Source organism: Phocoena phocoena, chromosome 13, assembly GCF_963924675.1.
Source record: "Phocoena phocoena chromosome 13, mPhoPho1.1, whole genome shotgun sequence".
Classification (NCBI taxonomy): domain Eukaryota; kingdom Metazoa; phylum Chordata; class Mammalia; order Artiodactyla; family Phocoenidae; genus Phocoena; species Phocoena phocoena.
The window spans coordinates 22,395,090-22,467,178 of NC_089231.1; the positions used below are offsets into that span (position 1 = coordinate 22,395,090).

At 39.9% G+C, this 72,089-nt stretch overlaps 1 pseudogene; it reads left to right on the top strand.

The window, feature by feature from the left end:
- Window positions 1–922: 922 nt before the first annotated feature.
- Window positions 923–46,213, top strand: LOC136132505 (phosphatidylinositide phosphatase SAC2-like; annotated as a pseudogene).
- The last annotated feature ends 25,876 nt before the right edge of the window (window positions 46,214–72,089 follow it).

Consider the following 72,089-nt stretch of genomic DNA (forward strand, 5'->3'; position numbering starts at 1 on the left):
TCCGTAAATATTCCATTTTAAATATAGAGGGACAGAAATTGAGTCTGGTATTAGCTTCAACTCCATTATCTTGCTATAATTAAAGTTATATCTAATCTATCTAGTGATGTCAATTGCTTTCTGTGATCAACAAATGGAACATGGGGTTTCCTTTCTTGGTAGCAATCAAGCAGCCACGTATGGAACCAGTTATGGCTTCCAGCTCATTCTCCATTGGTGAATTCTTCCCTTGCATCTGGTTATGCCATTCTCTTTCTGCCACCTGGAAATAGTGAAGAGAATGGCTCCATCTCTCACTAGTGGATCATTAGTGCCCTTATTTTGTTGGTATAGTACTTTGGGATGCAAGATGCCTCCTTACGTACATTCAAGTTATGACTACTAATTGTCCAATTGATTTGCTATATTGTACATGGATAAAGATAATAGGTTCGCCTTGTTTGTCAAAATACCCCCGTAAGCACAGTTACACTGCAATGTCTGCGCAAAGGTGGTCCACATGCATCCTCAGGTAATTGTCACCAGAGAACGCTCCATATGCTAATGAGTTCTTTCTATCACTGAGAGACAAACATCCCTGCAAGACTTCTCTAAGGCACATTTATATATCAAGCTAACAATAGGCCCGGCCTCATCACAAGATGAGCTGGAATGCTCCAAGTGCTACATCATCATTTGCAGCTCATTTGCGGCATTAACATTTTGCTGTTATCATTTGTTTCCCTGTTTCGCATGCTCCAGGGTAATAGATGTGCTGTGCCCTCAGGGTGCCTCCCACCCGCACACTCAGAGTATGTATGCCTCCAACACTGAGCCACAGATTACATGAAGGAAGGTACAGATTACAGCTGTAACTTCATTACAAGTATCTGCTGAGGTAGGTGCAGTAACGAGGTGTGAGCAGAGAGGACAGAGTGACCTCATGATGATGTGCTCTCACCTCTTTGGCTCTGGGTCCACAGCAGCGGCTAAGGTGCAGGTAAGAGGCATCTGATTCAGTACATTTCAGCGGGGAACTTCTCGCTGTCTGGTCACACAGGATATAGAATTTTATGTTAAACTGGTAACAGTGTATTAGTCTCTCTGTATACCAGCTTATAGCACAATGACGCCAATTGAGTATGCCATTTGTGGTGGCCAGAGAGAACTAATTAGCTAAAAAGTAAAATATAAATGATGATAGTATCAGTGACAACCCCGTCTGTGTTTTGATAAAGCATTTGAACTGTGCACATCACTTGTATGAGCTGACGTCATCGGGTCTCCTGGCAATGCTGGATGACTGACTAGGCTGGCTTTGCATATGATTGTTTACATCTGTACTGAACTCCCTCTCTGTGTCAGACACTCCCCTAGGCACTCTGAGTATTAAAAATTCCTACCAAGAAGACTAAGCCTGGTAACTCTTCCGCTATGCCATGCTGCAGCAGAAGTTAAAGACCCCCAATCAACTTTGACTGTGATATCTGGGAAATGAATTGGTCACCTCCAGCTTAATGGTCTGTTCCTCTCTCCCTGCCCTGAAACAGACTCAGTAGCACCCAATATAGCCCCAGTAACGTATTGCTTAAGACTGTTGCTGATCACCCGATATGTCTGGATCATGTTCATTTCACCAGACTGTGGGCTTCTAGACAAAAACTAGCCTACAAGTCTTTTCAGCACTTTCCGTGCATGGCATAGTGTTGCATATACATCTTGTGTGCGTATTTTGATCAATGTTTTCCAAACATGGCTGTGAAACCAAATCACTAGGTGAACTGGTTAAAAGATAACAGTTTTCCAGGACACATTCCATATACTCTGAATCAGACTCAGGGATGAGAGCCTGGAATCTCTATTGCTTGTAAACATCACAAGTGATTATTGAGACACTGGGCTATGGCTAGAGAACCACTGATACCTGGATAAACATTTCCCCTCTCTCGCATTCCATCATAAAATTCCTGACCCGTGTTCTATTTGTAGCTAATAATTTATTCATCAAAGCTTTGATAAAGTGAAAATGGATCGTTATATTAGTCATAATCATAACCACCATCTTTTTACGTATGGGTACAGATTTGTATTCATTGGGTTTATCCTGTTCCCTGGTCCTGGGCCCAGATGACAAGGGCTTGGCAAACTGATCTAATTAATTTCTTACAGTCCTTTTGGACTCTGCCCCAGTTGTACAAACACAGCTTTTGCAGGCAGGAACAAACACCAGCTAGTTACACCAAAATCTTGTGCGGTGCTAGTCTGCTCAGAAATTGTGGCAGCAGCTGGCATCTTAATTAACTTGCTTCATTGCTTTGGGAACGTTCCTCACAGGAAATGTTGAGGCAGAAAAAATTGCATGGGCAGAGTCTTCTCAATACTTGGTTTTACTTGGCATCACTGGTGAGTAGTACTGGGTGAAAGCCCATGTCAGGTCCTCCGTGAAGCCTGGCCACTTGAGCCCCCAGTATCTGCCTCCCTCTGTATAATTCTGTAAAGCAGACTCTCAGTACCACCCATTATGGACCCAATAATGCATTGCTTCTTACTGTTGCTGTTTGTTCTATGTGTTTGGAACATGTTCCTTTCATTAGTTTGTGGATTTCTAGACACAAGGACTAGCCTAGAAGTCTTTTAAATTCTCTCAGTGCACAGGCAAATTATCATGATTTAAGCATGATTTCATTGCTTATATTTACTACTGCTCATTTAGTTTATTAAAAGTGAACTCTTCTTTACCAATAACTTGAAATGTCCAGAAGGCCTCATTTGAAATGTACTCTATCTTTATGTTCAATCAACAGGAATTTCTGGTTATTAAGCAAGAGTTTGGGGGTATAATTGTTAATTTTGCTACCTGATATTCAAGATTTGGGGTGTGAATATTACATATTCCATACCCCTTAGTCTATATGTAAATGTAACCCCAGTTCAAATTTCCTGCCTGAGAAATGTTGATATAATTTCTATCTGTTTGATAACGTTAAGCTCAACTAAAATATAGCTTTTTCTTTTTTTCTTTTTCTTGTTTTAAAGAGCAGTGCTGCTCACAGTGTGATCTCTGAACAAGCAGCACCTGGGAACCTGTTAGAAATGCAAATTCTCCAGCCCGACCCATACCTACTGAGTCAGATGCCCAGGTGAGTCTGCGGCACTCAAAGTGGACCATTGGCTCTAGAGAATAACTATTGTATCTTTGTCCATACTGAACACTATACTAAACATTTTGAGGTCAATTCCGTTTTTAAATTGTCATATTAGTTGATGCTAAATGGTAATTTCTTTTTGGCCTGAAAATTGAATTCATCATCTAATTCCTGAGAATGGATTGGACCACCAACCTGCCAAGGGCCAATATGTCTGAACGTAGAGCCTTCATTCATAAATCATTTAAATCATGAAACAGGAAACTCAACCGGAAGTAAAATTGTTCTCTCTCACAAAATGCATAGGATGGATTTTAAAAGATAATTCCAGCTGGATAATGTACCCACTGAAAAAAAGTTCAACTTACCAATATTCACACATACTTTCTCAAGAGTTCCAGAGATTTTCAGAGCTTTGCAGTGATTCACTCATTCACTCTAAATTCACACCTTTTTTCATTTGTTCTTCTCAGAGATGTATCAACTCAATGAAAAGGTAAAATGAGGTAAGCTCAAAATTGTCAGAAAGATGAGTTTATCTGGGAATAGCAATGGAATTACAATTCAGGACATGCCAACTGTAGCAAGCTACAGGCAGGTCCGTTGAGGGTTTGGAATAGGCTGTATTTATGGGCAGGGCAGGTAGAGAGTAGAGAGTTTAGTCTGTTAACATCAAAACAAATAGAGACCAGCTTTGAAAATTCCCTGAGCAGACAAAAACAGTCTGCTACATACAAAGTTCAATTCAGCTTATTTTCTGGGACCAACCCAACCTGGGTCATTCCTTGTGCATGCCTCTGGAAACCATAAGTGAAATTTCCCAAGGTTGAAATGAGGCAACCCTTGACTAGCTTCCTATTGTCTAAGAAAATTCCAATATTATCAGTTTTCTGTAAGTCAGTCTCTCAGTCCTTGAGTTTTGTTCTCCTGAGGGCACGTGCATGAAATTTTCTATTCATATCCTCTGGTTCTATTTTAGACTAAAATTCTTTCACAGATGCAATGTGAGGCATAACGATAGCATGAATGAGCTCCTAACAAACATTCTAGAAATTGCACATCCAAAGGAGTGTCCGCACCTTCACCCTTTCAAATGGCTGCTTTGGAAGTCTGTTCCTACGTCCCCAGTGTTAAAATTGCAGCTGTCTGAGACCTAGTTTAGAAGAGGCCCTTCACCACCCCAAACACATTAGTTTAAATGTGTTTAAACTTATGGACCAGTGGACCAGTTCTTATATTTGAGGGGCAACTTACTTTTTTAAAAAATGACCATTTGATTATAATAATCCAAGCACGTTGAATAAGGTTAATGATGAAAGCCAGGTGACAGCACTCCAGCATTAGAGATTTTCTTGTTCTAAATGTGACTGGTTCTGTCTTATATTTTGAAATCTGGATCTGAAGGTCATTCTGACGTCAGTTGGGCCAGGCCTAACTGTTAATGGTGACCCTTGGGTTTCTAAGTTTGGGTACGCTGGTGAAAATACACATGTATTTATTCTTTTAACAAGTCTTTGCTGAGCTTCTACACTGAACTTGATGCTGAGCTACAAGAGCAATCAGGATAGACACGGTACCTCTCCTGATAGAGCTTCTGTTATTTTAAGTAACACCTGTATCATTCTAATCTTCAGGTAGCCTGAGACTGCTGACATATTTTAGTGATTAATGGTGAAACTGTAATTGTGCAATTGTTGTCATCCCTCTTTAAGTTTCAAAAAAATGGTTATACCGCAGCCCCTTTTGCATCCAGTCATTACATACAGGTAGATTCAAGCAAATTGTCATTCTCAGCCTAGACGTCAAAGTAGTGAACAAGGATAGCAAGGTCCTTGCACACCCAGGTATCGTGCTAAACAATATTATGCTTAGCTTCCTAAATTGAAGCATAATCAAAAGGGATAAATATAAACAACACCAATATTATCTAAATGCATTGGATATTTTAATTAATTTAATCCTCACGATAACCCAAGGAGATGTGTGCTATTATGATTCTATTTTACAGATGGGGAAAGTGAGACATAGAGAGATGGGGAAGCTTGAGCTGAGGTCACATAACTAGACGGGGCAGAGCCAGGCTTCAAAACCAAGAAGTCTGACTCCAAAGTCAGTGCTCCTACCGATTACTCTCTATTTCCTTAATGAAATGACAATTAATGTAGTATGAACATAAATAAAACATTCATAACTAAAAGAGCTTGTATTACTGTATGTGCAATTAAACTAGGAAAAATCCCTCCTCACTCAGGGGACTGGCATCAGCGCTTGACCTTCTATGGGCCAAGGAGACCTAGGTCTGTCTACACCTTTGATTTTATTACCCCCTTCCCACTGATGGGTTCTCTTCAACGGCTTTAAAATGTAACTCCCATGTTCCTGAATCCTTGTTTTCCTGGTAAATTAGCTGTCACACCTTGGAGCCCACTGTCTCTGTTTGAATTTGTTTTCTTGTTTGGGATCTTTAAAGCAAGTCTTCTGCTTACTCTACTTTCCACTTGATACTACCCACCTCATACACTATCCGGGACTGTGCCCTTTTCTTTCATTCCACTACTTTTTCCATTTGAATTCAGTGTATCAGGAGCTATATTTTCACCTCTCAGATAATCTCAACCTTCTGAAAGAAGAGGCTTGCTCACTGGGAGTCGTATTAGTAAGATCAGCCTCCTAAGAAACAAATTCTCAATGTCTATTGTCTCTGAATCCGGGAAACAGGAAAAGCGGGTTTCTTCACAAATGATCTCAAATTCCTAATCAAGAGCAAACAGAGATAGCACAATAACCTCAACCTTTTCTAGCCTATTAATATTCATGAATTCAATCCAATGCAATATTTTATCATATTATATGTGCAATTGTACAATATCACCATGGGAACTATCTTGCAGAGATCTTCATGGCTCGCTCCTTTATTTTCATCAGCTCTCTGTTCAGATGTTACTTATTCAGAGAAGACTTCCTTGTATAAAAATAAGGCACACCCCTCTCGAGTGACTGTCTAGACTCCCTCATCCTGTTTCTTTTTTTTTTTCATAGAATCTCTCACCGTTTGAATGTTTTTGTTTATTTATCACATGTCTTCAGCTCCTTGCAGACAGGGAATTTGTCCGTTTCATTTAGTTCTCCAGTGTCTAGAAAAATGCTTGGAACAATCGTTGGTCAACAGACATTTATTTTAAAATAAAGAAGATACTGCTCTAATTGTCAAGAAGGTTAAAAATCTCAACAAAATTAAGCTTTAAAACATATTTGCTGAGTGTTTATGTTCCTAACATTCATTTGCTGAGCATTTAAGAGGTAGAAATATGAAAAATTTATTTATACCTTAAGTCAATTTATACTAATTTATTTATCAATTAAACCACTTGAGTAATATATAAGTATTACAGGTGTTCCGAAATGGGATTAACATTGGTCAAGAATCCTTTCTTGTACTTTCTATGTAGCTAGTGAGATGCCCTCTCTTATTCAGAACCATTGGATTAAAAAAAAGAGGCGACTATACTTCTAAGGTCTGTATTCTATGAAATGTGATTCCAAACTTTGTGCTGAATTTCCTGCCCTCCAGTAAAGATAGCTTTAGAGAACATGTACTCTAACATTTAAAAAGTTCTTGAGCCAAAGGGCACTCACTCTTTAAAGCAACTCTGTGATGGGAGTAGCAACTCCTACATAGGGAACATGACACAGTAACAGACGCTGATGTTAAAGGTGAGAGACCTCAGATCTTATTCCAACTCTTTAGATGCTCAGACATACCAAATCCACAGCTCTTTAATAGCCTGTACCTGTGTGTGTGTGTGTGTGTGTGTGTGTGTGTCTCTGTCTGTCTGCTTCTCCCTCTCTCTTCCTCTCCCCTTTCTCATACACATACACACGATGATTATTAAAATAATTTGAGTTATATACTCAATAGCATGTGACTTATCCAGCCTATTAAAGAGTGGCTAAATTAGGCCCTCTGCAAGAGACAGAGACAATGCAATTTTGGATTAGAATTCTACATGCTGAAAATATATCATCTATTCCTTGTTTTGGTCTACCATCACTCTCTTTCAAGAACAAATTCAAGCTCCACAATTCAGTACTTTGCTGTACTCAGAATTCAGCGCCAAAGTATATAACATTGGCTTCTTCTTGAATTGTTTCTTTGTTAAATCAGAATACCTGTACAACAATTATGTGGATAAAGGGGGATTAATATAGCATCATTGACCTTAGAGTAGATGGTGGACCACAGAAATCACTAGCTCAGCATCCTCATTTTACAGAGAAGTTGAGGAACAAAGAGGTCCAGTGACTTGCTCACAGATCACTAAGCTAGAAAATGACAGACAGGATCATGACCTAAGTCATTAGCTATCTAAGGATGAGGTTTTGGTTTTAACCACAAAAGAATACTCAATCAAATGTGCTTAGGAATAATTTGACAAAGTAATTTCATATAAATTCACAGCATAATCATAACTCAGTTTGTTATAAACTAGATACTGTAGTTAAGCCTTAGAAAATGATTCGAAAGTCAGGAAGAACATTATTCCCACCATAACAAATAGAAAAAACCATTTAATCTGTAAAGTTACAAAAATTTTTTGAGTACGTCAGGGAGCTTGAGTTGTAGCGCAGGCAGTTAGCCAAAATATTATAAAGTCAAGCACTGGTTTATCTGTGGCAGAGCATAAGAGGAAGATGGGGCCACCATACAAGTGGACACAAAGAATTTGGCTCAAATTTTTAATGAATTGCTAGATGCTGAATGTGAAAAAGCATGAAGGTATAGAAACCCTGGTTGCAGGGAGCCACAAACACAACATGAACTGTCCGTCTCAGGCTTTTCTTCCCAGGCCTCCATGAAGGCTCATGCAAAAGACTGAAGGCAATGTGGGAAAATCTTAGCCTCACTGTGAGCCTCAAGGAGGGGAAAGTCAGAAAAGCCCTGCTTGCATACTTTTCCCTTCAGAAAAAAGCGCTTTAAGCTGCTGGGGAAAGGCACCAAAGACTATGGCCCCAGGGCACAGTTGAAGATCCCTTGCAGCTGCCTGTGAAGAACAGAATGTATTGGAGACAAGTGAGAAACCATCCTGGGTTCAGATCATGGGTGGCCTACTTCTTGGGGAGAGGCAGGATCACTGAGACAAACATATTCCTAAGACTCGCACACTGGGCCTGATTGAGTCTGAGGCTGCACCAAGATTACCAGGAGGATTCCTTGCCCTAACTACCAGGCTATCAAGTACAAAGTAACAACCAACAGCACTCTGCTGGCAGAGGAAGGTCAGGAGCATAGACAGAGAGATTTTTTTGAGGAAGAAAGTGTATAGGGGAGGCCAAATTTGATGATCAGGAGGAACGCTGAGGAAAAACCTCCAGCAAACCAAACTCTATCCTAAGTAAAAAGTATTAAGAAACTTGAAGTCAATCTGCATGGAGGGTAAGAATAACAACAACAAAATCCAAATCCAGCTCAATTACTGACTAAATTGAGTCAACATCCTACCATAGTAGCGTAGCAGAAAAAGAGATGTGCCCAATAGAGGACATATATATTCTTACCTCCATCTCTATTCTTACACACAATATCTAACATTTGCTCAAAAAAAACAAGACATACAAAAAGCAAGTGCAAACAGCCCACTATCAAAAGGAAATAAAATAAAAAGAATCAGAATCACAAATGATCGTATGTTGAACTATTAAACATGGAATTAAAAAACAATTATTACCATAGTTAAATATAATTAATACGTTAGGGGGAAAAGTGGATATCGTGCATGAGGAAATGGGAAACTTTAACGGAAACAGAAACTATAATAAAGAGCACAATGAGGAAGATGGCGGAAGAGTAAGACGCGGAGATCACCTTCCTCCCCACAGATACACCAGAAATACATCTACACGTGGAACAACTCCTACAGAACACCTACTGAATGCTGGCAGAAGACCTCAGACCTCCCAAAAGGCAAGAACCCCCCCCCCCCCCGCCACGTACCTGGGTAGGACAAAAGAAAAAAGAATAAACAGAGACAAAAGAATAAGGACGGGTCCTGCACCAGCGGGAGGGAGCCGTGAAGGAGGACATGTTTCCACACACTAGGAAGCCCCTTCGCGGGCAGAAACTGTGGGTGGCAGAGGGGGGAAGCTTCGAAGCCATGGAGGAGAGCGCAGCAACAGGGGTGCGGAGGGCAAAGCGGAGAGATTCCCGCACAGAGGATTGGCGCCGACAGGTACTCACCATCCCGAGAGGCTCATCTGCTCGCCCGCCAGGGTGGCGGGGCTGGGAGCTGAGGCTTGGCTTCCGTCAGACCGCAGGGAGAGGACTGGGGTTGGCGGCATGAACACGGCCTGAAGGGGTTAGTGCGCCACAGCTAGCCGGGAGGGAGTCTGGGGAAAAGTCTGGAGCTGCCGAAGAGGCAGGAGACTTTTTCTTCCCTCTTTGTTTCCTGGTGCGCGAGGAGAGGGGATTAAGCGCGCTGCTTAAAGGAGCTCCAGAGACGGGCGCGAGCCGCGGCTAAAAGCGCGGACCCCAGAGATGGGCATGAGATGCTAAGTCCGCTGCTGCCGCCACCAAGGAGCCTGTGTGCGAGCACAGATCACTATCCACACCTCCCTTCCAGGGAGCCTGTGCAGCCCGCCACTGCCAGGGTCCCAGGATCCAGGGACAACTTCCCCGGTAGAACGCACAGCGCGCCTCAGGCTGGTGCGATGTCACGCCGGCCAATGCCGCCACAGGCCCGCCCCGCACTACGTGCCCCTCCCTTCCCACGGCCTGAGTGAGCCAGAGTCCCTGAAGCAGCTGCGCCTTTAACCCCCTCCTGTCTGATTGAAGAACAGACGCCTCCAGCGACCTACACGCAGAGGCGGGGCCAAATCCAAAGCTGAGGCCCTGGGAGCTGTGAGAACAAAGAAGAGAAAGGGAAATCTCTCCCAGCAGCCTCAGGAGCAGCGGCTTAAAGCTCCACAATCAACTTGATGTGCCTGCATCTGTGGAATACCTGAATAGACAACGAATCATCCCACATTGAGGAGCCGTGTGGATGAAAGGCTCTTGGTGCTGCAGCCAGGAGTCAGTGCTGTGCCTCTGAGGTGGGGGAGCCAACTTCAGAACACTGGTCCACAAGACACCTCCCAGCTCCACGTAATATCAAACAGCGAAAATATCCCAGATATCTCCATCTCAACACCAGCAGCCAGCTTCACTCAACGACCAGCAAGCTACAGTGCTGGACACCCTATGCCAAACAACTAGCAAGACAGGAACACAACCCCACCTAATTAGCAGAGAGGCTGCCTAAAATCATAATAAGTCCACAGACACCCCAAAACACACCAACAGACGTGGACTTGCCCACCAGAAAGACAAGATCCAGCCTCATCCACCAGAACACAGGCACTAGTCCCCTCCACCAGGAAGCCTACACAACCCACTGAACCAACCTTAGCTACCGGGGACAGACACCAAAAACAACAGTAACTACGAACCTGCAGCCTGCCAAAAGGAGACCCCAAGCACAGTAAGATAAGCAAAATGAGAAGACAGAAAAACACACAGCAGTTGAAAGAGCAAGATAAAAACCCACCAGACCTAACAAATGAAGAGGAAATAGGCGTTGTACCTGAAAAAGAATTCAGAGTAATGATAGTAAAGATGATCCAAAATCTTGGAAATAGAATAGACAAAATGCAAGAAACATTTAACAAGGACCTAGAAGAACTAAAGATGAAACAAGCAAAGATGAACAACACAATAAATGAAATTAAAAATACTCTAGATGGGATCAATAGCAGAATAACTGAGGCAGAAGAACAGATAAGTGACCTGGAAGATAAAACAGTAGAAATAAATACTGCAGAGCAGAATAAATAAAAAAGAATGAAAAGAACTGAGGACAGTCTCAGAGACCGCTGGGACAACATTAAACACACCAATATTCGAATTATAGGGGTTCCAGAAGAAGAAGAGAAAAAGAAAGGGACTGAGAAAATATTTGAAGAGATTATAGTTGAAAACTTCCCTAATATGGGAAAGGAAATAGTTAATCAAGTCCAGGAAGCAAAGAGAGTCCCATACAATAAATCCAAGGAGAAATATGCCAAGACACATATTAATCAAACTGTCAAAAATTAAATACAAAGAAAATATATTAAAACCAGCAAGGGAAAAACAACACACAAGGGAATCCCCATAAGGTTAACAGCTGATCTTTCAGTAGAAACTCTGCAACCCAGAAAGGACTGGCAGGACATATTTAAAGTGATGAAGGAGAAAAACCTGCAACCAAGATTACTCTACCCAGCAAGGATCTCATTCAGATTTGATGGAGAAATTAAAACCTTTAGAGACAAGCAAAAGCTGAGAGAGTTCAGCACCACCAAACCAGCTTTACAACAAATACTAAAGGAACCTCTCTAGGCAAGAAACACAAGAGGAGGAAAAGACCTACAATAACGAACCCAAAACAATTAAGAAAATGGGAATAAGAATATACATATTGATAATTACCTTAAATGTAAATGGACTAAATGCTCCCACCAAAAGACACAGATTGGCTGAATGGATACAAAAACAAGATCCATATATATGCTGTCTACAAAGGACCCGCTTCAGACCTAGAGACACACAGAGACTGAAAGTAAGGGGATGGAAAAAGATATTCCATGCAAATGGAAACCAAAAGAAAGCTGCAGTAGCAATTCTCATATCAGACAAAATAGACTTTAAAATAAAGACTATTAGAAGAGACAAAGAAGGACACTACATAATGATCAAGGGATCAATCCAAGAAGAAGATATAACAATTGTAAATATTTATGCACCCAACATAGGAGCACCTCAATACATAAGGCAAATACTAACAGCCATAAAAGGGGAAATCAACAGTAACACGTTTATAGTAGGGGACTTTAACACCCCACTTTCACCAACGGACAGATCATCCAAAATGAAAATAAATAAGGAAACATAAGCTTTAAATGATACATTGAACAAGATGGGCTTAATTGATATTTATAGGACATTCCATTCATAAACAACAGAATACACATTTTTCTCAAGTGCTCATGGAACATTCTTCAGGATAGATCATATCTTGGGTCACAAATCAAGCCTTGGTAAATTTAAGAAAACTGAAATTGTATCAAGTATCTTTTCCGACCACAATGCTATGAGACTAGATATCAATTACAGGAAAAGATCTGTAAAAAATACAAACACATGGAGGCTAAACAATACACTACTTAATAACGAAGTGATCACTGAAGAAATAAAAGAGGAAATAGAAAAATGCCTGGAAACAAATGACAATGGAGACACGATGACCCAAAACCTATGGGATGCAGCAAAAGCACTTCTAAGAGGGAAGTTTATAGCAATACAATCCTACCTTAAGAAACAGGAAACATCTCGAATAAACAACCTAGCCTTGCACCTAAAGCAATTAGAGAAAGAAGAACAAAAAAACCCGAAAGTTAGCAGAAGGAAAGAAATCATAAAAATCAGATCAGAAATAAATGAAAAAGAAATGAAGGAAACAATAGCAAAGATCAATAAAACTAAAAGCCGGTTCTTTGAGAAGATAAACAAAATTGATAAACCATTAGCCAGACTCATCAAGAAAAAAAGGGAGAAGACTCAAATCAATAGTATTAGAAATGAAAAAGAAGTAACAACTGACACTGCAGAAATACAAAAGATCATGAGAGATTACTACAAGCAACTCTATGCCAATAAAATGGACAACCTGGAAGAAATGGACAAAATCTTAGAAATGCACAACCTGCCAAGACTGAATCAGGAAGAAATGGAAAATATGAACAGACCAATCACAAGCACTGAAATTGAAACTGTGATTTAAAATCTTCCAACAAACAAAAGCCCAGGACCAGATGGCTTCACAGGCAAATTCTATCAAACATTTAGAGAAGAGCTAACACCTATCCTTCTCAAACTCTTCCAAAATATAGCAGAGAGAGGAGCACTCCCAAACTCATTCTACGAGGCCACCATCACCTTGATACCAAAACCAGACAAGGATGTCACAAAGAAAGAAAACTACAGGCCAATATCACTGATGAACATAGATGCAAAAATCCTCAACAAAATACTGGCAAACAGCACATTAAACGGATCATACACCATGATCAATTGGGGTTTATTCCAGGAATGCAAGGATTCTTCAATATACGCAAATCAATCAACGTGATACACCATATTAACAAATTGAAGGAGAAAAACCACATGTTCATCTCAATAGATGCAGAGAAAGCTCTCGACAAAATTCAACACCCATTTACGATAAAAAGCCCTGCAGAAAGTAGGCATAGAGGGAACTTTCCTCAACATAATAAAGGCCATATATGACAAACCCACAGCCAACATTGTCCTGAATGATGAAAAACTGAAAGCATTTCCACTAAGATCAGGAATAAGACAAGGTTGCACACTCTCACCACTCTTATTCAACACAGTTTTGGAAGTTTTAGCCACAGCAGTCAGAGAAGAAAAGGAAATAAAAGGAATCCAAATTGGAAAAGAAGAAGTAAAGCTGTCACTGTTTGCAGATGACATGATACTATACATAGAGAATCCTAAAGATGCTACCAGAAAATTACTAGAGCTAATCAATGAATTTGGTAAAGTAGCAGGATATAAAAATAATGCATAGAAATCTCTGGCATTCCTATACACTAATGATGAAAAATCTGAAAGTGAAATCAAGAAAACACTCCCATTTACCATTGCAACAAAAAGAATAAAATATCTAGGAATAAACCTACCTAAGGAGACAAAAGACCTGTATGCAGAAAATTATAAGACACTGATGAAAGAAATTAAAGAGGATACAAATAGATGGAGAGATATACCATGTTCTTGGATGGGAAGAATCAGCATTGTGAAAATGACTCTACTACCCAAAGCAATCTACAGATTCAATGCAATCCCTATCAAACTACCACTGGCATTTTTCACAGAACTAGAAGAAAAAATTTCATAATTTGTACAGAAATGCAAAAGACCCCGAATAGCCAAAGCAATCTTGAGAACGAAAAATGGAGCTGGAGGAATCAGGCTCCCTGACTTCAGACTATACTACAAAGCTACAGTAATCAAGACAGTATGGTACTGGCACAAAAACAGAAAGATAGACCAGTGGAACAGGATAGAAAGCCCAGAGATAAACCCACGCACATATGGTCATCTTGTCTTTGATAAAGGAGGCAGGGATGTACAGTGGAGAAAGGACAGCCTCTTCAATAAGTGGTGCTGGGAAAACTGGACAGGTACATGTAAAAGTATGAGATTAGATCACTCCCTAACACCATACACAAAAATAAGCTCAAAATAGATTAAAGACCTAAATGTAAGGCCAGAAACTATCAAACTCTTAGAGGAAAACATAGGCAGAACACTCTATACATAAATCACAGCAAGATCCTTTTTGACCCACTTCCTAGAGAAATGGAAATAAAAAGAAAAACAAACAAATGGGACGTAATGAAACTTCAAAGCTTTTGCACAGCAAAGGAAACCATAAACAAGACCAAAAGACAACCCTCAGAATGGGAGAAAATATTTGCAAATGAAGCAACTGACCAAGTATTAATCTCCAAAATTTATAAGCAGTTCATTCAGCTCAATAAGAAAAAAACAAACAACGCAATCCAAAAATGTGCAGAAGACCTAAATAGACATTTCTCCAAAGAAAATATACAGACTGCCAAGAAACACATGAAAGAATGCTCATCATCATTAATCATTAGAGAAATGCAAATCAAAACTACAATGAGATATCATCTCACACCAGTCAGAATGGCCATCATCAAAAAATCTAGAAACAATAAATGCTGGAGAGGGTGTGGAGAAAAGGAAACACTCTTGCACTGCTGGTGGGAATGTGAATTGGTAAAGCCACTATGGAGAAAAGTATGGAGGTTCCTTAAAAAACTACAAATAGAACTACCATATGACCCAGCAATCCCACTACTGGGCATATACCCTGAGAAAACCATAATTCAAAAAGATCATGTACCAAAATGTTCATTGCAGCTCTATTTACAATAGCCCAGAGATGGAAACAACCTAAGTGTCCATCATCGGATGAATGGATAAAGAAGATGTGGCACATATATACAATGGAATATTACTCAGCCTTAAAAAGAAACTAAATTGAGCTATTTGTAATGAGGTGGATAGACCTAGAGTCTGTCATACAGAGTGAAGTAAGTCAGAAAGAGAAAGACAAATACTGTATGCTAACACATATATATGGAATTTAAGAAGAAAAATTGTCATGAAGAACCTAGGGGTAAGACAGGAATAAAGATACAGACCTATTAGAGAATGGACTTGAGGATATGGGGAGCGGGAAGGGTAAGCTCTGATAAAGCGAGAGAGAGGCATGGACATATATACACTACCAAGTGTAAGGTAGATAGCTAGTGGGAAGCAGCCACATAGCACAGGGAGATCAGCTCGGTGCTTTGTGACAGTCTGGAGGGGTGGGATAGTGAGGGTGAGAAGGAGGGAGACGCAAGAGGGAAGAGATATGGGAACATATGTATATGTATAACTGATTCACTTTGTTATGAAGCAGAAACTAACACACCATTGTATTGCAATTATACTCCAATAAAGATGTAAAAGAAAGAAGCAAGAAAAGAGTAAAATGAGAATGCTAGGCATAAAAAAACATGGTAATAAATATTAAGAAGATTGCCACAGGCTCATCAGTGAACTCAAAACCAAGGAGAGAATCAGTGAACTTGACGATAGGTGAATAGAAACTGCAAACTCTAAAAGAGCAAACAGAGTAGGGGAAAAATCCAGAACACAGTATCTAAGTGCTGAGGGGCAATACCAAACACAAGTGTAATTCCAAGAGAAGAGAAAGAAAATGAAGAAATACTTGAAGGAATCATAGCTAAACATTTTCTAGAATCTCAGAGAACCACAAATGAGATAAATATCAAACAGGAAAAAGCTTAAAATGCTTCCTATTCCAAGTACTAAAAATCAAAGGTAACATTTTTGGAGGCAGCCAGAATTTCAAGCATGAAAGAAATATAAAAATTATAGCAGACTTGTCAAAAATTACACACTTTACAAGACAATGGCATAACTTCTTTATGGTGAGGAAAGAATTTCAAACTCAGTGAAAATATCTTTAAAAAATGAATAAACTCATTTTAGACAGAAATTTTTTTAAAGAGTTTATTACCTGGAGATCTGCATTACAGAGACAGGGATCTGTTAAAAAATAATAAAATTATTGTAAATATCTCAAAAGCAGGTAAATATAAAGGACCCATTTTTCTCATTTTTAATCATTCTAAAGATAATTATGGCAAAAAATAATAGCAATGTATTTTGGGTATATGGAGTATATAAAAATGAAATGTATGATAAAAAAAGCAAAAATTAAGAAAGTGAGCAATTGGAAGTAAAATAACTTATAATATTATTTGAAGATAGGCTGTAAATAATAAAAACATATGTGGTATAGTTCCTTAGGAAACTAAAAATATAATTACCATATGAACCAGCAATCCCACTACTGGAAATATACCCAGAGAAAACCATAATTCAAAAAGACATAGGCACCCCAGTGTTCACTGCAGCACTATTTACAATAGCCAGGTCATGGAAGCAACCTAAATGCCCATTGACGAATGGGTAAAGAAGATGTGGTACATATATACAATGGAATATTACTCAGCCATAAAAAGGAACGAAATTGGGTCATTTGTAGAGACATGGATAGATCTAGAGACTGTCATACAGAGTGAAGTAAGTCAGAAAGAGAAAAACAAATAACATATATTAACACATATATGTGGAACCTAGAAAAATGGTACAGATGAACCAGTTTGCAGGGCATAAATAGAGACTCTGATGTAGAGAACAAATGTATGGACACCAACGGGGAAAAGTGGCGGGGGGCGGGGCATGGTGGTGGGATGAGTTGGGAGATTGGGATTAACATATATACACTAATATGTATAAAATGGATAACTAATAAGAACCTGCTCTATAAAAAATAAATTAAATTAAATTAAAAAAACATATGCAGTATACTCCAGGAAAATCACTAAAAGTTTTCCAACAGGTTTAATTAATGGGATAGTATCAAAGATAAGAGAATTATAAAAAATAATCAGTTAATCCATAAGCAGGCAGAAAAAGAGAAAAAGGAACAGCAAAGTCAGGTGGAACAAATAGAAAACAAACTGCAAGATGATCTATCATCTATATCAATAAATGCTGAAATATAGTTAAAAGACAGATTTTTTTCAGAATGAATAAAAATGCTGGCCCCAACTATAGACTGTCTACAAATAACATAAAGATATAAGATATAAATACATGTATAGTTTGTTAATAAAAACATAGAAATACATACACATATGTATACACATACATCAGAGTGTACACCATATTAACTCTATGTGAAACACATACAACAAGTAAATTCTATTGTCTGTATTAATTTCAAAGTGGATTTGTGAAACATACCTATGCTTGGAAGCCCAGAACAAATGTAACTTCTGTGACTCCTTCCCTATACTCACTAATTAGATTTTCTCTCTCCCTTGTCTGTCCTCTCACAATACCCAATTTGAAACTTTGTCATAGCTCTCACGACCGCTTTGTGGGAGGATGAGGGTCCAGAACTAAGTCTAGCCAATGAATTGTGAGCTGAAATAAGGCATGTGCCCCTTCTGGCTCTGAGCACTCAATTGTTAAGGCAAGTGAAAAGCCCTTTCCTTTCCCCTGGCACAGAAATAACCAATATTCAAGATGATCACAGCTCCATCCACCTGGATTTCAGAAAGCAATGTGGGGAAGAAACCAGTGACCCAAAATGGGTAAGTGGCATGAAAAAGAAATGTTTTGTTGTTTAAACCAAAAATCAGCAAACTATAACCCATGGGCCAAGTCAGGTCAGTTGCATGCTTTTGTAAATAAAATTTTGTTGGAACACGGCCATGTCCATTTATATGTTGTGTATGAGTGCTTTCGTGCTACATGGGCAGAGTTGAATAGTTCTGATGGGATTGTATGGCCTGCGAAACAGGCAATATTTACTAGCTTTACAGCAGAGCAAGGATTAGGGTGAGGCACGTAGGGTGCAAAATTTAAGGAGGCGCTCACTATCAGGGTCATGCAAGTACTAACTCTGCTCTTGTACTTGGTAAATGGAATTGTCAATTTCAAAGCAATATTTAGATTCAGAAATGAATAATGAATTGTACATACCATGTTTAAATTTTGTACACATAAGAACAAATCATATGGCAAAAATATTATATTTTAATTTCAATACACAATTCACTATGACTTATACCAGGATTTTCACTATGAATTAAAGCAATATCTAAGCCCACAGAGTAATGTAAAAATCAGTATTACGCTTCATGCACATTATATCTAAACTACCTTAAAACAACTTTAAATTAGAAATTATCCAAAACTGTAAAGTGTTCCTTTTCCCATCATGTTTAACTGTCAAGGATATTGTGTTAATCCTTGACTACTTCTAAAACTACAGATTAGAACATGAAGAGAAGTAAGAAAATGGACACTTGGGACTCCTGGAAAACGATGGTTCATTATTCAAGAATTTATTGCATTCATGCTGAAAGATTTGACAAACTAATGTCTTTTACTTACCACCTCTGCTCAAAATCCTTCCTGCATGCCAAAACAGAATCTATGACACCAGCCACGTCACAACCAATAAACCTTCAACTATTCCTTCGTAGTAACCTTTTGTTTTGAAGATACTGTGGAAGAGACAAGGAGAAAATTTTCCGCTGGGCTTGAACAGTGATAGTCAACGAATAGCTGTTTAGAATTATGGGTGTTGCTAGATCTTGAATGATAGCAGTAACAAAGTATTTTTAAAATTTTTTATTTCGTGGTTATTTGTGGAGCTCTCTTAAGTACAGGGGCCTGGGCATGTGCCCCTTTTGCCTGAGTTTAAGGATGTACTGGAAGAAGGGTGTGGTGTGAGCCCAGAACACTGAGTCTCACCAGTAGGAAAGGCTGGGCACCCACCAAGTAGCCAGAAGGAGCTGGACCCCTAGACAAGGACCCAAAGTCAGACAACACTGTTCAACAGACCTTGTCTCAGAAGGGTCTGGAAGTGGCCCTCGTGTAACCAGATGGACAGCCTCACTCACCATTCCAGACCTAGCTCTCTCCTGGGTTCATGTGCTCACGTGCAGTGGTGTCCTTCAAGACTCCACAGTGGAATGTAAATTGGTGCAGCCGCTATAGGGAACAGTATGCAGGTTCTTTAAGAAACTAAAAATAGAGCAATCCCACTCCTAGGCATATATCTGGTAAAGATGAAAACTAATTCACAAAGATACATGCACCCCAATGTTCATAGTAGCACTATTTATAACAGCCAAGACATGGAAACAACATAAGTATCCACTGACAGATGAATGGATAAAGATGATGTGGTATGTATACACACACACACACACACACACACACACACACTGGGATATTACTCAGTCATTAAAAAAATGAAATGAAATAATGCCATTTGCAGCAACATGGATAGACCTAGAGATCATCATACCAAGTGAAATAAGTCAAAGACAAATATCATGACATTACTTATATGTGGAATCTAAAAAAATGATAAAAATTAACTTAGTTACAAAACAGAAACTGACTCATAGACATAAAGAACAAACCAAAGGGGAAAGGGGAAGAGGGATAAATTAGAAGTTTGGGATTAACAGATACACACTACTATATATAAAATAGATAAACAACAAGGTCCTCCTGTATAGCACAGGGAGCTATATTTGACATCTTGTCATAACCTATAATGGCAAAGAATCTGAAAAAGTGTATAATATATATATGAATCATTTTGCTGTGTTAGTTTCAAGTGTACAGCATTGTAAACCAACTGTATTTCAATTTAAAAAAAGACTGCACAATGGAAAGCCCTCTCTGGCTCTGCTTTCTGCCCTTGTTCCTAAGTCTGACTACGCTCCTCCTTTCGCCCTGCTTCTGAAAAGGGGAGACATAGTTTCATTCATTCATTCATTCATTCACTCATTCAATTTACTTGTTTTAGACAACAAGGACTTTTTTACTCTGTGCCTTTCATGTGGAAGGCTTAGATGAAGGTATTGAAAGGGAAAGGACATGGACAAATGTCATTTCTCTCTCCAGGGAGGACGAAGAGGAAGGAATGGGGAACAGACATTTCCTGAGCATATATTTTGCTGCTGCGTTGTGCTGTTTTAGTTGAATCCTCAGAGCAGCCCTGTCATCTCTACGTAAGGGAAATGAGAATCAGAGAGGTCAACACAGTTAATAAATACTAAGTCTTATGGCTGGACTTGAGATTTCTGACTCAAAGGTTATTTTTATTACATCATGTTTAACGTTTATTAAAAGAAAAAAAGGACACATATGCAAATACTGTAATAAAAATCTACCTGTGAGTGTTGCGGGGTTTAGGAAAGAAAAAGGCATGTCTGCCTCACGGCAAATAATGAGAACAATCTGGGACCAAGCACTGGGTCTTAGTTCACCTTCTTAAGTGGGGAGCAAATCGTCATTCCACGTGTGATGTAGAAATGAATTCAATGCCAAAGGGCCAAAAGAAAAAGTAAATGGGCAGGAAGAAACACTGGAGACAGAAAGAGCTCTGGGGCTTGACGTCTTGGGGCTCAGCAAACAGAGAATGGACGAACATACAGAAGAAAATACCCCAGCTGGGCCCCAGGAGACAAACTATGTAGGTCAATGTCTCTCTCCACTCTCGTTCTGTGGTTTCAGTGGTGGAAAATCTGCAAAAGGCCCTTATTATATCCCTCCTTGCTTTTGGATGGAAGAAATCTCTTCAGGGACACATCAGTTTATAAACAAGACCTCCCGTACTGAAAGAGCATAGAGCAGGGGGCTTATCCTGCTGAGCAACAGTTGATGAAGCCGATTGCCAGGAGGGTGACCTGGGGAGCCATGGGCAGGGTTAATTACAGAACAGTCAACTGTGTGCTTCTGTCAATCACCTGGGCAAGTTTGGAGAGCAGTTGTCTGGAGGTACAGGCAGGCAATCCCACTGTGAGCCGTGCTCCCAGGCCAGGCAGAATGCAGCCTTTGATCTAGAATTCTAGACAAGAGAACCGACTTCCCTGTCCAGCCACCCTTTGGGTCAGCTGGCTAGGGAAGCCACATTGCAGCTGGCTTCGGCCTCAGTTTTGGAATCCCGTGCTCAGTGTCATCTTTCTGCCCCTCCTTCCATTTTTCTGTCCTGTATTTTAGTTAAGTGTACACAGTTCAGGAGCCCCTACTATCTATTGAATCTATGGGGGAGAAGAAGTACAAACTCTGTGTCCTCTTCTCTATTTCCCTGTGTGAAGCCTAGCACGTGGCACATGGTAGACATTGAAGAATCGATTACTGAATGAATGAACTGCAATGTAGCCATCCTATTTTTCATAAAACTCAAGTCTTGTGGTACTTTCAAGGGTTACATTGTGGGGACGGGTGATACCTCATTATTTCAATACAAAGAAAACAGTGGATAAAAACCCTGCTATCAATGCTGTGCTCAAACATAAAGACGAATTTCCCCAAAACTCAATAGCTTCCTCTCCCCTCTTCCTCTCAGAACAGGCTCCTTTGTCTAGTCCTCTATTATATGGGACTGCATGTGCATCTCATTATTCTCCAGGCCTTATCTGCCCAGGTCCCAATCCTGAGTCCAGGGGTAGCCAGGTAAAGACAGTACCCAGTGTGGTACTCAACGGTAAATGGGTTCAAGACTCCAGGTATCCATGACTGGAACAAAGTAGAGGGAGACAAAGTTCCAGCTGGGAACAAAATGTTGAATCTAATTCAAAGGCAACATGTAGACCTAGAAAAAAGAGGAGAGAGTTGGCATCTGAGAGTGTCAAGTGCAGATCGAGCTGTATGCTAAGAACAAGTGAAATAGAGCAGTTCTAGAATTTTGCCATGGTCAGCGAGGATGAACCAGGCTAGCCTCTGTTCAGAGCACACCTAGCAGATTTGAGGATGCTGATTAGGAATTTAGACCCAGATGAGTAGCATCTTTAAATCTGCCTGTGGTAGAGGCCTAGCTGACACTCACTCACTCTGCTCTTTTCTGCCCTGCTCCCAAACTATGCTGGAACCTCCGAATTGCCCCTTCAACTCCTGTGCTTAAAATGTTCACTGAGCACTTGCTAAATTCTGATACTCTCTTGCACTGGGAACACAGCAATGACCATGGCAGATGCAGTCTCTGATCTCTCAGATTCCATGGGATCGATGAACACTTTGTGCTCTTCTCACAGGCCTAAAGCATTGACCCAGCATGACATCACTCCATAAAGCTGTCTGTACACATTTTATTCCCAGAGTTTCCCATCCAACATTGGAGCCGGAATCTGACTCCCCGGTTCCCCTTCCATGAACTCAGCCCCTTCACTCTTTAAGGTTTTCCTGCCAACCAATCCTGTAAAATGCAACAGTTATTATTCTTGGCTTATAAAACACCCTTCTTTAGATGATATTTTATTGGAGTTTTACCTCTATATTAGATGCCTGTTTGGGACTTTATCATATGCCCTTCACTCCTTCAGACAGCTCCACCTTCTCCGTTGGAAGTTTTGGAAGGTCAAATTTTGTTCTCCTTCAAGGAGTCCAAGTACAAACCCTGGTGTCTCAGGGGGTAGTGTGTCCTCCCCTTCCCACCCTGTCCATTACTCCCTCCCCTCTCTTCTCCTCTCTGCTGGGTAGACCAGCTGAGCTCCTTTCTTCCAGACTCCACCCAGCTCGAGTAAATGAACAAAAATCAAAGTAGGTCATCTCTCAATGGTTTATAAGCCAAGTTACCGAGAGCTTCCAAAAGACTCCACTATTTTCTACTCCTCTGGGAAACATGTAAGGTCCTTTATTTCTTGAAACACATCTGGTGTTTGCACCTTCCCTGTCAGTTTCTCTGTGGGGCCTGAAGGAGGCAGCTACTCAACAAACCCATTGCTCCAGCGTGACCTCTACCCAGAATCTCCTCCTTGCTGTTCTCAGTCTCTAACCTACTGATGAATCTTTACATCCATGATAATTATTTAAATGCCCATCTCTCACGTTAGACTAAGAATTGTGTTTCTAGGTCTGTAGGGAATTGAATAGTGTCTCTCCCCTACCCCCGACAAAAAATTCCTTCCACATGGAATCTCAGAATGTATCCTTCTTTGGAAATAAAGGCTGTGCAGATATAATTAGTTAAGATGAGGCATCTGGATTAGGTGGACCCTAAATCTAAAGACGGGGGTTTTTATTAAGAGGAAGAAGAGAGTCACTCAGACACAGTAACACAGAAGACACACACACACACACAGGGAAGAATGCCTCATAAAGACAGAGGCAGAGACTGGAAGGACAGAGCTAGAGCCCAGGACCACCAAGGATGGCTAGCAACTGCCAGAAGCTGGGAGAAAGACATCAAACAGATTCTCCCTCAGAGACTCTAGGAGGAATCAACCCTGTGAACGCCTTGATTGTAGACCTCCAGCCTCCAAGAAATATGAGAGAATACATTTCTGTTGTTTTAAGCCACCCGGTTTGCAGTAACTTGTTACAGTAGCCCTAGGAAATGAATACAATATCTAATTCCTAGTATCTAATAATGCTGGTGGGATCCACCATTTATGAGCAGTGTGACTTTGGACAGATCACATTATCCCCAACGCTAAAACAGGGATGAGAATGATGGCTCTCTTCAGAACTTCTGTGAGCACCAAATGTGGTGAAGTTATTTTAAAAAATGCTTTATGATCTAAAATGGATGCCATAAATATTAGCGGTTGGAATTATACTTATGATTTCAGTTATATTATCAGGAAAGGAGGAGGGAAGGAAGGAGGGAAGTTGAGTGAAAGCAAGGAAATGGAGGGGAATAAAGAAGCCAACTAATTTATTAATTCTAAGGTACAACTGTTTCTATTAATCCCTTGAATCTTTTTATTATTTTAGAAGTTTATGACTTTCTTAATTCCAGATAATTAATTTTAGTTTCAAGACATTTAGAAAGGGAGCCAACCAAACACTGGAATAGATTTGACGTTTTAGTGTCAAAGAGATAAAAATTAAGAGCCAAAGTCTACTAAATAATTTCTAGGCGCTAAAATCTTACTCAGCATTTTGCCTGCAACCATCTCATTTAACTCTCACAGCTCTATAATGTATGGACCATATATTCCATTACAAATGAGGAAAACAAAGGCTCCAAGAGGCCTCACCGTCTGCCCAAACTCACACAGTCAACCCATTCCGTCTGACTTCTGAACCTGTGTGCTGAACCCCAACCCAATCCTACTTTGGTCTCACAACCAGAAAAGCCAGGAAATACACCTGCCCCCTGCCAGGATCACTCCCAGCTGTGACACTTATACAACCCATTTTATGGTCCCCCTGTGAGGATTCATGCCCTTCCCCAAACTCCCAAGTTCAATGGCAGGTGCATCGCTGTCCGCTCACTCATGCGTACTTCAAGGCTGTTATTAACCCGCTGGAATCTGAGCTGCCACCTCCTACTTGGGCAATTTTCCAACCATTTAGTGGTACAATCATCAGAGACAAGGATGTAAACATTTCCTCCCCGCAGCTTGGGAAGAGGGCCAGAGGACTCAACCTTGGTGAGTTCCCTGTGGGAAGCTGCTCCTTGGGTAACTGTAGAATTGGGCTTATCCGGTGACAAATTTGGAGAGGCTGAAATGATTTCTTGCCCCCCGGCCGACTTCCCTATTTTATCAATAGAACCTATATTTAAAGTCGACACAGATTCGGCAATGAAGAGAAGCAAAACACGGTACACATTATACCATGGACGACCTCAAAAACATTATGCCCAATGAAAGAAACCAGACAAAAAAGGCCATGTATTACATAAATCCATTTATACGAAATGCTCCGAAAAGCAAATCTATAGAGACAGAAAGTATATTAGTGGTTGTCTGGGGCTGGGGGTGAAAAATGTAAACCACAAACAGGGACAAGGGATCTTAATGGGTTAATAAAAATGTCCTAAAACTGGATTATGCTGACAGTAGCACAACTTAATATATTTACTAAAAATCTTTGAATCATACACTTAAATGAAGTCAATGTTACGGTAATGCAAATTATATCTCAATAAATGTGTCTTTTAAAAAAGTCAACTCAGGCTTTCTAAAATTCCTAAGTTGCTTGCTAACTGGAAATTCTAGAAAAACAGCTCAGATGTCAAGCAATAAATATATATTCCAATATCCAAAAGGGGGTTTCTGATTTGGGAAGCCATGCTAATATAACAGAATTTTCTTCCAACTCTGGAAATGGAAAAAGAAGTATTTTCCATTTTACCCCACTGCATGATTCATCTGCTCCCTGACAATAAGACATTGACTTTTCCTTGGAATTGCATGGGAATCTTTGTAGTTGTTTGTAGTTCAAACTCTATCACTCGTTAGGTGAAAACTCTGGATGAGTTATTTTATCCCTCTGGACCTCATACTGTTCATCTGTAGGAGGAGGTTGGTCTACATTGTTAATTCTAAGATTCCTTCCAGTTCAGACACTGTATTATAATATTCACTACATGCCAGACACCATGCTAGGTAACATCTATGCTCATTTATTCTTCTCAACAACCTGAAGGAGGAAGAATTATTCATCCCATCTTACTGATGAAGAGACTGAGCCACGTGGTTGCATTCCTTACCCAAGATTTCACAACTACTAAATGGCAAAGCCAAGATTCAAGCTCTAAACCACAATGCTTCCCAATTCCCTTCCAATCTCAAAACAGAAAATGACACTATATCATTAGATTCCCCAGAGTAGGGGAGACTAAGACTGCTCTCTTTAAAATTTCATATGCCTGTCACATAGGCAAAAAATACAAATAATGCCTCTGAGAAGATACACACACTGCACTAAATACTATACAATGTTTCATAGGCAAATTAGAAGGCAAGTGCAACAGCACCCTAGACCAAGAATCCACAATCTAGGTGTAAAGTTGAAGTCCTACTAAAATGAGGTATCATCTCACACCAGTCAGAATGGCCATCATCAGAAAGTCTATAAATAATAAATGCTGGAGAAGGTGTGGAGAAAAATGAACCCTCCTACGCTGTTGCTGGGAATGTAAATTGGTGCGACAACTATGGAGGTTCCTTAAAAAACTAAAAACAGAGTAACCCTATGATCCAGCAATCCCACTCCTGGGCATATATCCAGAGAAAGCTCTAATTTGAAAAGATATATGCAGCCCAGTGTTCATAGCAGCACTATTTACAATAGCCAGGACATGGAAGCAACCTAAGTGTCCATCGACAGATGAATGGATAAAGAAGATGTCGTACATATATACGATGGAATATTACTCAGCCATAAAAAGGAGTGAAATAATGCCATTTCCAGCAACATGGATGGACCTAGAGATGAAAATACTAAGTGAAGTAAGTCAGACAGAAAAAAACAAATTTCATATGGTATTGCTTATATGTGGAATCTAAAAAAAATAATAATATGGAGCTTCCCTGGTAGTGTAGTGGTGAGGAATCCGCCTGCCAATGCAGGGGACACAGGTTCGAGCTCTGTCTGGGAAGGTCCCACATGCCGCAGAGCAACTAAGCCCGTGTACCACAACTACTGAGCCTGCACTCTAGAGCCCATGAGCCACAATTACTGAGCCCACAAGCCACAACTACCAAAGCCCATGCACCTAGAGCCCATGCTCTGTAACAACAGAAGCCACCGCAATGAGAATCCCTTTTCCGCAACAAAGAGTAGCCCCCACTTGCCCCAACTAGAGAAAGCCCGTACGCAGCAGCAGAGACATAACACAGCCAAAAATAAATAAAATAAAATAAATTAATTTTAAAAAATGATACAAATTAACTTATTTACAAAATAGAAAAAGACTCACAGACTTACTTAGAAAACAAACTTATGGTTACCCAAGGGGAAAGGGTGGGGAGGGATAAATTAGGAGTTTGGGATTAAAATATACACACTACTGTATATAAAATAGATAGCCAACAAGGACCTACTGTATAGCAAAGGGAACTATATTCAATATTTTATAATAACCTATAAGGGAAAATAATCTGAAAAAAAACCTATATATGTATATGTATGTGTATGACTGAATGACTTTACACCTGAAACCAACACAACATTGTAAATCAACTATATTTCAATAAATTAAAAAAAATAAAGTTGAAGTCCTATGATTAAATATGCACGTGTAAATATGAATATAAACCAATGCATGTATGTATGTAATATATATTTATAGGCATGTATAGCTAAAATTCGGGAATATAAGGCAATAAAGAGTTTTACTTTATTTCCTATAAGGTACAAAAGTTTGTTTGGAAGATACAAAAGGATGGCAAAATGTAAGAATTTTAAAGCTCTTCAGTTGATTTATTATGGACAGCCAGCAGGATTTTTTCACCCGTAATTGTACTGGAAAGGAATGTGGCCTCATAACTGTAGCTATGAAGTCCAAAAGAGGTATTTCTACCTAGTAAATGCGGAGTCACTCTGGTGCCTTACCTAAGGAAATTTCCTCTAGGGATTTTCTAAGAGTATCACAGTTATCACACTGGTAAGATCTCTCATATGCCAGCCCTGCGCCTGCCATGACCACCAATACAATTGTGACCAGTCACCACCATCGTCACAACCACTCCACAGCGCTTACCCCACAAACTACTCCAATCCATCTAGTGCCAGTGTCTACTTCTGACCAGAGCACCTGTGTTTCTTTGATGAGAAGTGGTTCTTGCTGCCCTCTACCAGTCCCTGGATTTTTCAGGATAAATCCCAGTGGGCTACTGGGCTTTCAGTCACATGCAGGCTCAGTCCTTGAACCAAACATAAGCCAGATCAATCAACCCACTAGTAAGTTGGATCTGGAAATAGTCAAGGAGGTGGTTAGTTATTATGAGCCATTCTGTGCTGGACAGGTCCCGTGGGTACCGGTGAGGACATGATCCTGTGGCTGGCTCATTTCATGAGATGATGTGTCCAGACTGCCCACCTGGCCTTTTTCCTGAGCAATGGGTTCTCTTTATCTTTTAGGAAGTTCAGCGATAAGAGGGGCAGCCAGTATTTCAGGCACAGACTCACTCTAGTCTTGACAATTTAAAGACAATCTACTCAGCTTTTCTGCCAATACCCTCTTTGAAGTTTCCACAAGTTTCCTTCCACTAAAAGTTTCCTCTTTTAGTTTCCTCTGAAGCTAAGGTCAGAATCTTTTGATTTGGGGCCAAATTCTCATATCCCTCACTATGTTCTCTACACTAGATCTTCAGACTCTTGAGATCTAACCCTCAAATCGTGAGCCAGGTTTGGCATGATTTGGATTTTACCCTTTCCTAACTGTATGACCTTGGACAAGTTAATTACATACCCTTTGAGACTCCATTTCCTATCAAGTGGAGATCCAACAGGGCTACTGAGAGGAGTAAATAAGAGAATGTGTGTAATGCCCCCCAAGTTCATAATGCATGCTCAATAAAAGCCTATGTCTCTCTTTCTCTGCCCTTTGGATTATACAGAGCCTGAGAGCAAGCAGTGAGTACTCTCTGGTGTGTTTTCCCTCAGTTCCTTATGATAGTCTAAAGAAGAAACAGATAAGTAATAGCAAAAGCATATTTGTTGAAGCAATAAATAGCACAGTGCCATGAAATGCAGCAAACTTAGCCTCTGTGAACTCAAAAGGACAATCTTAATTAAACTCCCAAGACACAAAGCAGCCATGCTGAAAGCTTTTATAAAGACATTTAGCATCCTTGTCCATTACCTGATTGTCATAGTACAGCTGTCGCTCATATTATATACAATGGGGCAGGTGGCACGTCAAGAGCCGTAAAATAATTTTTACACTGTTCATAACTGTGGCCTGGTTCCCCGAATCTTCTAGAGATGCTATGGATTGCCTAGTATGTTTTAGTTAATTTGGGGGGGGGGGGCTTAAGTTAGCATATATTGATTTATGGTGCTTGCAGTTAAGAAACCTGATCGATACAGGAAATAAGGCCTCAGGGAAACGATGATGTGTGAATGAGGCAGCTCATGACACTCAGTGCAGAAATTGAAGTTCTCTCCTGTGGTCACTTGGAATGGTGTGTCCACTGAAGGCAAGGCTTAGGGAGAACTCCTTGGCCTCTATTTTTTTTTAAATGAAGAACTTCAGAAATTCTGGGATTGTAGAATTGGGGGATGTGCTCCTAACAGTATTGGACAACTTAAAGAAATAGCATGACAAGTGCCAAATACTAAGTTCTTGGCTTAAGGCACAGGCCAAAAAAATCAGGAACTCTCTATGGATGTACTAAAATAATTTCTTATCTCTTATAGCTGCAGGGTTAAGATAGCTGAAAAATCACTCAGTGTTTGATCCTACAGGTCAGTGAAAAATGTCAGATGAATTCATCAGGTCTCTTTAGGGAAGTTAAAATAGTAAGAAAGAAGCAAATATAGAGAATTTGGGATGGGGGAATATGGGAAGATATAGATGGAAAAATACCCTGACACTCCACACCTACCATGACTCCCCTGGCAGGAGACCTTTTCCCCTGCCATTTCAGTGGTTTCTTCCTTGCTTGGAGACCCTGTAATGACCCAGGTTGTAGCATCTGTCTTACAGAAGTGATGCAGTTCTCATCAGGCTCTACTCAAATGCCCCATGAGAGCTCCAAACAACTAGGATGACTCAGAGATATGACAAAAATCAGACCCTGGAGGAAAGGTTTAGTCAAAGAAACTTCTAGAATATTGATAATTTAAAATCTGGAGAACATGTATAGGAATAGGTTCTGAGGACACTAGACAAAGGAGTAGAAAGTTGATTTGAAATAGGGTGAATGCATCGATATTGGTGCAGTTATCAGACACTGGATTCAATGTGTTGGCAAAAACAACCGGGAGTGCCTCTAATTATTTGCTCAGTTGGTTGACCAAAACCTGGATTCAGTAGTAGCCCAGGGTAAATGAAGCTGAGATGCCATAAATTCCTTAACATACAATACACAAAAAGAATGCAGAATCAGAGAGATAGAAATGTTGGAGTGAATTTATTCTGTGTAAGCCACTCATCTCTTATATTCCCTAAGAGGACTCAGAAGACATTTTTTTTCAACAATGCATTGAAAATTACTTTATTGTGGAGATCACAAGAATCTTGGAAATTATTTCCTATATGCCAGAGATGCTGGGAAAAGTCATCACAATTAATGTTGGTGTCTTTATTTCAGAGGAGATGCTAGCACTCAACATAGGAGCACCTCAAAATATAAGGCAAATGCTAACAGCCATAAAAGGGGAAATTGACAGTAACACAATAATAATGGGGGACTTTAACACCCCACTTACACCAATAGGCAGGTCATCCAGACAGAAAATTAATAAGGAAACACGAGCCTTAGATGAGGCAGTAGACCAAATAGACTTAATTGACATTTTTAGGACATTCCATCCGAAAGCAGCAGAATACACTTTCTTCTCAAGTGCACATGGAACATTCTCCAGGATAGATGACATCTTGGGTTACAAATTAAGCCTCGGTAGATTTAAGAAAATTGAAATCATATCAAGCATCTTTTCCAACTACAACATTATGAGATTAGAAATCAATTACGGGGAAAAAAAAAATCTAAGAAAACACAGAGGAAATGCTAGGATCCCTGTGTGGCGATGGCCAAGTACCATCACTTTTCTTCTAAAGGCAAGATAGGTTGGATAATGTAATGGGTGGCAGACCTGAGAAGTAACCATAGGTTCCATAGGTGATTTCCCACGGAAAAGACAGAAGGTGTACCACGCTTCACTATTTTTCAGGGTTATGTCAGCTATCTGGTTCTGGCCACACTTTAGTTTATGGGGGTCCTGGTCATCTTTCCATCCCTACAGGATATCAGTTTTGTCCAATAAAATGATAAGTTCATGCTGAGACATGCTAAGTAAACTGGAGTTCACAGTTCCTAAGTGACTTGGTACAATACCTACATGCCAGCAGGTAGGAGATGATTCAATAAAAATACAGTGGCCTGACATTTCAGCAGACTCTGGGGGAATGATCTGGTTGATGTCAAGAAATACACCCTAAAGAGAAAGACAAGTAACTCCCTGCCCACTCTACAATTGTAATATGTCTATTTGTATTATGATGGCAAAACTTAACACATCTGGACATGTTTTTCTGACCCATGTACCAGATGACAAAAAAGTTGACAACTTTGTGCTCTGGAACAGTGATTTTCAAACTTTAGCGCACATCAGAATCACCTGGAGAGTTTGCTTAAACAGACTTCTGGTTTAAAATTTTCTGATGCTCCCTACTCATAGGGTTTCTGTTTCAGTAGGTCTGGAGTGTGGCTCAAAAATGTGCATGTCTGAAAGTTTTCATGTGATATTGACGCTGCTGGTCCAGGGATCAGAGTTTGGGAACCAATGTCATAAAACAACAAAAAGTTCTTCAGTTTGTTCAGTCTCTAATGTAAGTATCTTTGCTACTTCTGATCTAACACAGGGGTCCCCAACCCCTGGGTCACGGATATGCACTGGTCCATGGCCTGTTAGAAACCAGGCCGCACAGCAGGAGGTGAGTGGCAGGCGAGCGAGCAAAGCTTCACCTGTATTTACAGCCACTCCTCATGGCTCACGTTACCACCTGAGCTCCGCCCCCTGTCAGATCAGCGGCAGCATTAGATTCTCATAGGAGTGTGAACCCTACTGTGAACTGCGCCTGTAAGGTATCTAGGTTGCGTGCTCCTTAGGAGAATCTAATGCCTGATGATCTGAGGTGGGGCTGAGGCGGTGCTGGGGAGCGGCTGCAAATACAGATTATCATTAGCAGAGAGATCTGGCTGCACAGAGACCATAATAAATCAACTGCTTGCAGACTCATATCAAAACCCTATCAGTGAGTGGCTAGTGAAAACAAGCTCAGGGCTCCCACTGATTCTGCATTATGGTGAGTTGTATAATTATTTCATTATATATTACAATGTAATAATAATAGAAATAAAGTGCACGATAAATGCAATGCACTTGAGTCATCCCGAAATCATTCCCACCCTGTCCGTGGAGAAATTGTCTTCCATGAAACTGGTCCCTGGTGCCAGAAAGGTTAGGGACTGCTGATCTAGCAGATCCAGTGATATTTTAAAAAAAAACTGTGACAAGTTATAATTCTGTATATAACCTGTTGCAAGCCACAATTGGAGAATCAAAAAGGTGGTTCCTAGAGTTTGGAGGTAAAACCATGTCTTCTTCAGCATTTACCATAGTACTGCCATTGAAAGACAGCTCTTGGACCATGGTAATAACTGTGTACTTGACCAAAATAAACAAGGCCAGACAAGTTAAGTAACTTCATTTAAGTTAATAAGGAATAGAGTCAGGGCTTGATACCAAGCCTATGCCCTCATCAGTACCATCCCCTGCCCCCGCTAGGATTTTGCTAGGGCAAAATGCTGGGGTTGGCTTATACTCATGGTCGTAGTAAGATAACTGGTTCATATAGATATATTTGCCCGTAAAATCTTTTAAACTTTGAATAATTGCAAAGGGTTTATATCCTTGAAGCCAGATAAGAGTTTTAGCTCAGGCTCATGTTTGGGCTTTACTTTCCTTACCTGTAAAATAAAAAAGTCAAATTTAATAATTGCACATGTCCTAGCTCTAAATTTTTGTGAGTATACTTCTCAGGTCTTTCATATATACTATACCCTCACCCAATCAAAAAAATCTTATATTCCCTATCAATATTGCCAATATTTCTAAATGCTATAAAAGCACTTTACATTTCATTCTTGCTGTGTCATATTCAATAAGAGTGACAAACTATAAAATGAAAAAACAAAAGGAGGCTATTTTTCCTGTAGTTTTCAATTGCATTAATTACCTTTCTCTAAAAGCTCCAGTGAGATTTTTCTGTATTTGAGTTTAAGATAATTTATACTTCTTTTCCCATAGACTTCATATTTTAGTGCACTAAATCCATTACATTCTCTAGACTGCCACAAAAGACCTTCCCCACAAAATGAGCTAAACTTAATGCAACAATGACACGTTCTATTGAATGGGCTGTAAATAGTTCCAAAGTATTAACAAGAGCCTCAGATGTCTTGACTCAATAAGACTCAAGACAAATTCAGATGGTGACATTTTCCTGTGTAATTCTTTTATTTCTGTACCCATTTAAGTGATTTCCAGAGCCTGCTAAATGTCATCTAAGTAGGCTTGAGAGACTATTTTGAAGGGATTTTAAAAAATGCAATTATACCTCTATTTGACAACACCATCTGCTGCCAGCATCTCACTTTGTTGGCTTCTGGTTCTGTTAACTCCTTCGTCACTGCAGTTATCTGAGTACTGACACCTCTTTTCAACACAAACCAATGCAACTGTCAAATAGTTAGGGACATATATGCCCTCAGAGGGGTCAACATTATCATGGAGCTCCATAATACCAACTAATAGAAAGCCTAATATTTCTGCATCTAGTATAAGAAGATGCTAAATTAGATACCTGTTATTTAGTAATTATGACATGATTTTACTTCTGCATTATCTCGGGAGGTTGACGTATTAGTTGAAACAGGCCTAAGGGGAATACTATTCATCTCTGCAAGAGAACTACTAATAAAAATTTCTCTATCTTGTGTCTCTGATATTAAGTATAGCAGACTACCACTGTCACCATCACGATGAAGAGAGTAAATTCTCACTTCACAAAGGAGAAACAGGACCCAAAGTTCTGTTAGCCCCAAATATCTCTCCAGGACAAGGGATTTCTGAGTCTTCATCCAATCATAGGGGAGGTGCTAGGGCTTAGAAATCAGAATGCTAAATAGCACAGACCTGTGCTGGAGGCATTGTCTCTTACGTAGTCCTTGTTAACAACTTCACATTCTTTAAGTAAAAATATTTGTGAAATACCATAATTCCTCATGGACAGTTTCAGGAATGAAGATTATCTTTTAGAGAAAGTTTGAGGTTATACACTGCGAGATGAATATTGAGACAACATGACTTTGGGACTTAGTAGCAGGCTTAATTCCACAAGAAACTAACTCACATGCTTTGAAAAGCTGTAGATAGAAGTATGGCTTCACCAGGGGAGTTTAAGCTGCTCTAAAATGGATCTCAGACCCTAAGGCACCTTAACTTGTTGTATATAACCAAGTAACTGCCTTGGCACAAATGATGGGCCAAGTCTACATCACTGAGAAGATCACATATCACTTATTTAAACAAAAGAAGCACAATAGAAGTATCCTAAGAGATGAGAGAACTCTGAAAAGTAGCTTAATTATTGGAAATTTGCAAAGTACTACTAAGGGCTCTCAAATTATGGAGAAAGAAACATCAACAACTAGGACTCTGTAATATTAGAAAAATTCATCATCACAAAGCTGGTGAAAGCTCCAAATTATCCAGTTGGACCTCATTGGTGAGTCAGACACAAACAGGGGCCCCCCCAGATAGAAACCACTGACATTCCTTCTTCAGGATTACACAGCAATGACTTACACTGGCCATTTAAGGTCTAAGAAGGAGCAGCGAGAACTGAAAAAGTCCTGAAGTGCCCAAATCAAACGTTTGCATTTTCTTCAGATCTCCAAAAGACTTCAGCTAACTGGGTGTTCTCACTCATGCTGTTTTTAAAAAACAGAAACAAAAACAAAACTCTCTTCTTGTCTTCTTTCAACATGGCTAAACCTCTAGCCTATATTCTGTCTGAACCAATAGAGGATCACGGCCACCTAATTTTCTCTCACCGAAAGCTTATGTAAAAGTATAACCCAATAAGATGTGACCTCGAGGTATAGTCAGCCTGTCTCTCTGTGTCTCTGTCTCCCTCATAGTCCCTGGGAGTCTCCTCCAACAGCATGAAGTGAATAAGGGCCTTGGAGCCAGTCAGTTTAAATCCAACTCACAGCATATGATTGATTGCATGACCTTAATTTTTTTAGCCTATTTTCTCAACTGTAATATTCAACAGGGGCACCACTATGAGCCTTGATTAGATTTTGTTTTCTAAAAAAAAAATCTGAAACTTTTTTGGGAGGGGACAATCGGAGAATTTGAATATGGACTGGATGTTAGATGGTGTTGAGACATTATTGTTAATTTCCTTAAGGTACGATAATGGTAATGTAACTAGTTGGGGTAATGTCCCTATATTTAGGACATGTATCAGACATATTTAGGGATAAAGTACCATAATGTCTGTAATATATTTTTAAATGATTCATCAAAAGAATAAATGGCACGTGGGTGGGGAAGAGGGAGAGATGGAGGAAATGGAGGAGAAGAGAGAGAGAAAAACAAAATGTTAATTATTGATGTTAACAATTGTTAAAACTACTCTAGTGGGGTACACAAGGTAACAATTATGAAAACTGCACTAATCCTTCCCAAGAAGTATCATGTCTTCAAGATTATGTTCTACGCCATAGGCTAGGAAACCTACCACCCACATTCTGCACACCACACACTACTGACATTGTACTCCAAATGTGTAACCTATAGAAAGATATGTATTACTGCTACGAGTCTAGACCCGGGCATACTGAGACCTCATAGGCAAAAATGTTATATGTGGACTTGATCTCCTTACAGAGATCTAAATTTATTTGTTAAAATAGTGCAGAACTTCATCCTTTCTAACAACTTCTGGATGTTCAGTCTATTCAACATAGCCTAATACACAACTTATTAAAAAAATTTTAATAGCTATAATTTCTACCTAAATAGATTCCTTTAAAATGTATAATCTGTTTCAGAAAATGGAGGGAACTTAGAGGATGACAGGGATTTGTATACAGTATACCCCCCTTAGATATATCACAATATGTTCAGTTTCAATAATACAATATAGGTATTTCAGCATTTCATGAATAATGCATTCTTTGACCTTTTAGACTACTACATAATTGCATATCTAGAAGATATTTTGATGTATCCTGAGATCCTGAACAAAATATTGCTCATCTTTGCTTGGTATTGGCCTGTCCCCAAGAATGACGACTCTACAGCTAGCTTGAGAGATGTGTATTTGATCTAATGCAGATAGAATACTGAGACACTTCATCTTCTTTCAAGATTTCTAGATGAATTCACAAAATGTCAACACCATCTTCAGTTGACATCCCTCTCTTCCCCTCTTAGGGATGTTCAATCCTTCGTGAGAGTTTTCAGGACATAACTATTGCTTTACTGTATATTTTTCCAACTTCACCACAATTGTAACTAACTTGTTTAAAACGAAGCACATCATTGATCTAAAGAATAAGGTCTTCAAACACCTTAAATGCCAATTTATGACAGCGACACTTGTAATTTTCTATATATACAGTTATACTTTACCATGTATATTTATACTACACTGTCTACACTTCTATAGAGTGGGAATCATGTCACCCCAATGAGGCAAAGACTCTTAAGCACCATGGTCCAGTGGTATTCTGGTAAACTAGTACCGCTCAAAAGAAAACAAAAAATAAGCTTATATTTATAGATAGTATTTGTCAATTTTGTGGTGCACATACTTTCCGTTACCAACTGTTTAATCACCAGAAGGCAAAATTCCTGAATATTTAACAATTGCCTTTCCCAAGGTGATACAAGATAGGTCTAGTAACCAACTAATCCTGACCTTATTGCTCATATGATTTTCATCAATACACAATCAAACCATAAAATTTAGAATGTTGTCATTAAATATCAAAAACATATTTTATATATGTCTACAACACCCAGGAAGACTCAGGCACCTCAATCTATATTCATTCAATCCTTTGTTCATTCTGTCACTTAACAAAATTTACTGAGTCTTTGGATCCCAATATAATTAGCATTAGTAACCAAAACAGAATCTCTGTGTATCATAAGAAAATCTGTGATAGATACAGGATTTTTTTTACTTTTCCCTGAGAAGTTCCATATGTGAAAGTTAAATACTTAAGTAGCCTCAGACTCAGTTTTACCATATGTAAAATTAAATATATTAGGACTAATTACAGAAAGATAAAATGAACTAGAAGAGTACATATCTTCGAAATATGGCCACAGCATACCCCATGCCACATGCTGTTCTATAGTGTGATCATTCCACTCAAGATCACATCATCAATATGTAAAGCCTTTGTCCCCTCCTCTTGTTTCTGAGCAGAGCTGAGAGCTGCATAAGCCAACAGAATATAGTGGAAGTGACACTGTACAGTAGCCTCTGCTTGGGTTTTTATTACTTCACTTTTCTTCATGTTCATCATCATAGCTTTTTGACCATAAAAGAGACTTAATGGTTATACTGATAAGTAGCCAAAAGATATAAAAATCCTTTCTGTGAGACTCCAAGTAAGTAGCTGTTAAGTATTGAAATGACTCCACTTTTAAGGGACTGTTTGCCACCTGACCCTAAAAGATTATAGGCTAGTTTGAGAGTGCTTGTCCTTTGAGGTCTAGAGCATCATGGGACAAGATGGCACATGCCATGTTAACCATCATATCCCTAGGGTTTAGCATTATTCCTGGCACTTAGTAAGCACTTAGGAAATATTTTTGGTGAATAAACAAGTGAGAACAACATAGACCCAGGAAGTAGATTCCAATAGTATAGACCTACACTGCCCAAGATAAGAATAATGCTTTTTTTCATTATAACTCACTTTGTAGGAGCTCTCCTTGGTGCTGAAAACTACATCTTGCCGGCAGTACTGATAATTATCATTATCAGTAGGGGCTTAGGGGTACATGGAAGAGATCCCTGCCTCCAAACACGAGTGGAAGTGTAGAATTCTTATTGCAGGGAGGTTTTGCGCCGTTGTCAATCCAACCACCTAATGCAATTGTGGATGCGTAAGGGAGGGAGACTGACTAAACAATGAGACCTTTCTCCTCACCCAGAGACAAAGAGAGGCTAGAAACTGGGTAAAAGCAGTATAATCTTCAAGCAAGGAAGACCAACATCCAGAAACAGAATATTTCATTTCTAGTGTAAACACCATTGACTAGAAGACCATTATGTGTGCCTAAATTTGAACGTTATGGTTACCCTTTCCTTTCCTCAACAAAAGTACTCTGATGCCATACTCAGGACCTTGAATAACATGCATCTAGCATTAAGGTATTTTCCTTATATTCTTTGGTAATATGTCTTCAATCATAAAAGGAGAAAAATCTCTGATCGCTCACAAAAGAGTCGTGACCATATTTAGCCAACACAATTCTTCTGCCTGAAATATAAAAAAGTTCCTGCTGTTCTTGTTTAATACAAACTAATTCAAAGAAAAAAGAAATAATAACATATCTTTTATAGGGACCTGATTTTTTCTACTTATATAATTTAAATCACCCTAAGCTACAATCATATCCTAGGACTTACACCTCCATCCCCAAGCTTATGATTCCACCAACTTTACCACAAGTCTTCCAAAGTTGAAAATTATGTGCTGAGTTTTTTCATACTCTGAAAGTATCTTAGAACTTCAAGCACTGAGATCGTAAGGACTGTATGAAACACTAGAAACACTAGTAAAGGAGGAGAACAGATATCAAAGGAAAAACAACACAAGAAAAACAACACAGGAAAAACAACAAGACTCTAAGAAATAAAGGGATTAAGGACACCAACAAGAATAGAAAGAGCAACCACTCAATGAACACACACTATGTGCAGGCTTTTGCCCAGGACTCTGTATACATTACTGCATGTATCCTCAGAACAAATCTACAAAGTAATCTTATACCTATCTACAAATAAAGAAACTGAGCAATAGAGAAATCAAATAATGTGGCCCTTTTCCACTTATCTAGTGAAAAGGGGAATAAGTTTTAGAACAAGGCACTCTGATTCTAAATTCTGTGCCTTTCACCAGGAAGCCTTGCCATAATGAATCAATATGAAATTCAAATTTCCAAGACAGACAGCCAACAGTTTTCTATCACTTTTTCCTTTTTGATTTATCCAAGTAGAATTTAATTCCAAAATTAATGGTTCTTGTTTCACACATCTGATCTATTTCTCTAGGCACACTAATTGGTTTGAAAGCAGGTCAGGATTGTTCTGTACCCACATTAGTGTCTAGAACTATACACATATGGCCCCTGATGCGTGCTCAAATATTGATTCAATTAAATTCTTAACCAGGTTTGAGTCTAAGCATTTTTTCATTCTGATTTTTAGAACAAGGATTCACTCGGAATTTTAAATTTAACATTGCAGATCTGGGGAAGACCTGAGAGAATAGCCAGTTACAAAAAGAAGACATGATTTGCTCAAGGTCACAGAGCCAGTTACTCTCAGAGCTAGGAAAATCAGTGGGGGAATCAGGCCACTTTGGTAGGAGATGAACAATTTCTCCCCCTGCAGAGAGTGAGAGGAGGGTTGGGAGAGCATCGGGGCAAAGAAGTAAGCAAGAAAATAAGTGGTTACAACTGGGAGCAACTGAGGACAGACGAAATGGGGACCCGGAGGGAATGTCTGATAGTTGGTATGTCCCTGTCATGGAAGCAGTAAAGTAGCACAAGGAGCCCTGGTGGGAGGCAGCTGGCACACGTTTTTCCTGAACTGTAGCTTCAATGATCACTGCCGTTCTTGTCAGAATGGTCTAGTGTATTCAGAAAGCAGCAGTCCTCAGATTTCTAGTGGGGGAAGAGGTATGTCCTAAGTTGAACTGATACAGATGGCTGAGAGAGAAACCTTGGAGGGTCAGACTAGAAGATTTCCACATGGATTCAGCAGCAGGGACTGGGGGGAAGGGAACTACTGTGTGGATGTCACAGATGAGCAGAAACCAACTTACCACAGATAAGAATGTTCTGGCAACTGCAATATCCATCACCAGAAAGGACTGCCTTAAAGAAGAGCGGAGTAACCCCCAGCCACTTGCAGCATCCAAGCAGAGGCTAGATGTCAGGGATGGGCTGAAACAAATTTAAATACCAAATTTAAATTTAGGCTTATTTTAACTTTTATATTCTTTACAAATCCACAGATTCTAATATTTTAAATTAGCTTATAATTCACAGTGCATCTCAAAGTTATCCAGGGGAATGCCACCCCACTCTCTTGAATTCAAGGCAAAGTTCTGCTCTAGAATCACCTGAGACCATAGCCTAGAAATAATAACATCTCATATTTGTGTATAGCACTTTAACAGTTTATGAAGCTCTTTCATTTCTAGGACTTTATATGACCCCACACATACACACAGAGAGAACCCTAAGGAAAGTAAAGCAAAGGCAGTACTGTCATTTCCCATTAGGTCCAAGGAAATGGGGGTCATTCAATTACCTAATGGGTTATTAAATTTCTACTACATGGTAAGCACCTTTCTAGGCACTGGGGATACAGAGGTGGAAAAACAGTCCTAGACTCTATCTCATGAAGCTCACATTTTTAAGAGAGATACAGGCAATGAAAAGTAAATCAATATATATTATATTCTGAAGTGATAAATGCTATAGATAGCAATGATTTAGGGTAAGCGTAGGTGAAGATTAAGGGTATGAGAGGTGCTACTTTATAAAGTGCTGTGAGGGAAGACCCGAGACTTTTAGGAGACGATGGAGCAAGACTTGAGGCTGCCTTTAAAAAAAAGACATTATAGGTCCTGAAATAAGGGCATTTGGGGCATTTTCAAAGAACAGAAAAGAAGTGAGTATGGTTGGACTGAAGTGAACAAAGCAGGGAAAGCTAGGAGACTAATCAGGTCGTGCAAGGCACTGCAGATCATTTAATAAACTTTGGCTTTTGCTCTCACTAAGGCGAAAAGCCATTGAATGTTCTGAGCATAGAAGCACATAACCTAACAGCTTAAAGGGATAACTCAGATTTCTATGCAGATTAGAGGCTGGGGGATGAACAAGGATAGGAAGAGTGTGAACTGCTAAAGGCTATTGCAAAAACTCTGGCAAGAAGAATGATGTTTTGGAAAAGGCCAGTAGTGGTACAGATGGTAGGAAGTGATTGGATTTAGGATTTATTTTGAAGGTAGAATAATGGAATGAATGCTGGATGAATGAACATTATAATACAAGCCTTTCCATTTTAATCTAAATGGCATAATGCAATCATTGACCTTGGGCAAGTCATTTAACTCGGCATCATCTTCATCAGTTTAAAATCCAGACGCTTTTAACACTTGCAAACTCAGTACAGTACTCTTTCCAGTTTAACACGTTTAAGTGCTAGCTCTGGAGCCTCTTCTTGTACAGTATAAGGATGAGGGCACTGGCGATATCTTACTACACAAGACCTGCTTCTTAGACGTGTACAAACCCCTGCCTGTTTAGAAAGATGGTAACACCTCCCACCGTGGCACATATATGCAGTTAGTCACACAACTACACAGAGCTCCCTACGTGTTCTTGGCATTGAGGTTGCCTGCTTTTGTCTAAATGTGTATCTGTAATACTCACAGGATCCCTGGGAGGTAAACTGGCTCATGGAGAGACCGAGGCAATGAGACGTAAATGGCTGGCCTTCAGTCACTGAGATCTCAGTGGGATATGGTTTTGGTCTCATTTTCAGTACAATCCTTTCTTAGTCATTGAGCAGTGCTTTTCCTAAAATGCTCCAAAAAATATTCATGGAGAGAGCCAGATGCAAAGTGACATTTTGGAGGTTTAAGAGTAAGAGAGACAATTTACATGTTCCATAAAATGAGGGGGCAGTGGACTCGCCTTGCTGGTGGCAATTTGCTTTCTATGCAATTAGAAATTGTTTTTGTTCCTGCAAGTGAGATTTACAGTCTGTACTTCTGAACATAGTTTCAAAAAATTATGCAGGCCCCAGTGCAACTTAGAGCCCATGTTAGAAAACTGGCAGACGGAGGTTTTCACTGGGTGGTTGACTGCGTCTTCTATCCCCTTCTATGAAGGCCACTCAGGAGAATATACTCTCAGCAAAACCTTTATCCAAACTACAAAATAAACTGAAACTTGTGTTCAATTCCTTCCCTCTCATCTGCCCTTTTTTGTGTCTCATTTTCACCTCCTGTCTTCTTTCAAGACCCCTGGTTTGCTGTACCCCCAGAATAAATGACCCCAAAACGCATCCATTCACAAAAAGTCTTTCCTACTTTTTGACTGTTAAAATTGGACTCTGGACAGAGTGATTCTAAATCTAAAAGAATATATCTTAAGTGGTGCATGTAATGTCCTGTGACCTTATTTGGAAATAAGGTCTTTGCAGATGTAAATAGTTAAGGATTTTGAGACAAAACCATCCTAGATTTAGGGTGGGCCCTGAATCCAGTGACTGGTGCCTTAGAGGAAGAGAAGAAGACAGAGAAGAAGGTCATGTGAAGGTGGAGGCAGAGACTGAGTGACGCTGTTGTAAGTCACAGAACACCAAAGGCCATCAGAAGGTAGAAAAGACAAGAAAGTCCCCTGGAGCCTCCAGAGGAAGTATGCCCCGAATGACATCTGATTTCCAAATTCTATCCTCCAGAACTAGGAAAGAACAAATGTGTTTTAAGCTACCAAGATTGTGGTAATTTGTTATGGGAACCCTAGGAAACCAATATGGTGGATTTGAACCATCATGACACTTGCACAGGGAGAAAGTTATGGGCAGGTGGCCTTCACCCAGCCCATCAAGTCACATCATGGTGTACAGAACTACCCATATGCCTACATTCAGGGACTCCCAGAAATCTCTAGTTAATAGTATAGTTTCTGTTGGCTGACTGCCTGGATTGAACCCCAGCCCATCACTCCCTAAATGTGGGGCTCTGGGCAAATAACATCTGTACTCCTTAGTTTTCCATCTATAAAATGGAGCTTAAGACTATACCTTCCTCAAAAAGCCCTTGTGAAGATGAAGTGAGATTGCATGTTAAACTCTCAGAACAGTGACTAACACATACTAAGGGCTCAAAAATATCAGCTAATTTTTATTAAAAGAGGCTAGGCACGAGCCACTATGGAGAACAGTATGGAGGTTCCTTAAAAGAACTAAAAATAGAGTTACCATATGATCCAGCAACCCTACCCCTGGGCATATACCCAGAGAAAACTCTAAATCAAAAAGATACATGCACCCTAATGTATATAGCAGCACTATTTACAATAGCCAAGACATGGAAACAACCTAAATGTCCATCGACAGATAAATGGATAAAAAGATGTGGTACATATATACAATGGAATATTACTCAGCCATAAAAAAGAATGAAATAATGCCATTTCCAGCAACACAGATGGACCTAGAGATGAAAATACTAAGTGAAGTAAGTCAGACAGAAAAAGACAAATTTCATATGAAATTGCTTATATGTGGAATCTAAACAAATCTAAACTTACTTACAAAACAGAAACAGACTCACAGACACAGCAAACAAATTTGTGGTTACCAACAGGGAAATGGGGGAGGGATAAATTAGGAGTTTGGGATTAATGGATACACACCACCACAAATAAAATAAATGAACTAAATGTATGTATAAAATAAATGAAATAAATATATAGCACAGAGAACTATATTCAATATCTTTTAATAACCTACAATGGAAAATAATCTGAAAAAGAATATATATATATATATGTGTGTGTGTGCATATATTTGTGTGTGTGTAACTAAATCACTACGTTGTACACCGGAAACACAACATTGTAAATCAACTGTACTTCAATGGAAAAAAAAAAAGAGAGAGAGGCAGTTGCCCCCAGTCTCCGCAGTCGCTTTAGGCGTCAGCTCTATTGCAGGCGCCTCTGACTGAGCTTCTCCTGGTGTACTGACAGACAGACGGACGGACGGACTGACGCGAGGCCGCGCTCCCACCGGCCTCCTCCGACCGCCCAGCGGCCGGCGAACACCACGGGCAACGCTGCCGAGCCCCAGCCCGAAGGCAAGCAGCCTGGCGAAGACTTTCAAGATTTTTCTCCCTGTTGTAGGACTTATGGTTAAAGTTCCTGTGAGGTTGTATTTGTCCTGTAAATTACTGCTTTTCCAAAGCCTCCTGTTAATGTCCCCTGATGACGGTGGCTTTTACGCGACCATTGTCGCGGGGGCGAGGCTGCGTGCGGTGTTGGCGGTGTTTGTGTTCATCGCGTGGAAGGAGGGGATGCCTGACTGGCGGGAAGAGAAAAACGAGGAGCGCAGCCCTTGCTTCCAAGCTGCAGGCGTGGCCGGGAAGCCCTGAAAGAGGTTTTCTTTTTTTTCTTGTCTGTGTTTAAAAAAAAAAAAAGTGTGGGTTTTTTGTTTGGGGGGATTTTTTCTGTTTAAGTGGGGTGGACAGTGGCGGGGAGGGAAATTAACTATTTATTGCAGCTTATACTTTGGTAAAAATGCGGGGCGGGGTGGAGGGCTGACATTTTTCTCGACTGCCTGTTACGTGCCAACTGCTTTTCGTTCTGGACAAAATGCTTTCGACTGAGATCATGTTTGACCCATGCAAATATTAGTGTCAAAATAGAAGCTAGGATAAAGTAACACTAATTAGTAGGTTTAGAATTTACTTCACATTAAAATACGTGTCCTGAGGTAATTTTCATGGCTTGGCTCAGGCAACAGTTTTAAGAGTACACCTTCATTGATGCTACTCACAGAGGTGTGGACATGCTGTTGCTGCTTTCTGCCTCTGCCTACTACGTAGCCTATTATGACGATGAAGTTGACAAAGTAAACCAGTATCAACGACTAGGTCCAGAAGACCTGGAAAAAACTGAAATAGGTCCTGAACCCACTCTTTTCGGTAAGGCAAAGTTCTCCTGCATGCGACTGCACTACAGATCTAAAGAAGCAAGCGGCTATTTCCACACCCTGAGAGCTGTAGTGCACAATCCAGTAGAGGACGGAAAAGATACCCTTCAACATCTTTTCTGCAGATACTGCAGAGATGCTGCAGATCACCAAGCAAGCCATGGGATCAGATGTACCTATAACAGAGAGAAAGCTTGAGAGGAGGAGCAGTAAACCTCATGAAAACATCATTGGCATCAGATCTCAAAACCAAGGCTCTTTGGCCCAGGGGAAAATAAATTTAATGAGCAAATTTTCATCTCTAAATCAAAAAGTGAAACAGACCAAATCCAATATAAATATTGGCAATCTACGAAAGCTAGGGAACTTTACAAAACCTGAAATGAAAGTTAACTCTCTAAAACCAAACTTAAAGTAAATCTTTGGGAGTCTTGAAATCATGGAAAACACTAGTATGATGGATAAGAAAGCCCAGGCAGTCAGATGGGGAAATGTCTTCAGATAATGACTCATACCACTCTGATGAATTCCTTACTCTGATGAATTCCAAGTCTGATGAAGACAGGCAGCTAGCTAACTCTCTAGAGAATGCAGGGCCAGTAGACTATGTGCTTCCTAGCTGTGGTAGTATTGCTTCAATACCTCGATTAGGCAGTCGATCCCAGTCTATGAGCGACACTGATATTAGCATTCATGTTCCTTCAGTGGTTATTATTGCTCATGAAAGTGGGCCTGGAAAAGGCTATGAGTCTTCTCTGAAGAAAAGTCCTTCGGCTGACAACATAAACAACACTGACTGGCTTTGCCAAGCCCATGGATATTTATTGCCACAGATTTGTCCAAGATGCACAAAATATAATGAGCCAGCTGTCAGAAACCAGGTCTGTTTCTCAGGCTAGTGAGGGAGGAAATCACATGACCAATCAAGTTTCTAACGAAGACACTCAATTTGAATCAATGGAACAGATACCTTCTCTACCGTCTCAATTAGATGTGTCTTTTGCTGCAACAGGCCCACAGCTTTTGTCAGTTGAACCAGTGAATTCAGTTGTATCTCAAAAGACCCCTGGCTCCGAATCTGGCACACTTGAACTTGAGAGAGGGCTTCATGTAACTCCTCCTCCTTTAGAGAGCTGTAGCAGCAGAGCAGTTTCTCCCTTTGCAAAGATTCGAAGTTCCATGGTCCAGGTTGCTACTATTACCCAAGCTGGATTAACCCAGGGGATAAGCTTTGCCATGGCAAGGGTTCAGAAGAGCCCTGCAGAACCTGAAGTAGTTAATGAAGTCCAGCAGAATGAACTTAAAAATATGTTTACTCAATGCAGACACACATAATTCAGATTTAGTTTTTAGCCACTCAGAATCCTGTCGCTTTTATTTAATCCAAAAAAAAAAGGAGGTGTCATGTAACCTGTACTGTCTTTGAATCTAGGGATCACAAATTCTGTTTATTTGGAAAGGCTTTAAAAGGAGACTGAACCTGAGGAGATTTCCAAATTTGAGAGCTAGGACAATGGAAGTGCATCATTCTAGAATGTGTAGACCTGAGTAGCTTATACACTACAGAGCAGTTTGTCTCTTTAAAAGTAATTCAGGAATAGATTACTTTGGGACATAATAACCTGAACCTTTTTTGGAGTTGTGTGGGTGGGTAGAATGTATGAAGCAGACACAAAGGGTGGACGTGGATCCATTTAGGTGATCAGCATTTTTCATAATTTGTTTTTGTTCTGTTTGTCAGTTCATTTCAAGGTAAATACTTAGTTTTTAGTGACTTCAAAGTGTTACTAGTATGGAGAAGCATTTTCATATAAAAACTATTGGTTTAGTTTTTGATGGCTTAACCATTCCCTATAAAGAGCTAACTGAGGGCTAATGGCGCTACAGTCAAGAAATGAATGCCCATTTAATCCTAATTTTCCCCACATTCTACTTAAATTTAAAATACTGCTACCTTGTACACCTCAAAGTCCAGGAGCATTAAGACTTGCCAGTCATAAAACCTGAGATGTCAGATGTGAATACCAGCACCTATTAATTTTGCTCTCTTTTCAGAAATGTTAAGAATGTATACATATCGGATACCGGTAATGCTTGAAAGAAGTCTTTCAAGTTGTCATTTTTTGCAGGGGGCAGTCCATGACATCCTGTGTAGACAAGCACAACTGTTGAAAATTTGGTCTGAAGCACAACTGTGCTAAAACTTTAGGTTTTATGACTGTAACCTTGATCACGTGGAACCAGGGCCTTGTCTGTAAGCCTATATACAGTAAGAAAGTCGCACACCTTATTCCAAACAAGTATTGGTTTGTCTGATATCTTTCGAGTCTTACTCTGTTGAAGTGATTCTCAGCTAAACACTGTCTGTTGTAACTTTGATATTTTCACTTTTGTTATTTATTAGTGGTATCTTTTTTTGAAGTGTCAGATGTTGTGACTATTTAAAATAAAATATCATTGTAATTTAAAAAGAAAAAAAACAGAAAGAAACTAGGCAGTAATATTTCAACTACTAGTTTCCTTTCTGCATTCACCTTATTTGGAGTGAAACATTATTATAGAAATGTATTCTTTTCTTTCTTGAATAGATCTTTATTGGAGTATAATTGCTTCACAGTACTGTGTTAGTTTCTGTTGTACAACAAAGTGAATCAGCCACATGCATACATATGTCCCCATATGCCCTCCCTCTTGCATCTCCCTCCCACCCTCCCTATCCCACCCTTTGAGATCATCACAAAACACCAAACTGATCTCCCTGTGCTATGCTGCTGCTTCCCACTAGCTATTTTACATTCGGTAGTGTATATATGTCGATGCTACTCTCACTTCGCCCCAGCTTCCCCCTCCCACTCCATGTCCTCAAGTACATTCTCAATGTCTACGTCTTTATTCCTGCCCTGCAACTAGGTTCATCAGTACCATTTTTTTTTTTAGATTCCATATATACGTATTAGCATACGGTATTTGTTTTTCTCTTTCTGACTTCACTCTGCATGACAGACTCTAGGTCCATCCACCTCACTACAAATAATTCAACCTCGTTTCCTTTTATGGCTGAGTAATATTCCATTGTACATATGTGCCACATCTTCTTTATCCATTCATCTGTCACTGGACACTTAGGTTGCTTCCATGTCCTGGCTATTGTAAATAATGCTGCTATGAACACTGGGGTCCATGTATCTTTTCAAATTAGTGTTTTTCTCTCTTTTCAGATATACACCCAGGGGTGGAATTGGCGGTCATATGGTAGTTCTTTTAGTTTCTTAGAAACCTCCATACTGTTTTCCATAGTGGCTGCACTAATCTACATTTCCACCGTGAGTGCAGGAGGGTTCCTTTCCTCCCAGGTGTGATATTCTTTATAGTCAGTGCCTTCACATACATTATTTCATTACACTCCCTTAACAACCTTATAGGTCACACAGAGAAGAAAAATTGTCTTCTTTTAAAGATGAAGAAACTGGGAATCAGAGATATAAGTTCTCACCAAGATCACACAGCTGTGGCACAGGGAAGAATAAAATCCAGGTTTCCCGGCTCCATTCTACACCTGTTTGCATAATGTTTATATATAGACAAGGGGACTCACTGAATCAATGCAGGAATCCTTAAAGGATTGTCAGAGTTCTCAAGACATAGTCCTCGGTTACTGTAATTTGTCTCATTTTTTTGGCTTAGACCACAAAGGTACCCACTAAATCACTTGTCACCTTGCAAAGGGGAGGACAAGGAAGAGTAGCCACTTCCTCTCTGACCCTCACCTTCTAACACCAATCACTCTGTTAGACTAGTTATGTTGTCACCTTGTGTGCTTCAAAGAGTGAGAGAAACACACTCCTTCACCAAGGTCTTGGGTAAAGGCAGTATGGGGGTCTATCACAAAGGAATACATCAGAGGTAAGTAAGACCCCAAAGACAGATGTTCAGAGAAGGACCCTGTTTTGAGGTAGGGCCAGGAGAGGGTAAATGCCACAGTAGAACCTCAGTGTTCTCTCTGATCTGTGAACAGCCCTGTTGGGGAAAGTTCCAAAGTAAATTATAGACCTTCTCTCCCCATCCCCAGGGCCATGAGCATAAGTTCTCTAAATATTAAATTTTTATATTTAATTCTATTAGTTACTACCTATATTTGTGTGTATGTAAATATTTAATATCTTCTTACAGAGGTAGCACCCAAGAAACAGAGAGGTTAAGTACCTTGTTCAGGTGCATTCAGCATATTCAGTGGTATAGCAATAAGGACTTCTGTGCCTAGCAACATTATTTATTATAAGTTGTTTATATTATTATACTGTCTCCCCAGTGATCTTGCAGGGTCTTTAATGCCAGGGTCTGGATCGTATGCATCTGTCCCATACTGCCTTGCGAGTTATTAGACAAAGAAGAGATCTCAGTGGAGTTAGAATAACTAGGCTCCAATTGTGTCCATGGGCCAAGCAGGTCCCCCTGTGGACCTTCACTTCATCATCTCCAAAGTGATTAGACTCAGTTCATGGGACCTCTTCCAGCTCCAACATTCAATGATCCTATTATGCCCTGTCCCTCCATTCCTCCCCGATTGCAGAGCACAGCAAGAAATAAGCTTCCTTCCAAATAACGACTTGGGGCACCTCCACCCCTGTCCGCGCAGCCCCAGCACAGTGCTCCGGTAGACCAGGAGACGGTTTAGGCCCCTGCCTCCCCCTCGCTGCTCCCTCTTCCCCGCCCCCCCTGCACTTTCCCCCTACACACCTGTCTCCAGACCTTGGCTTCCTGGGTCACAGTGGGAAACTCCCACCTACCAGCTGCGTTGGTTTTATTCTTGAGAAAAGAGAACAGCTGGGTGATTTAAAGATGGAACTTACGACCCACTTAACTAGTCAACTCTAGTTGTCAAGCCCTGAAGCTGCATTTAAGGACTGGAGCTGTAGATGTGACATGAAAGCCAAGAGGCCCAGATGCTTTGTTCCCAACCCTCCCCTGCCAGCAGGAGGGACTGCATACTTTATGAGATTTTTTCCAAAGAGCTTCTGCTGGGTTGCTTTGGTCTTTTTCTTTTCTTTTTAAAAGGTATTTACTAGTGTATGGTCTTTTAAGCCTTTTGGCTTAGGGAAGAAAGAGGGTCAGCACATTAACAAATTAGACATGTTCCCCCTGGCCAGGCCATCGAAAGCTAATTTTTACTTGGACCCATCTTTAGCTCCTGACAGTATCTAAATGATGGAAAGCTTTGTTCAAATTCATAAAATATTTTACAGAGGAGTAAAACAGATCTTACAGACCCGTTTCTCATTAAAAAGTCAATGCCGGGAACATCTGATGCTATAGAACTGTCTGATTCAACTTGGCAGGTCAAGCCTGACTAATCCTATCTTCTGACGGGTGAATTTATTTCGCCTGAAAATGATTTTCTCACAAGCTGACAGATTATGTACTCTAAACTTATACTTTTATAAGACATTACTAGAATGTTGATCAAACCTAATTCATCAACTAAACAAAATGCAGGGAAAAAATCTACACTGCAAATTAATACTTAGAAGCCATAAGCAAGGAATTCTAAGTCCTATTAGAAATTGCATGGTGTCCTCAGCCAAAGAGTAGAGTCAGAAAGAACACTTGGAAGAAAACCTTTTTCAAGTTTACATAGTCTGAGTCCATAGCTATTATAGTTGGAAAACATGAGAACCTACTTTTTCAAACTTTCCTTAGAATCAGTAAATTAAGACAAATACTACTATATGACATAAAGACCACTGGACCCAGAATCAGAACTGGGCTCTATGTTTAGTTCTGCCTCTTACTCATTTTGGAATACTAGGGGGAAAAAACACTTCCCCTGTCTGGACCCCAGTGACTTCATCTATTAGTGTAGGTTTCAAACTTGTCTTTCTATTGCATCCAACAGTTTTATTCTTTGGCTCTCAATTTAAGTGTTAATTACAGAGACAAACTTCTAATGTGGGCCCTAAATATTTAGGCCTCTTTTCCAAGGTCAAATCCACACTCACCTTGTTAACCCTCACTTCATCTTTAGAAATGCCTGAAACGGTCTCTCATTTTAGAGTGCTGCTTTCAGAAATGTGTCTTTAGCTAATGTGTCTTTTTAGCTATTTTTATGTGTAATTCTTAGTGTTTTTTCTGGGTAAACTGTTATCCTAATACCCAAAACACGATTTCCCATGTGTTCTCCAAATGTCCCCATTTTTCTTTCTGGGCAGAGCTAAGATTATGTGTCTCTGCCACCTTTTTTCTTTTTTTTTTTTTTAACATTTTTATTGGAGTATAATTGTTTTACAATGGTGTATTAGTTTCTGCTATATAACAGAGTGAATCAGCTATATATATACATATATCACCATTTCTCCTCCCTCTTGCGTCTCCTTCCCACACTCCTTATCCCACCCCTCTAGGTGGTCACAAAGCACCGAGCTGATCTCCCTGTGCCATGCGGCTGCTTCCCACTAGCTATCTATTTTACATTTGGTAGTGTATATATATCCATGCCACTCTCTCACTTTGTCCCAGCTTACGTTCTCCCCTCCCTGTGTCCTGAAGTCCATTCTCTATATCTGAGTCTTTATTCCTGACCTGCCCCTAGGTTCATCATAACCAATTATTTTTCTTTTAGATTCCATATATATGTGTTAGCATATGGTATTTGTTTTTCTCTTTCTGACTTACTTCACTCTATATGACAGACTCTAGGTCCATCCACCTCACTACAAATAGCTCAATTTCGTTTCTTTTTATGGCTGAGTAACATTCCATTGTATATATGTGCCACATCTTCTTTATCCATTCATCTCTTGTTGGGCACTTGGGTTGCTTCCATGTCCTGGCTATTGTAAATAGAGCTGAAATGAATATTATGATACATGACTCTTTTTGAATTATGGTTTTCTCAGGGTATATGTCCAGTAGTGGGATTGCTGGGTCGTATGCTAGTTCTATTTTTAGAATTTTAAGGACCTCATACTGTTCTCCATAGTGGCTGTATCAATTTACATTCCCACCAACAGTGCAAGAGGGGTCCCTTTTCTCCACACCCTCTCCAGCATTTATTGTTTGTACATATTTTGATGATGGCCATTCTGACTGTCGTGAGGTGATATCTCATTGTAGTTGTGATTTGCATTTCTCTAATGATTAGTGATGTTAAGCATCCTTTCATGTGTTTGTTGGCAATCTGTATATCTTGTTTGGAGAAATGTCTATTTAGGTTTTCTGCCCATTTTTGGATTGGGTTGCTTGTTTTGTTGATATTGAGCTGCATGAGCTGCTTGTATGTTTTGGAGATTAATCCTTTGTCAGTTGCTTCATTTACAAATATTTTCTCCCATTCTGAGGGTTCTCTTTCATCTTGTTTATGGTTTCCTTTGCTGTGCAAAACTTTTAAGTTTCCTTCGGTCCCATTTGTTTATTTTTGTTCTTATTTACATTTCTCTAGTAAATGGGTCATATAGGATCTTGCTGTAATTTATGTCATAGAGCGTTCTGCCTGTTTTCCTCTAAAAGTTTGATAGTGTCTGGCCTTATATTTAGGTCTTTAATCCATTCTGAGTTTATTTTTCTGTACAGTATTAGGGAGTGTTCTAATTTCATTCTTTTACATGGACCTGTCCAGTTTTCCCAGCACGACTTATTGAAGAGACTGTCTTTTCTCCATTGTATATTCTTGCCCCCTTTATCAAAGATAAGGTGACCATACATGTGTGGGTTTATCTCTGGGCTTTCTATCCTGTTCCACTGATCTATATGTCTGTCTTTGTGCCAGTACCATACTGTTTTGATTACTCTAGGTTTGTAATATAGTCTGAAATCCAGGAGCCCGATTCCTCCAGCTCCGTTTTTCTTTCTCAGGAATGCTTTGGCTATTCTGGGTCTTTTGTGTTTCCATACAAATCGTGACATTTTTTGTTCTAGTTCTGTCAAAAATGCCAGTGGTAGTTTGATAGGGATTGCATGGAATCTGTAGATTGCTTTGGGTAGTATAGTCATTTTCACAATGTTGATTCTTCCGATCCAAGAACATGGTATATCTCTCTATCTTTTGGATCACCTTTAATTTCTTTCATCACTGTCTTATAATTTTCTGCATACAGGTCTCTTGTCTTCTTAGGTAGGTTTTTTCCTAGATATCCTCTTTGTTGCAGTTGTTAATGGGAGTGTTTTCTTAATTTCACTTTCAGATTTTTCATCATTAGTGTATAGGAATGCAAGAGATTTCTGTGCATTAATTTTGTATCCTGCTACTATACCAAATTCATTGATTAGCTCTACTAGTTTTCTGGTAGCATCTTTAGGATCTTCTCTGTAAAGTATCCTGTCATCTGCAAACAGTGACAGTTTTAATTCTTCTTTTCTGATTTGGATTCCTTTATTTCTTTTTCTTCTCTGATTGCTGTGGCTAAAACTTCCAAAACTATGTTGAATAATAGTGGTGAGAGTGGGCAACCTTGTCTTGTTCCAGATCTTAGTGGAAATGGTTTCAGTTTTTCACCATTGAGAATGATGCTCGCTGTGGGTTTTTCATATATGGCCTTTGTTATGTTGAGGTAAGTTCCCTCTAGGCCTACTTTCTGCATGGTTTTTATCATAAATGGGTGTTGAATTTTATGAAAAGATTTTTCTGCATCTACTGAGATGATCATATAGTTTTTTATCCATCAGTTTGTTAATATGATGTATCACATAGATTGATTTGCATATATTGAAGAATCCTTGCAATCCTGGGATAAACCCCACTTGATCATGGTGTATGATCCCTTTAATGTGCTGTTGGATTCTGTTTGCTAGTATTTTGTTGAGGATTTTTGCATCTATGTTCATCAGTGATATTAGCCTGTAGTTTTCTTTCTTTGTTACATCTTTGTCTGGTTCTGGTATCAGGGTGATGGTGGCCTCATAGAATGAGTATGGGAGTGTTCCTCACTCTGCTGTATTTTGGAAGTTTGAGGATAGGTGTTAGCTCTTCTCTAAATGTTTGACAGAATTCACCTGTGAGGCCATCTGGTCCTGGAGTTTTGTTTGTTGGAAGATTTTTAATAACAGTTTCAATTTCAGTGCATTCAAATTTCAGTGCTTGTGATTGGTCTGTTTGTATTTTCTATTTCTTCCTGGTCCAGTCTCAGAAGATTCTGCTTTTCTAAGAATCTGTCCATTTCTTCCAGGTTGTCCATTTTATTGGCATAGAGTTGCTTGTAGTAATCTCTCATGATCCTTTTTATTTCTGCAGTGTGAGTTGTTACTCCCCTTTTTCATTTCGAATTCTATTGATTTCAGTCTTCTTCCTTTTTTTCTTGATGAGTCTGGCTAACAGTTTATCAATTTATCTTCTCAAAGAACCAGCTTTTAGTTTTATTGGTCTTTGCTATCATTTCCTTCATTTCTTTTTAATTTATTTCTGATCTGATCTTTATGATTTCTTTCCTCTGCTAACTTTGGGTTTTCTTGTTCATCTTTCTCTAATTGCTTTAGGTGTAAGATTAGGTTGTTTATTTGAGATGTTTCTTGTTTCTTGAGGTAGAATTGTATTGCTATAAACTTCCCTCTTACAACTGCTTTTGCTTCATCCCATAGATTTTGGGTCGTCGTGTTTTCATTGTCATTTGTTTCTAGGAACTTTTTGATTTTCTCTTTGATTTCTTCAGTGATCACTTCGTTATTAAGTAGTGTATTGTTTAGCCTCCATGTGTTTGTAGTTTTTACAGATATTTTCCTATAATTGATATCTAGTCTCATAGCATTGTGGTCGGAAAAGATACTTGATACAATTTCAATTTTCTTAAATTTACCAAGGCTTGATTTGTGACCCAAGATACAGTCTATCCTGGAGAATGTGACATGAGCACTTGTGAAGAAAGTTTATTCTGTTGTTGTTGGATGGAATGCCATACAAATATCAATTAAGTCCATCTTGTTTAATGTATCATTTAAAGCTTGTGTTTCCTTATTTATTTTCATTTTTGATGATCTGTCCATTGGTGAAATGGGGTGTTAAAGTCCCCTGCTATGATTGTGTTACTGTCGATTTCCCTTTTTATGGTTGTTAGTATTTGTATTATCTATTGAGGTGCTCCTATGTTGGGTGCATAAATACTTCCAATTGTTGTATCTTCTTCTTGGATTGATCTCTTGATCATTATGCAGCGTCCTTCTATGTCTCTTGAAATAGTCTTTATTTTAAAGTCTATTTTGTCTGTAATGTGAATTGCTACTCCAGCTTTCTTTTGATTTCCATTTGCATGGAATATCTTTATCCATCCCCTCACTTTCAGTCTGTATGTGTCCCTAGGTCTGAAATGGGTCCCTTTTACACAGCATATATATGGGTCTTGTTTTTGTATCCATTTAGCCAGTCTATGTCTTTTGGTTGGAGCATTTAATCCATTTACCTTTAAGGTAGTTATTGATGTGTATGTCCCTGTTATCAATTTCTTAATTGTTTGGGGTTTTTATTGTAGGTCTTTTCCTTCTCTTGTGTTTCCTGCCTAGAGAAGTTCCTTTAGCATTTGTTGTAAAGCTGGTTTGGTGGTGCTGAATTCTCTTAGCTTTTGCTTGTCTGTAATGGTTTTAATATCTCTGTCAAATCTGAATGAGATTCTTGCTGTGTAGAGTAATCTTGGTTGTAGGTTTTTCCCTTTCATCACTTTAAATATGTCCTGCCACTCCCTTCTGGCCTACAGAGTGTCTGCTGAAAGATCAGCCATTAACATTATGGGGATTCCCTTGTATGTTATTTGTTTCTTTTCCCTTGCTGCTTTTAATATTTTTTCTTTGTATTTAATTTTTGATAGTTTGATTAATATGTGTCTTGGCGTGTTTCTCCTTGTATTTATCCTGTATGGGACTCTCTGTGCTTACTGGACTTGATTGACTATTTCCTTTCCCATATTAGGGAAGTTTGCAACTATAATCTTTTCAAATATTTTCTCAGTCCCTTTTTTTTTCTCTTTTTCTTCTGGGACCCCCATAATTCGAATGTTGGTGCATTTAAGGCTGTCCCATAGGTCTCTGAGACTGTCCTCAATTCTTTTCGTTCTTTTTTCTTTATTCTGCTCTGTGGTAGTTATTTCCACTATTTTATCTTCCAGGTCACTTATCCGTTCTTCTGCCTCTGTTACTGATTCCTTCTAGAGAATTTTTAATTTCATTTATTATGTTGTTCATCATTATTTGTTTGCTCTTTAGTTCTTCTAGGTCCTTGTTAAACGTTTCTTGCATTTTCACCATTCTATTTCCAAGATTTTGGATCATCTTTCCTATCATTACTCTGAATGCTTTTTCAGATAGGTAGCCTATTTCCTCTTCATTTGTTTAGTCTGGTGGGCTTTTAACTTTGCTCCTTCATGTGCTGTGTATTTCTCTGTCTTTTCATTTTGCTTAACTTACTATGTTTGGGATCTTTTCACAGGCTGCAGGTGTGTAGTTTCCATTGTTTTTGGTGTCTGCCTCCAGTGGGTAAGGTGCGTTCAGTGGATTGTGCAGGCTTCCTGGTGCAGATGACTGGTGCCTGTGTTCTGGTAGATGAGGCTGGATCTTGCCTTTCTGGTGCGCAGGACTGCATCCGGTGGTGTGTTTTTGGGTGCCTGTGAACTTATTATGATTTTAGGCAGCCTCTCTGCTAATGGGTGGGGTTGTGTCCTGTCTTGCTAGTTGTTTGGCATAGGGTGTCCAGCGCTGTAGCTTGCTGGTCATTGAGTGGAGCTGGGTCTTAGCGTGGAAATGGAGATCTCTGAGAGGGCTTTTGCTGTTTGGTATTACATGGGGCCGGGAGGTCTCCGGTGGACCAATGTCCTGAACTCAGTTCTTGCACCTCAGAGGGTTAGGCCTGACACCCGGTTGGAGCAACAAGACCCTGTCAACCACTCGGCTCAGAAGAATAGGGATAGGAAGGAAGGAAGGAAGGAAGAAAGAAACTAAACTAAACTAAAATAATTAAAATAAAAAAGTATTAAAAATAAAAAAATTATAAAGTATTAAAAAGAAAAGAAAGAGGGGAGCAACCAAACCAAAAAACAAATCCACCAATGGTAACAAGCGCTAAAAGCTATAATAAAAAAAAACAAAAAAGGTACAGAGAGAACCCTAGGTCAAATGGTAAAAGCAAAGCTATACAGACAAAATCACACAAAGAAGCATACAAATACACACACAAAAGAGAAAAAGGAAAACATATATATATATTAGAAAAAACAGAGGGGAGCAACCAAATCAATAAACAAATCTACCAATGATAATAATGTCTAAGTACTAAACTAAAATAAACATAAAACCAGAAACAAATTAGATGCAGAAAGCAAACCCCGAGTCTACAGTTGCTCCCAAAGTGCACTGTCTCAATTTTGGGATGATCCGTTGTCTCTTCAGGTATTCCACAGATGCAGGTTCATCAAGTTGATTGTGGAGATTTAAGCCGCTGCTCCTGAGGCTGCTGGGAGAGATTTCCCTTTCTCTTCTTTGTTCGCACAGCTCCTGGTGTTCAGTTTTGTATTTGGCCCCGCCTCTGTGTGTAGGTCGCCTGGGGGCGTCTGTTCTTCGCTCAGACAGGACAGGGTTAAAGGAGCAGCTGCTTCGGGGGCTCTGGCTCACTCAGGCCTGGGGGAGGGAGGGGTACGGAGTGCAGGGCAAGCCTGCGGCGGCAGAGGCCGGCGTGACGTTGCACCAGCCTGAGGCGCGCCATGCGTTCTCCCAGGGAAGTTGCTCCTGGATCGTAGGACCCTGGCAGTGGCGGGCTGCACAGGCTCCCGGGAGGGGAGGTGTGGATAGTGACCTGTGCTTGCACACAGGCTTCTTGATGGCTGCAGCAGCAGCCTTAGCATTTTATGCCCGTCTCTAGTGTCTGCGCTGATAGCTGTGGCTCGTGCCTATCTCTGGAGCTCGTGTAGGCGGTGCTCTGAATCCCTTCTCACGCATCCCGAAACAATGGTCCCTTTCCTCTTAGGCAGTTCCAGACTTTTTCCTGGACTCTCTCCCGGCTAGCTGTGGTGCACTATTCCCCTTCAGGCTGTGTTCACACAGCCGACCCCAGTCCTTTCCCTGGGATCTGACCTCCAAAGCCCAAGCCTCAGCTCCCAGCCCCCACCCGCCCCAGAGGGTGAGCAGACAAGCCTCTCGGGTTGGTGAGTGCCGGTCGGCCCCGATCCTCTGTGCGGGAATCTCACCGCTTTGCCCTCCGCACCCCTGCTGCTGTGCTCTCCTCCACGGCTCCGAAGCTCCTCCCTCCCATCACCCCCGTGTCCGCCAGTGAAGGGGCTTCTAGTGTGTGGAAACATTTCCTCCTTCACAGCTCCCTGCCACTGGTGCAGGTCCCATCCCTATTCTTTTGTCTCTGTTTTTCCTTTTGCCCTACCCAGGTACATGGGGAGTTTCTTGTCTGGGGAAGTCTGAGGTCTTCTGCCAGCATTCAGTAGGTGTTCTGTTGGAGTTGTTCCACATGTAGATGTATTTCTGATGTATTTGTGGAGAGGAAGGTGATCTCAACGTCTTACTCCTCTGCCACCTTGAAGGTCCCTCTCTGTCTCCTTGAAATAGGCATGATCTTAAAACATGCTTTAGCCAGTGAAATGTGACCAGTGATGACAGAGCTAGTCTATAACTTTCTACATTATTTTCCCCTCTGGCACAGATACTGACAATATTGTTGACAGTGGCTGCTCTAATACCTTGAGTTTGGGAGTAGACAAATCAGAACCGAACCTAGTCAACCAACAATCAACATAGTCCATGAGTATGAAGTAAATATTTGGCTGGTTAAACCGCTGAGACGTGACTAACAGAACTCCACTATGATAAGGACTATCATTACGGCAGGCTGGTTAGAAGGAGTAAAGGACTAGGCAAGAAATGTATATTCTAATTATCTGAAACAGAGTACTGTGTTATTAAGGGATTATGTTATGATATTGCTTTGTAAGTGTTTGCCCAACAGCAACAAGGATGAAGGCTCTGGGTTTTGCAAAATCAAGTACCTGAGAGAGATCAGGCTTGAGTCCAGAAAGGATGACAATTAGGGAGACATCAAACAGTAAAACCATAGTAGCTGAGTAACAAGAAAAAATTTAGGTACAAAAAGAACTGATTCTAAGGTGCTCAAAAGGCAAATTACAAAGGGAGGCCCAGAATGAATGCTGAGAACAAAGAAATCCCACCGTGGGTTTGTTTCACTGTTCCATTCCACCCATGTGCAGCTTTGCCATGCCTCGGTAAAGTGATCATAATTTTTGGTTCCTTTCTGTCACCTGTAACCCACTGGGCAGTCTTAGGAAGCAGTCATGCATAAAACTAGCTAAAAGGGGGCAAGTCAAGCTCATCAGAAGATATGTTCTTGATTACTAACCTAAATATTTCTTATCCTTACTTTGTGTTTCATAACAATGCAATAGCATTAATTTTCCCTCACCAGTGTAAACATCATTAATTTCTAAGCAAAGAAACACCATTAATTCCTAAAGTCAAAACAGAGGAATCAACAAGACGTAGAGGCACTGCTTTCCTTACCAAAGTCAGCACCAAGGACAGTGCAATGAAGGATATGGGCTGCTTCTGTCAGCAGCTTCCAAGTCACCACCCTTCAGTATCTGTGGCCTACTTTGTATTTACCAAGCTATGGATCCTTGTGAACTATAACCAGGGTTATGATTCAGTTTGTGAGAGGGAAAAACTTGGGGCAGGTGTGTAAGTGATATTCCTGCATCAGACACATGAAATTAGTACCAAGTTCCCTGGCCTGCAAAATGAGGCCATATGATCTAAATTTTAGATTTCCCCACCTGCTTCCCATGCAACACTGAAGGTGTAACTTTCCATTACTGCCATGCATTTTCAGTTCCTAAAGAACTGTTCTATGAACCAGAGAATAAGGACACTGCTAGGACTGTGGGTCTCAAAGTTGGCTTCATATTAGAATTATCTGGGGAGCTTTTAAAACCCCTGCCTTCCAGTCACACCCAAGGTCAATTACTTCAGCATTTATGGGAGTGTGATCCAGGCCATCAGTATTGCATTGCTTATATTATATAAGCCTCATCTGCCAAGTGATTACGGTTTTAAAAATCTAGTTCTGGGTCTTTTCCCTAGAGATTTTGCTTTAATCAGTGCAGGGAGCAGCCTAAGTATCAAGATTTTCTAAAAGCTCCACCGGATGACTCTAATATACAACCATTTTTGAGAACCACTGCTATGGAAGACAGAGACAAAGAAAAGTTGAAAGTGTTACCTCTCTAACCCTTGCTTCTGAAGGTGAGGGATAAAAGGCCCTTGAAGTGGTTACAAAAGCAGAGTGTTTGAATTAACTCATTGGATAAATTTATTAATTCCAAGCATTTACCAGGATATAAGTATGGGCCAAACACTAGTCCCAGGAGATACAAAATACTTTTAAAAACCAAATTCCTGGAGCTCAGAATCTAGCTCAAGTATTATAATAATGTTTAATAAGTGTGATAGAAGGGGTAAATGATAGTTATCATAATGAAACACTGCCTCTACCTGAGAGGAGAGTCAGGATAAGTTTAACCCAAGCATAAGATGCTTAGATCTCTAGAAGAATCAGGAGCAAACCAGTTAGAGTATGGCACTCCAAGCTGTAGGAACAGAGCGTGCAAAGTCACTGGAGTATAACTTGGCCGAGGCAGTTTTGTTTCCAAGTAGAAAACCTCATTCAAAAGTAGCTTGAGAAAGAAAGGAAATATATGGGGAAGGAGGAATATAGGATTGAATCATGAAACCCAAAGAAAAGAAGAACTCCAATTGTCTCCTGTCTCTGTTTGTCCAAACCAAAGTATTTTCTCTATTATTCTTGCATTGGCTCAACTTGGCTATCCCAAAAGGGTAGTTTGCTCCTGACTTGACATGTTCTCACTTCTAGCAATCAGCTCAAACCAGCTGGTATCTTTGAATCTCAGGTCCAAGTTCCTGGGAAAGAGGAAATGACTGGTCCAACTTAGGTCAAGTGCCTGCCGTTGGTCCAATCAGCTATAGCCAGGGTCATATAGTACAAACATGGCTGTCAAGGCCTTAACCCTCTTGGGAGAAATGAGGATACAATTCTTAATGAGTTGGGCATTTGGTGGGCTAAGGAAACACCCCAAAATTTGTCTGACAAGATGTGAGGCAGTAAGTCCAGGTTAGGAAACTAAAAGCACTGCAGAAAGACCAGAGGATGGATTGCACAGTGGAAGACAAAATTAAAGAGGAGTTGACCTCAACCAAGTATTGCTAAATTAAAGCTGGGAACATCAAGGATAACACATCATGACCAAGTGGGTTTTATCCTGGTAATGTAAGACTGATTCAAAATTCTTTTTTAAAAAATTCAGTAAATGTAATTCATCATATTATCACACTAAAGAAGAAAACCATGTGATCATTTCACTGGATGGAGACAAATGTTCTGACAAAATTCAATAAACATTCACGATTTTAAAAAAATAATCTCTAACTAGGGATTAAAGGAAACAATCAACTTTATACAAGTAATATACAAAAAAAATCTACAGCTAACATCATATTTAATAGTGAAAGCCTGAATGCTTTTCCCCTGAAATGGGAAACAAAGCAAGGATGCCTTCCTTCCACTCCTATTCAGCATCACATTGGAGGTTGCAGTCAGTGCAATAAGAGGTAAGAAAAAGAAATTAAAAACATACATATTAGAAAAGAAATAAACCCATCTCTATTAATAGACAACACAATTATCAATACGGAAAAATCGCAAGAAATCTGCTAAAAACTGTAAAACTGAATTTGCAAAGTTGCAGGATTTCAGTACATAAAATTCAATTGTATTTCTATCTGTTGGCAATAACTAATTAGAAATTGAAAATTTAAGAATACAATACCATTTACTAAAGCATAAAAAATACACAATTCTTAGGGACAATTAATGTAACAGAAATATGTGTAATGTTTGTATTCTGAAAACTCCAAAACATTGTTGAGAGAAATCAAAGAAGATCTAAATACCGTGTTCATAGATTAGAATACCTACTATTGTTAACATGAGAATTCTTCTCAAATTGGTCTCTACATTAAAAGCAATACCAATCAAAATTCTAGTAGGCAGAGTTGTAGAAATTGACAGATTCCAAAATTTATATGAAGGAGAACTAGAATAGCCAAAACTATTTCCAAAAAAAAAAAAAGGAAAGTTGAAAAACATCAACTGCCTGATTATGAAGACTTTTTTCAAACTACCATAATCAAGAGAGTGTATTATTGGTGAAAGGACAAATACCCGAACGCATGGCACAGGATAGAGAGTCTAGAAATAGAACTGTGTGTGTGTGTGTGTGAAACTGATTTTTGCAAAGGTGTAGTCTCTTCAATGAATTCTGCTGAAATAATTGAAATTTGTAGACAAAAAGGAAAACAACACATGCATTGTACCTTGTACAAATGTTAACTCAAAATGGATCAGAGATCTAAAAGTAAAACCTAAAACTATAAAACTGCTAGACTAAAATACAGGAGAAAGTATTTGTACCCTTGGATTGGGCAAAGAATTCCTAGATATAACATCAAAAGCATTATCCATAAAACAAAAATATTAACTTTGATTTCATCAAAGCTAAGAATTACTGTTATTTGAGAGACGCTGTTAGGAAAATGAAAAGTCAACCTACAGACTGGGAGACAATATTTGTAAAACACATATCTGTTAAAAGATTATATCCAATATCCATAGAGAACTCTCACAACTCAATGACAAAACTTATTATTTTTTAAAATGGGTAAACAATTTGAATAGATACTTCAAAGAAGAGATGATGGATAGAAAAATAACCACATAAAAATGCTCAGTGTCACTACTCATTAGAGAAATGCAAATTAAAACCACAATGAGATACCATTATTTACCTATTAGAATGGCTAAACGTTTAAATGTCAGGTAATTCCAACTGCTGCTGTGGATATGGAGCAACTAGAACTTCATACACTGCTGGTGGGGATGTAAAATAGCACAGCCACTTTGGAACAGTTTGTCAGTTACTTAGAAAGTTAAACTAACCATATGACTCAGCAACCCCACTCTTAGATATTTATCCAGAAGAAATAAAAATATAGGTCAATACCCACACTTTATTTGTAATCACCCAAAACTGGAAACAACCAGCCCATATTAGTTTTCTATTGCCGTTACAACAAATATGACAAGTTGACACAAATTTAATGGCTTTTAAAAATGCACATCTGTTATCTCAGTTTCTGCGGGTCTGGAGTCCATGCATGGCTTAGCTGCTTAGGTTCTTGCAAGGCTGCAATCTCACTTCAAGGCTCGACTGGGGAAAAATTTGCTTCCAAGCTCACTTACACTGTGGCACCCCAGCTTTTTGCTGCCTGTTAGCTGGAGGCTGTCTGTAGCTCCCAGAGGCCACTCTCAGCTCTTTGTCATGTGGACTTCCTTAGTATGACTGCTTACTTTCTCAAGCCAGCAAAGGGACTTTCTAAAGTGAGTTTTCTAAGATAATCTTATATAAGGTAACATAATCAGGTCACTGACATTGCACTACCTTTGCCATATTCTATGGGTTAAAAAGAAGTCACGGGTCCCACCTGCACTTATGGGGAGGAGATTAATCAAAGGCATGAACACAGGAGGCAGGGACCGTGGGGACCACCTCAGAGTCTATCCACCACACCATGCGTCCACCAGCTAGAGAACGGATCAGCACACTGTGGCATATGTACACATGTACTCATGAAGTGTGAAATATACTCCTCAGCAAGAAAAAGGAATAAAGTAACGCGTGCACAACGCGGGCAGCTCTGAAATGCATCACACCAAACGACAGCGGCTGAAGTCAAAAGACTACCCGCTGAATCATCCCATTTATGTGAGGTTATAGAAAAGGCAGTACAAGAGCAGACCAAAAGATCAGGGGCTCGAGGTGTGGGGAGGGGATTGACTACAAAGAGGCATGGGGGAACTTTTCTGAGTAATGGGAATGTTCTCTACCTTGATTACGGTGGGTAGTTAAACAAATGTACACATCCTTCAAAACACATGGAACTATGCAACTAAAGGGTGAATTTTACTGCATATAGATTAGACCACAATAAACCTGACTTTAAAAAAACAAAGGGACAGAGTGATAGAGAAGCTGGCAACAGACAGAAAATGTCCCTTTGATCTGGTTCCCAGTGCATAGTGCCCTGGGAGAAATTTCCGGAAGGCCAATAATAATGTGTTAGTACTATTCTAAAAAGTTTACTAACAGGAGAACTGCTTATTTTAGGTAAGATTCAAATGCTTTCATTATTAAAAGCACATTATATATGGACAGTATGACATTGCCTAAAATGAAAGGGTTGATGCTCTGATGAGCCCAACTATTAAAATGAAAGTCAATTAGACCACCAAGAAACAAAACTATTCAGAATTAACTTCATCACACAAGTTACGACAGAGGCAGACAGAAAAGAGCCTCAACTCAAGTCATCTGCATGGCATCCTATCCCTGTATGCAGGGTTAAAAACCCCAACTCTGCCTGGTACATTTCCCTACCAGGAGGGACAGGAAAAAAACTGGGGTGGAGGCGTTATGTTCCTGGACTCCGATCATCCCTCTGATCAAATGTCTGTTAATAACGCCCTGAATTTGCAAGCAATGTTGAGAATTTACCTATTCTATCAGCTACAAAACAAACTGAGACACATCAGAGAGAGGAATTTTTTTTTTTTAACATCTTTATTGGGGTATAATTGCTTTACAATGGTGTGTTAGTTTCTGCTTTATAACAAAGTGAATCAGCTATACGTATACATATGCTCCCATGTGTCTTCCCTCTTGCGTCTCCCTCCCTCCCACTCTCCCCATCTCACCCCTCCAGGCTGTCCCAAAGCCCCGAGCTAAAATCCCTGTGCCTTGCGGCTGCTTCCCCCTAGCTATCTACCTTACTACGTTTGTTAGTGTGTATATGTCCATGACTCTCTCTCGCCCTGTCAAAACTCACCCTTCCCCCTCCCCATATCCTCAAGTCCGTTCTCCAGTAGGTCTGCGCCTCTATTCCTGTCTTATCCCTAGGTTCTTCATGACATTTTTTTCCCTTAAATTCCATATATATGTGTTAGCATACGGTATTTGTCTTTTTCTTTCTGACTTACTTCACTCTGTATGACAGACTCTAGGTCTATCCATCTCATTACAAATAACTCAATTTCATTTCTTTTTAAGGCTGAGTAATATTCCATTGTGTATATGTGCCACATCTTCTTTATCCATTCGTCCGATGATGGGCGCTTAGGTTGTTTCCATCTCCGGGCTATTGTAAATAGAGCTGCAATGAACATTTTGGTACATGACTCTTTTTGAATTTTGGTTTCAGAGAGAGGAATTTTGACTTACTCCGAAAAAGCAATGATGGCCGTCAAAGGCGTATAAACATGGGGATGGCAGAAAAAAGATTTGTGTTTTAGGAAAGACGACACTTCAAACAGGATGGATGCTGGCCTTCAGGGGGCAGCACTAGAAGCAAGGAGGGCAGTTACATGACTCCAGAAAAGATAAACAAAGGTTGCTGCAATAGGAGGAGAAAGGAAGGGATTTTTGCAGCATTACTTGGGAAGTAGAGTTAAGAGACGATAGTGAAAGAGAGATGATGAAAGCTTATGCACATGGCTTGAGTAACTTCATAGATTCTAGAGGAATAAAAGGGAATGAGGGAGTGAGAAATTCATGTTGGAGGCTCTGAGTGTGAGGTGCATTCGATGAAAGTTTCCGGTAGGCAGGCAGATGTGGTCTGGAGTCCAGGTAAAAAGACTGGGTTAAAGAAAGCTTGGTGCTAATGTACAAGGGCAAGTGGAGACTATGGGAGACCACCTATCATAAAGGGCACAAGCTATACTGAATAGATTAGGTAGTGAATGTAGAATAAGGAAATGGAAGTAATTGTGAACAAAGGAAAAGGGCTCTGCTAAAAGCCTTCTTCATCATTTCACTGAACATTGGCAGATTTTTTTTTCCCTCTTGATTTTTTTGATTCAAGAAAACACAGAAGCACTGAGGAAAAGAGGAGAACATATGATAAGAAAGTGCTGTTCATATCCAAGTGGAGACAGAAATTACTCCAACTGGGAGAAGGTAGAAGAACGATCCAATAAGAAGAGATCAAAGGTCCTCATTCAGAGAGCCACAGCACAGGGCCGAGAGGACCTCCGTTAACAGGTCAGAGTCACACCTTTGCCTGGTGGCTGTAAGAATGCTAACGTAACACTCAAGTTAACTAAAACCTGGAAGTCATCTAAATGTCTCTAAGTCGATTAAAGTTTGCTGTTGGTTCTCTTTCTTTTATAACCTTGTGGTACTTGCAAGTGAGGGCACTGCTCATTTACTGGTGAGGAAAATGACAGTCTTTGCAGAAATTTTCCAGCTGGCCTCAGCCCCCTGTGCCAGAAGGGGACTTGATCAACCATCCAGTTCATCCCTCTGTCTCCAAGGGAAAACAGCATGGCTACCAAGGCACGTACAACACAAGTCAATGGTCAGAAAAACTGCTGTGAAATGTTGCGTGGTGGGTAAAGCACTAATCTGATAACCTTGAGGAGGTCCTGGGTGGTCAGCACAAGTCTGCCACTGGCTGGGCGAGCTTGAACAAGTCACTGACCTTCTCTGGCCTCAGATTCCACATCCACTAGGAAGAGGCTTGGCTGGTTTTGATAATAACTAGCTTTTTTCTGGATCTAAAATTTAATTACTTGAATTATTTTTAGTTGCTTGCCTTATGGGTTTTAATATCTCCACCCTTAAGATGACTGAAGCAGAGGAGATCTAAATTCCCAGCCTCTCTCTCTCTCTCTCTCTCTCTCTCTCTCTCTGTCTATCTATATATATGCCAAAATAGCTTAAGGGCGTCGTTTGGGAAACTTTCATGATATCTAAGCTAATAAACCAGGGTGGAATCAAAAAGTAGGAAGTAGTGACCCATGCATATTTTACAATGAGAACAGCCAAGAGAACTCTGCATTATCAGTGATTCATTAGGAAAAACTGGTTCCTAGCTGGCCCATTTTGTGGTATTCATATTTGTTAATTATACATATCATGTCCACTTAACAATAATGTTGCAGGCACGGGACACTGTGATGGAGTATTTCTGGTAACTGAATAGTTGTATATAACAGTTCCCTGTGTATTAGAATAAAATTAACACCAGACGAAACACAGAGATACTATGAGAATACAGAAGATTAGGATTCTGACACAAGCCTTCTGAAAAAAAGATTGATTTAGCGATAAATATTTATTGAGTGTTAAAGATACACATATATCTTTGTGGTAGGTATTACAGGGTTTCAAGTTTTTAGTTTGTTTGATCTCGAAAGGACATTTTAATACATTTTGACTTTTCAAATTGGGACCATTCCCATGCCTACCATGGAAGGTAAATTCTGTTCCATTATCAAGAAGTACCATGAGCAGTAAGGATCCCCTTACACTTAGATGACTCTTTGATAATATGTTAGACATTCTTATTCAAAATACTGTTTTTTTTTAAACTCAGCCATTCAATTTCTATTTATTCCTGTTTCCTTTTTTTTCTATAAGCATATATAAGTTTTAGATGACTGTAATAAAAATATAGAAAAAACCTGCATTCTTTCCAAAAGGACTTCATGTTTCAAAATGCGCTTTATCAGCAAAACAAAATAAAAACAAGCACTTCGAATTTCCCCTTGAATACTTTCTCCTTGAGCTAACAGTTTGTGCCTGTGCTTCCTTTTGGGGTGGCTTCATTCTTCAGGGCTGTGGTGATATTTGCTTTTCATGCAGTGGGCAAGTCTCACTTGCTAACTGTCTGGTTTTGCTGCCTCCCATCAAAGCCCTGCAGGCTGACGCCCATAAAAGTTATAACCGCAGTTAAGTAATTAGACGGATGCCACTGCCCAGGCTCCTGGCATCACCCCAGCGACAGTCTTCTTAGCAACTGCCTGAACTTTCTGAAATGTTTGAAAATTGCTCCTCGGCCTGGCCTCACTGGTGACTCCCCAAGTAGAAGGTATTGCTCTGAGCTTTGTGGTGACGCTTATCCCTCGGAGGCCTACTCCCCACGCCCAATCAGGTTTGACCCCTTGTCAGCCCAGCCTCACTGTCCAAGGCTGCCCAGGGCTCTCAGCGGCCTCCACCAACCAAGGCTGCAACCTCCCCTCCCAAACGAGAAGGCAATTTCGTGCATGGATAAATATTTGGGGAGTAGGACTTTCTCTAAAGAGCTGTACAAGATTCTAAACTGCTCTTTTTAATGTTTGAATCCTTAGCACACACCTGAATAAACACTGGCGTAACAGCTTAAAAAACACAAGAACCAAAGACCTCTCCTTCAACAGAACATTGCTCACTCCTTATGCAACTATTTGAAACTCTCAATGAGTAAATAAAATCTTCTGGTCTTTAAACCCCCATTTCTTGGCATTTAGATGATTACAACTCTACTTTGGGGAAAGCATAAATGTTAACAAGTCTTTTCTAGAGTTAGTTCTAATAAATGGTGTCATAGAAGGAGGATCAGACTTGGACTCTGAAAGACCCAGGTGTGATTCCCATTCCTACTTCTTGCCAGTTGTACGTACGGGTGAGGCTCAATTCATCTCTCTGGTACTTGGTTTACCTAGCTCTAAAATGGGGACAGGGCTGCTGTAGAAATTAAGATAATGCCAGAAGCATAGTAAAACCTGATACATATGCCAAGTCAGAAAAAACATTTCCTGACCAGCCCAGTTGCAAGGGAGCTGTGTAGCCCTAGTCTCCTGCCACTCTTCCCCTCTCCCTCTCCTTTGGAACTCTCTCTGGGGCCTCACAGGTCGAGCATCACTTTATGTGTGTGTGTTTCTCTTCTTCCACTACATTATGATCAGTTTGATCTTCTTTGTTGTTGTTCACTTCCCATAGCGCCAAATGCAATCCTTGCACCCAGCAGGCATTCAATAAATAGTAATTGGCTGATTGATTAAACTTGAATTTTAACATCTTCTCAGCACCTTCCTCAACTAGAGAAACACTTAAGTAAACACTAAAGCCATTTACCCAGCAAACATGAGTTTTTAGGAAAACTGCTTCTGTACAAAGAGCGTTGACTCTGGAAAGGAAAACACTTGGGTTGACATTCTGGTTTTGTCACGTACTGAGTGACCTTTGCAAAGTTACTCAAACTGAGTCTTAGTTTCTTCATCTTAAATGTAGGCAATAACACCTATTTCACCAATTGCTGTAAGGATTAAATAGAATAACCTATTGGAAAGTGTCTGGTACATCACTGATGTTAAAAATTGTGAGAGTCTATGAAAAATATCATAAATAAATAATATGTAAATACCAAAAAGAAATTGCTTCTAATCTCTCATGGGTAAAACAATTTTAATTAAAGTAAGACATATTACTGATATCCACACATCCACGTCAAAAGTGCCTACAGCTCGCAATAGATAGCGGATTGAAGGTGGGTAGGCAGACTACATTGGATATGCCTACCAACTACACAAGCCAGCAAGAACACTGACTACTGTCAACAAGTGTTTCCTTTGGGGGGAGAAGCTTAGGAACCTGAAAAATCATGTGGCAATCAAGACTCAATGTCTGCAGAGTAATCTTTAACCCTAAAGAATTCCAAAGAATGGAATTTCTGAATTGAGAAGGAAAGAAAATGGAGGATTTATTGGCTATCTGCTCTCTGATCATTGTTCTAGATACATAAAGCTCTCTTTCCTTAGTTGATTTCTTGTATTACAGTAAAAGAACTGAGATCCAAAGAGTTATTAAGACTTGCCTGATACCACAGTGAGAGTTACTATCAGGGCCAGGATTAGAAACCAGAGGCTGGTAATGAAGTCTTAGGCCCACATTGTTTTCACAGTCATTTCTTACTCATCAAGCAGGAAAAGTCCTGTTTGGGCGAACTCCTGCCAGACCATGCGGAAAGAAGATGGTTCCTCCCTTCATCAGCATCATGAAAGGGTCCTGAAAACCTGCCATCTCCCACTCATGCCCCCACCTCCATGGGTCTGCAGAAGGTGCTACAGAGCACTTGATGAAATTTTAAAATACAGGGCGATGAAAAAAATGACAAGGAACAAAAAGATCTAATCGCATGCTTTCATTTTACACTGGAAAAGACTTGAGACCCAATAAAACTAAGTAATTAGCCCAAAGTCACAAAAAAAGACAGGAGAAATATGACTCCTATTCTAGGGCCCACATTCCAGGGTATTTCAGGCAAAAGACCAAGAGTTCTATTTTTTCCGTTATCTTTTATGTTTTGGAAACTATAGGTCAGTGGTTCTCAAACCTAAGCAAACGTCAAAACCATCTGGATAGGGCTTCCCTGGTGGCGAAGTGGTTGAGAGTCCGCCTGCCGATGCAGGGGACACAGGTTCGTGCCCGGGTCTGGGAAGATCCCACATGCCGCGGAGCGGCTGGGCCCGTGAGCCATGGCCGCTGAGCCTGCGCGTCCGGAGCCTGTTGCTCCGCAACAGGAGAGGCCACAACAGTGAGAAGCCCGCGGACCGCAAAAACAAAACAAAACCATCTGGATAGCTTCTTAAAGGTTAGAAGAAGGGATCACATCCCAGAGTGGCTGATTCAGACGTCTGAATTGGGGCCCAAGCTTCTGCCTTTCTAACAAATTCCCAGTGATGCCGATTCTGCTGGTCCAAAGACCCCATTCTGAGGACCCCCTTTGTAGAACTGATGCTGGTTTCAATACTTTCATGTTCAGTACCAAAGTTCCTCCTTCCACTCTGGTGGCAAAAGGAGTATAAATTCTTATCTGACTTCCTTGGGATTGCAAATGTGGAAACAAATACTCCTGGACCAGTGTAGTAATGGTATGGACTCTTACTGGGAAACTTTTGGACATATCCTGCGCCATCAGTGACAGGGCCTCGGTGACCAAGGGATTCTTCATTTTGTCTACTCCATATTCTTTCAGAGCAGCTACTAGCAACCTGTCCATCTGAGCAGTGCTTCTCAACCTTTTCCATGTTAGGATGTACCTAAAAAAGGTTAATGTTTGTACAGCACTGCAGTGAAAATATAGGCTCTACGTGGCCAGAAGCAGCCTGCCAATGTGTTCTGGACACCCCAGACTCTATGGCTAAAGGGATGAATATTTTTTTCTACCTGAACTGATTCATGGCACATGGTTGGGAAGCTCTGTTATATAATCACAGCAAGCAGGACAGCTGAGGCTTCAGTACTAAGATAACACATTTTAAACATAGAAGACCTACCAATATTACTAGTCCCCTTCTTATTAATGATAGCAATGGAATCCCAATTATCAGAAGTAATTAAAATACAAGAATCTTAAGCAAGGATTAAGGAAGAGTCATTCAGAGGATGAACATCTTTGCTACATAGTAACTAAGGATATTAGAAATTGGGATTCCTTCCCAGTTCTTAAACTCTGTGCCCAAATCTTAAGGTATTGTGTCTTTTTTACTGTATGAGAATTTTGACTCATTTTTTCATGTCATTAAAACCCCCTTGATGCTGATTTCACTGAATCTAAGAAAGCACTGCATGTTAGATGTACCATTACAGGATGTATCACTAAGAAATAATTCTGCCAATAAAAGAACATGGTCCAATGCTTTTGTATCATCTAAAAGCAGAAGTTTATAGAAGGAGCTCTTTTAAGCTCACTTAAACTTAGCCAGTTTCCATACATCACTCTGGGCATCCAGCAAGAGGAAAAATAAGCCAATTCTATCACTACTTCACATTCTGCATCTGACTCTTAACAGTCACTTCATGCCTCCTCCATCACAGGTGTTCATTTCTACTCTGTGCCATGACTCAGTTCATCAAAATTCATTTTTAAATTGATGAACTGTTATCTCTAGGATATTCTGCCAGGTCCCTAACATGCATTCATTCTGCAAGTTCTGATGTCCATGCCTGCCGCAAAATGACCACTAGAGCCCAATATCACTGGCCTATTATGATTGCAAGATGTACCCTAATTCATACATGTAAAAGTATTTCTCAAATGTGTCTCGGAGTTGATGAAATATGGAAATTTCATTTACTATTGCTGAGAGTTCACAGGAAAGCAATGCCCCCGAGTTTAAGGACAACCATACTTTTGTTTACAGAAGGGCACCCTTTCTCAATGTAACAAAGCCCTCTTATGAGAGTAAAAACCTTGTTTTATTAAAAAAGTTTTGGAGTGTACTTTTGAAGGAAACTCTCCTTTTGAGAGCGAAGGAAACCACACCTCGAAATCC